The 72089-nt window shown below is 41.5% G+C and overlaps 1 protein-coding gene and 1 pseudogene across 1 annotated transcript; both read right to left on the minus strand.

Moving 5' to 3' along the window:
- Positions 1-17185: 17185 nt before the first annotated feature.
- LOC124803454 (cytokine-inducible SH2-containing protein-like) lies at positions 17186-35060 on the minus strand. The gene is made up of 4 exons (XM_047264642.1): positions 34852-35060; positions 27188-27583; positions 22792-23161; positions 17186-20279 (listed from the first exon to the last, which is right to left on the minus strand). Exons 1-4 carry the CDS (start codon positions 34930-34932, stop codon positions 20068-20070), a joined length of 1059 nt encoding a protein of 352 aa, XP_047120598.1. The 5' UTR covers positions 34933-35060; the 3' UTR covers positions 17186-20067.
- Positions 35061-55948: 20888 nt separating this feature from the next.
- Positions 55949-56066, minus strand: LOC124803616 (annotated as a pseudogene).
- Between the last annotated feature and the right edge of the window lie 16023 nt (positions 56067-72089).

A 72089-nucleotide genomic window follows, 5' to 3' on the forward strand; every position in this document is an offset into this window, starting at 1 on the left:
CCATTACATCCATGCCGATAAGATGTCTGTCATCGTGACTGCTAGTGATACGAGGCCATTGGGATCCAGCACGGCATTCCGTATTATCCTCCCGAACCCACCGATTCCATATTCCGCTAACAGTCATTGAATCTTGACCAACGCAAGCAGCATTGTCGCGGTACGATAAACTGCAATCGCGATAGGCTACAATCCTACCTTTATCGAAGTCAGAAAAGTGATGGTATGCATTTCTCCTCCTTAAATTTCGCATCTGTAGCACGTCATCTTCGTGGTGTAGCAATTTTAATGGCCAGTAGTGTATTATAATGTTGATCTACCAAGAACTGATGGAAGATTCTGTTAATATTATTCATATAACTGCAGTTGCAGCTAATTTTTCAACAATTGAAGCCTACATTCTTTTGTTTGTATCTAATTGAAGTTCTTTATTGCTCAATGTCTAGATTCTAAATCTTTATAGTCACTATAGATGATGTCTTGTTTGTTTGCACGTTTCATCTAATTTATTTATTCTAGTATCACAATGTACTAGTCTTGCATTTAATTGGCTCCCAGGGCCACACCAATAATAATCAGGTAATTGCATTTCAAATGGTAAATTGTTAATTGAATCATTAACTAAGCCTTTTCCATTTTCACTTTCCCAAAATGCATGCGGAAAATTATTCAAAATTCTAATAAAATATGGTATCCCTTGCGATTGTTAATTATAAAATCAATAAATTAATTCTTAAACATTGTTATTCTAACTTTTTTATCATAAATTTTTGATTTCCAACTAATTCTTCACCGTAGAAAGCTGTTAATCTGCCAGTTATTTGATGAATATGATTCATCCAAACATATCCAACTGCTTTTTCTGAATACAGTGGAAACTCGATTAACCATCATCTGCACAACCGTGGTCATGATGGTTGAGCGAATAGATGGATAATAGAAACACTGTATTCCTCCAAAACATAACCTCAATGAATTATTTTATATGTAAACACATATCATTCTCACAGTAATATAATAATATTTCGGAGCGAAAACAAACTAAACACGATTGTAATAGCAAATAAAACTATTTATTACATGATAAAATCGTCTGTACAGTAGCTACAAAAGTTGCAAAACACGTAATGTACAGTACTGTACCGTACTATAAACTTACGGGTGAAATAGTTTATCTAGCTTGGAAATAGTCAATTTCTTCTGCCTTTTTGATGTTCGATCTTTCACCACAGCAATATTTCGTATTTTTTGGAGCAGTAGTGCCTGCGTTTTATTAGCCTCTTCTTGACTTTCAAACCATTTTTGTACACTTGGACAGCATTGTTTCGGCCTCTTAATGGCTAATAGTTTGTTTTTCTTCATGGTTTGAACATTCGTCTTCATCAGCCCCTTCTTCTTTTTTTTCGGAGGCACTTACGCTGGCAACAATTTCGTCATCACTCAAAATTTGAAAACCCCCGTCCACTTTGTCACAGCCTAACCACTCTGATACTTATTCTGACGTCAAATTTGTGCTGATTTGTAAATTATTGCACAAATTGACCATCTCGTCAACTGTTACACACTCAGGTTCCTCCGATTCCTCACCTCCAGGTTGAGGCCAAAGTTTATTCTAGCCGTTCTTGAGATTTGACACTGACAAATCACTCCATGCACTGGCAACATTGAAAATTGCATCTTTAATACTGTAAGACCTCCAAAACTGTTTTAAAGATGTTGATTCTTCAGATGAGAGCAAACTTTCGATAAATATTTTTCTATAACGACGTTTCATGTTTTCGATGATTCCCTGATCCATGGGGTTTTAAGTGAAGTTGTGTTTGCTGGAAGGAAGAGACGTGTTATGTTGCCATCATCACTTTTCATTTCACAAGTAGGGTGTGTTGGGACATTGTCTAATAGCAATAGCGCTTACTGTGGCAACATATTTTTCAGCCAAATGTGCTCTAACTTGAGATACAAATTGTTTGTGGAACCAGTCAGAAAAAATTGATTGATCCATCCAAATAGTATTGTGCAGAGAGAGCATTCAAATTCAAATTCTTGAATGCACGAGGTTTTCTTGATTTCCCAATCACAAGTAGCCTATGATTGCCGGTTGCATTTGCGCAAACCATAGCAGTAATACGATCTTTTGGTACTTTGGAACCTGGAGCAGCTTTTTCAGAGAATGTTGCTAATGTCTTTTGTGGTAAAGCCTTCCAATGAAGCCCAGATTCATCACAATTGTAAACTTGCTCCCTAACAAGATTCAATTCAGCCATTTTTTCTTTAAATTGTTCCCGAAACTCAGCAATTACAGAGCTATCCGTGCTGAGTTTTTCTCCACTGATATCAAGTTGTCAAATGCCATGACGAAATTTAAATTTGTCGAGCCATCCGATACTTGCTTTAAAAGACGAGTCACCATCAAGTTTGTTGTTCATTTCAACAGCCTTCGCCATTATTATAGGCCCTGAAAGTGGAATCCCCTGACTTCTTGCTTGTATAAAGCATCGGTACGTTGCAGTGTCTAATTCATCATATTTTGCAGGTTTCATTGTCCTTCTTGTTCGCACATCTCCATCCATGCTCTGCATTGTTGACACATGTTGTTCTATTTTATCAGCACCACGTTTTATATCGTTAACTGTTGTTCTTCCAATACCGAAAATCAGCGCTACACTTGTCGCAGTTTCACCCTTTCTTAAGCGTTTTATAGTTTCAAGTCTTTGATTAAGTCCTAAAACAACACATTTACATTTTTCAGACATTTTATCAAGTCACTGTATCACACACACCTGTACTAAATTCGGCATTAATTCAACAGTAATTTTGTATGCCTTTTCACCAATTGTTAATTTATCACCACTGAATTCAGCTGGATATTTACCAATATTTTTAAAAATACCAACACGGCTTAATACAAAAACAGTATCTTCAGTATGATTAATAAATTTTAACATGCTTTCACTTGTATTTATTTTTTTAACATCTTTGTATTTTAATTTTTTCTATCTTTTACCTCTTCTACATACTCACTTAATGAATCATATATTTCTGGTTCGCTTAAAGTATAAGCGCTTTTATCACTATCAAATTGTTTATTTGTTGAAATATTGTGGAATATCGTTAAATTCTTCTAAATAATGTTGATTGTAAGAAACCATTTACACACTACTTAACCTAAATTATCCCAAGGACAGACACACACACCCATTCCCGAGGGAGGACTCGAACCTCCACCAAGACCAGCTGCACAGTCCATGACTGCAGCGCCTTAGACCGCTTGGTAACCTCATTCTAACCTTAGTGGACTTGTTTATGCATCATAAAGTTGTTCTTGATTGAAAATGTCAATTTACGAGCCTGCAGGAGGTGTTACTGCTTCGTGTCAGTATGAAGAAAACAGAGGCTGTGTCTCATCAAATGCTCTCAAGTATGTATGGTAAGGATACTGTTAGTGAAAGAATGTGTCATGCGTGGTTTCAACGCTTCAAGAACGGTGATTTTAACGTCATAGACCAGTATAGTGGTAGATGAGAGAAGGTTTTCCAAGATGCAGAATTGGAGACATTGCTCAGTGAACACTCACGTCAAACTCAAGAAGTAACCCGTCCAAATCCAGCAACTTTCACATGTGACGTAGCATGTGAAAGTTGCTGTATTTGGACAGGTTACTCCTGTAACTGAAATATCAGATCTGAAGATGGTTCTGAATGAACCGAAACCGGTCATACGAATAGAAACAAATTTGGAATCAAGACGCATTTTAAGTAACATTTTAAAATCACTAATTGCTGTTATCCCATAAGACATTATGTTTATTTTTGCAAACTCAAGAAGAATTGGCACAACTAGTGGGAGAGACACAGCAAGGCATTTCAAAATGTCGCAGAAAGAAGGAACTTGGGTCTCATGTGAGTTGAAACCAAGAAATGTTGAGCAGAGACAAACGGCCGAAATACAGCGAGAAGCACGATAAAGTGATTTTGCAGCACAACAACGCTCAACCCCATGTTGCAAACGAGGTCAAAACGTACTTGGAAACGTATTCTCCAGACATTGCTCCCTCTGACTATCACCTGTTTAAGTCAATGGCGCATGGCCTGGCTGACCAAAGCTTCCGATCTAATGAAGAAGTCACAAACTGGATCGATTCATGGATCGCTTCAAAAGATGAACAATTTTTTCGACGCAGGATTCGTACATTGCCCAATAGATGGGAGAAAGAGCTGACCAATGATGGAAAATACTTTGAATGATACATGTGCAACCAATTTGTTTCATTAAAGCCTCAAATGTTGGGGAAAAAACGGCGGAAGCAAAGCTGTACACCTTGTACATTACCACCTAAACGTTCAGTTCCTTCTTTAACTTCTTCATTTGCATCAATAACTGGCTCATATTCTTTTTTAAATTTGTTATATTCTGTTCGTGGTTGTTTTTTCCATTTTTCTACTTTTTCTTTTAATTGTTGCTTTACTTTTCTCATTCATTTAGCTTTTTTAACAACTTCTAGATCATATTTTCAAAACATTTATTTATGTTAAAAATACAGTAATAATTTTTTTATTTTACATTCAACATTTTTATGTTCAGCATTTACATTCAACATTTTTATGTCCAATGCCTTTATGATCAATGTTAATGTTCAGCATCTTTATGTGTACAGTTAACATTCAACATTTTTATGTTCAACATTTTTATGTTTAACATTTGTGTTTAATGTTTAATGTTTTGAAAATTCTTGATCTTTTCTCTGTATTTACCATTATTAATTTTTCTTGTCATATCTATTGTTAGAAAACCAAATTCATCTTTATTCAACATTTACTATACAGTACTTCAAAATCGTCAAATTTTAAATCTCAACCAACAAATTCATGATAAATATCTACATCTGCATCTACTCCATACTCTGCAAGCCACCTGGCGGTGTGTGGCGAAGGGTACCTTGAGTACCTCTATCGGTTCTCCCTTCTATTCCAGTCTTGCGTTGTTCGTGGAAAGAAAGATTCTCGGTATGCTTCTGTGTGGGCTCTAATCTCTCTGATTTTATCTTCGTGGTCTCTTCGCGAGATATGTGTAGGAAGGAGCAATATACTGCTTGACTCCTTGGTGAAGGTATGTTCTCGAAACTTCAACAAAAGCCCGTACCGAGCTACTGAGCATCTCTCTTACAGAGTCTTCCACTGGAGTTTATCTGTCATTTCCATAACGCTTTTGTGATTACTAAATGATCCTGCAACGAAGTGCGCTGTTCTCCATTGGATCATATCTATCTCTTCTATCAACCCTATCTGGTACGGATCCCACACCGGTGAGCAGTATTCAAGCAGTGGGTGAACAAGTGTACTGTAACCTACTTCCTTTGTTTTTGGACTGCATTTCCGTAGGATTCTTCCAATGAATCTCAGTCTGGCATCTGCCTTACCGACGAGTAATTTTATATGGTCATTCCATTTTAAATCACTCCTAATGCCTACTCCCAGATAATATATGGAATTAACTGCTTCCAGTTGCTGACCTGCTATATTTTAGCTAAATGACAAAGGATCTTTCTTTCTGTGTATTAGCAGCACATTACACTTGTCTACATTGAGATTCAATTGCCATTCCCTGCACCATGCATCAATTCGTTGCAGATCCTCCTGCATTTCAGTACAATTTTCCATTGTTGCAACCTCTCGGTATACTACAGCATCATCCACAAAAAGCTTCAGTGAATTTCCGATGTTATCCACAAAGTCATTTATATATACTGTGAATAGCAATGGTCCTACGACACTCCCCTGCGGCACACCTGAAATCACTCTTACTTCAGAAGACATCTCTCCATTGAGAATGACATGTTGCGTTCTGTTATCTAGGAACTTTTCAATCCAATCACACAATTGGTCTGATAGTCCATATGCTCTTACTTTCTTCATTAAACGACTGTGGGGAACTGTATCAAACACCTTGCAGAAGTCAAGAAACACGGCATCTACCTCAGAACCCATGTCTATGGCCCTCTGAGTCTCGTGGACGGATCAGGGCGAGCTGGGTTTCACACGATCGTCTTTTTCGAAACCCATGCTGATTCCTACAGAGTAGATTTCTAGTCTTCAGAAAAGTCATTATACTCGAACTTAATATGCGTTCCAAAATTCTACAACTGATCGACGTTAGAGATATAGATCTATAGGTCTGAACATCTGTTCGACGTCCTTTTTTGGAAACGGGGATGACCTGTGTCCTTTTCCAACCTTTTGGAACGCTACGCTCGTCTAGAGACCTACGGTACACCGCTGCAAGAAGGGGAGCAAGTTCCTTCGCGTACTCTGTGTAAAATCGAACTGTTATCCCATCAGGTCCAGTGGCCTTTCCTCTTTTTAGCGATTTTAATAGTTTTTCTATCCCTCTGTCATCTATTTCGATATCTACCATTTTGTCATCTGTGCGACAATCTAGAGAAGGAACTACAGTGCAGTCTTCCTCTGTGAAAAAACTTTGGAAAAAGACATTTAGTATTTCGGCCTTTAATCTGTCATCCTCTATTTCAGTACCATTTTGGTCACAGAGTGTCTGGACATTTTGTTTTGATCCATCTACCGCTTTGACATAAGACCAAAATTTCTTAGGCTTTTCTGCCAAGTCAGTGCATAGAACTTTACTTTCGAACTCGTTGAACACCTCTCGCGTAGCCCTCCTCACACTACATTTTGCTTCGTGTAATTTTTGTTGTCTGCAAGGCTTTGGCTATGTTTATGTTTGCTGTGAAGTTCCCTTTGCTTCTGTAGCAGATTTCTAACTCAGTTGTTGTACCACGGTGGCTCTTTTCCATCTCTTACGATCTTGCTTGGCACATACTCATCTAAAGCATATTGTACGATGGTTTTGAGCTTTGTCCATTGATCCTTAACACTATCTGTACTTGAGATAAAACTTTTGTGTTGAGCTGTCAAATACTCTGAGATCTGCTTTTTGTCACTTTTGCTCAACAGAAAAATCTTCCTACCTTTTTTAATATTTTACAGCTGAAATCACCGATGCTGTAACTGCTTTATGATCACTGATTCCCTGTTCTGCATAAACTGTTTCAAATAGTTCGGGTCTAATATTTTAACGCCATGAGTCGGTTCTCTGTTTAACTACTCAAAGTAGTTTTCAGATAATGCACTTAAAAAATTTCGCTGGATTCTTTGTCCCTGCCACCCAGTATAAACGTTTGAGTCTCCCAGTCTATATCTGGCAAATTAAAATCTCCATCCAAAACTGTAGCATGAACAGGGAATCTACTAGAAACATTTTCCAGATTTTCCTTCAGGTGTTCTGCCACAGCAGCTGCTGAGGCAGGGGGCCTATAGAGACATCCAATTAACATGTTTGAGCCTGCTTTAACAGTGACCTTTACCCAAATTATTTCACATTTCGGATCTATGTCAATTTCCTTCAATACTATTGCGCTTTTTATCGCTATAAACACACCTCCCCCTTCACTTTCCAGCCTCTCTCTGCAGTATACATTCCAATCTGAGTTTAGAATTTCATTACTGTTTACATCTGGTTTCAGCCAACTTTCCATCCCTAGTACTATGTGGGCATTGTGACCATTTATTAATGAGACCAGTTCTGGGACCTTTCTATAGACACTCCTGCAGTTTACTATTACCACATTAATATTGTCATTCCCTGTTGCGTTTTGCCTACTGCTACCTTGTTGTGTCACATGATTTAAATTTGGATCTTCTTGTCTGAAAATATTTAAAAAATTAATATTATCTCTAGCAAATTGTTTTGGTATTTGAGATTGAGATTGAGCTAAGTAAAACAGACCATTCCTTTATGTCTACCTGTAGTAAAATATTCTCTAACTATACCTTGATTTTCAAGAATAAAGTCATCAAAAAACTACAACTGAATCTTCACGTTCATCTAACAGCATAATTCCATCATTATTTTCAATAAAAATTGCAATTTTTTCATTAATTTTACCTTTAATTTTTTCACATTTTTTTTATAAATTCTGTATATTTTGGCTGATCTACACTTGTAGAATAAATATACAAATGTTTAATGTTTTTCCATATAACCATCCTGGAGCCAGAATATAATTATCAATCATTACTGTTGTTTTTCCACAACCACTTGGTCCAATTACTGAACATTGAACAGAATTTGGTAAAAGTTTACCATGTTTATTTTCTAATTTCTTTTCAATGATTCTTATTTTTTGATCTCAATTTGTCCTTTATGTGCATAATTTCTTTAATATAAACCATTAGATTATTTCAGTTGAGTGGTAATTTATCTGTTCTGAAAAAAATATTAACATTTCTAATAGAAGAAACATAAAAATATTTCACTGTTGGTTTTTATTCAATTTTTTTAACTCCAAATATTATAACGAAAAATAATAAATTATACAATAACAAAGAAACAATAGAAATTCCTGTTGGCCAATATAAGTCGAAAAATTCAGAAAAATTTCTCCAATCAGAAACAATATACAAACTAAAGAAGAAAATTTTTAAATAGAGTTGTTATTGAAAGCGATATTAAATTACTTATGAATAAAGAAGATAATGTTGGTCAAATTTTAGGATTTAATAAGCAAAATATTGAAGCTAATGAAAAAGCAATTGCTAATAATGTTGCTACCATTATTCTATTCAGATTAATAAATATTAATTTTAATCTAGCTGATGGAATGTTTGTTAAACATAATGATCAGTTTCATAGAGAGACTAACATTATTTCCTCAGTTAAACCAAATCCTGAATTTCGAGGGCCACTAATTTATGAACCCAATTAACTAAGAAATATTCCAATTTTTTTTTGTGGTGTTCAAAATTTTGCCATTTCTATCACTGATGAAAATGATTAATTTGATTGACTTCAATGGTGCTTGTGTAACAGTAATTTTAAAAAATGAATTAATAATTTTTTCCTTAATGAATCATGAACAAAACTGAGAGTTATCAATTTTACTAATTTCCTGTTAATGAGAAAACAAAAAATAATTTAAATCTTCCTAACAAGGAAACAGAAATTAGTATTAATATTGGTGATGGTTGGATTCATCCTAATAATCAAACCTTTATATGACCTTTGATGTTATTCACAAAGATACAACGGATTATACAGTATACAATGCTAAATCGAATATTAACTAATTCGCAATTATGTATTCCAATTATTTGATGTTACTCCAATTAAAAAAGGAAACAACACTTATCTAGAATAGAACATCTATTTATTTCTTCATCAAATCTTATTCTATTAACTTCACCTCTATGAAATGAATTAACTATGGAAGGACATATTGTTAACAATGGTAAAATTAAAAACAAACAAAATGAAGTACTTTACCCATTAGAATTATTTGGTGGATTTTTTATGCATTTTCAAGAAATAATTTGGAAAGCAGATTTAACAGTAATTTTTACTTGGAGTTCAAGAAAAGATGAAGAAGTTCCTATTCTTCGATGGACTACTAATAATGACAATAATACACTTCCAAAAGAAGGCAAAATTGTTGTAAAAAGTAGGGAAATTCGTGTTCCTATTGTTAAATAGGAACCAGAATATTCGCTTGAATTAGAACAAGGAAGACTGAAAATCCTAAAATTCCAGTTTCTTTCTTTGAACTAATAACAGTTGAATTTGCTGGATTAAAAGGAAAAAGAAGTTTTGTACTAGATATTACAAATTATAATAAGTCTGCTGAATTTGATATGCCTTATTTTATTTTCGCTGTTTTCCAGACTAATCGAAAAAATAATGATTCTTCTTAATTCGACCACGTTAAATTACAAAATATTTATATAAAAAATGGAAGAAATTAAGTTTGTCCTGGAGAACTATGGAATACCGACCCCCGAATAACTTTTTAAAAACTTACAATGCTTGTAGAGGTTTAACAATAACAACACATAATTTAAACCCACCTTCATGCAGAGACAAGGAATTGACATATCACCATAAAACACACATTCGTAATCGTCTGAAGACCATGTTTCTGAATTTAATCCGATTACATCCAGAAAGAAATCCAAGTCTTCAAAGCAGTTATTTATATTGTCTACCAAAGATCGAAAAAAATTCTTCCGAATCGTCTGAAATTCGTGACAATTCACCACACAAGATGGTTCTTCAATTAATACTTCTTTGAATGTGCACTTTTCCTCCAATTCTTGTCCTATCATCCTATTCATGGCGGATCATTTATTTTCAGTGTTCAAGAGATTTTACAACTACATCAGTTTCTTGTTTCACTTTAAGGGCTGAAGAATTTCTGTTCTACATAAAGAATAATACTTGCACAAGTTCTAGGACCTCATAAAGCACAACTAATTCCATTTTAAGAAAACTATGACCTCAAGGAGAAATGAGGAAGCAACCCAATGTACATGAAAAACACGGCCTAGTGTGGTAGTCTCTGATTTTTGGGACTTCGAGAAACACAGGATACAAGGAATCTAAAAAAAAACCTGTATGTGGTGTATATCTGCTACATCATCCATAACATCACGCACAGGTAGTTCCATTTTGTGGATCATGCAGTGCACGACAATTAAATCCATACATAAATGATTACACAATAGAGCGACTAGCCTTTGTAATGTGCAGGCATTATTGATGCACCCTCCGTTGCGATACCTACAAGATGGTTTTTTAGTACGTCATATTTAATATCAAACTTATCAAGAGCTGCTAACAGTGCACTGAGAATGTATTCTCCTGTCCAACTTCCTTATGCAAGCATATCGGAAAAATAATTGCAGGCAACTCTTTCAAAGGACAAACTGACATACATTATTAAACAGGTTTTATTGGTTGTAGTTTCGTCCCTCATGACGCTAAAATTTGTACCCGATTCTATAAGGAAGTGAGCAAGGCATTTTTTTCCACTTCTTCTGCTATGAACATAATATTTCGGTATGCATGGTCAGAATGAAGCATATTACCTACTGCTCAAACATTACACTTTTGTAGGTCGATTACTGCAGGATATGATTTGAATTTAGCTGTTAATATGCAGATCGGAGCAACGAAGCAGTTGTGATCACTTTTTCTTGATGTTGCTTTCACTTTCACTCACATATTTTTCCAAACTTTTCGTTTGTTTGTTACACAAGATTTTACTCTGCTTGATCATCAATTTTGGCCGGCCGAGTGGTTCTAGGCGCTTCAGTCTGGAACCGGGAGACCGCTACGGTCGTAGGTTCGAATCCTGCCTCGAGCATGGATGTGTGTGCTGCTCTTAGGTTAGTTAGGTTTAAGTAGTTCTAAGTTCTAGGGGACTGATGACCTCAGATGTTAAGTCCCATAGTGCTCAGAGCCATTTGATTTGATCATCAATTTTATCATAGAGGACTTTTTTATTCTTTTTGCAGAAACACCAGCTAAAAACATGTTATCGGTACACACACTTTCCATACTTTCCTCCTTAACTTCAAGAGCTTCTGAATACACTATGCATATTACCAAGTTTTGGCCATCTACAGACAACCACAGCCTAGTCTTTTGCCACTTTTGATTACGCGATGCAACACAATTTCCTATTATAATTTCAAGCCTACTGTTACTCCCATTCCTACCTCAAAACTTCTCACAGGATTCAGTCCCCAAACATTCGCGCTCTCTCTCTCTCTCTCTGTTTGTTAGTGCCATCATTACCATTATATTTTTTGGATTGACCATCTCTTTTAACTCATTTGGAATCACTGTCAGTATCCTGACTGTCAATGTTTACATGTGTATTTGGTAATGCACTGCTCTTAAGAATGGACGAAATTTTGCTTTGGTAGCCATGCTGAAATACGGTAGTTCTTACAGGCCTGTAAGCATGAACAATGCTACTGAAGTGGGAAGTGTGCCGTTGGCAGCCACGAGGGAGAACAACCGAAAGGCACCAATTACTTTCGAGTATGCAATACTGGGTAACCTGTGATTTTAAGCTCGACCCACGCAGTCTGCAGATAACAAAGCCAGACTGTTGAATCCCATCTGCTGGGTACCATTGCTCAATTTGCACTTTGCACTGCTTTGTGCTTTTATGCCATACGCTTTCGTCCATGCCGCACTGTTGCAAAATCAGTGTGCACGCAGAAGGGAAATTCAGCTCCGCCTCTCATGCACCTCTGTGGTGCAGCTTGGATGTAACGGACGGATGACCGTAAATGAAAGCAACAATGACAGCATAAAAACAACGATTTAGTTGGGAATGATTTGAAATTGTTAAATACATAACTCTTTTTCCAAAATTAATAAGCAAACATGTTAGTAGGAATAGTGTATTAATACTCAAAAAATTTAAATTAAATGTTAAATTTTACATATCCAGTTAGTGGGAAATAAACAGCCCTGGTTGGGATGGGTAATTTAAAAGCAAAGCAAGATGGGGGTGGGCGGTGGTTCGATATAGACAGAGGGAAATCCTCCCCCCGTTCCCTCCCTGCAAGTTGCTCACTAACTCAACACCTATCTAACTGACAAATGGTGCTCGCCACAGTGAAAATACAGAGTTACGGTATTCTAAATGACAGACCCATTTTCAAAACTTTGTATTTATTCAAGTACAAATCCAAAACGAACAAGCTTTGTACCATTGAAAAGAGGAAGTTCCAAAGGTTTTTTTTTCATGATGTTTGATATCAATTTAATAATTTATAATTAATTAGTTTTTAATAATTATATAATAATTAGAAAAGTGATAGATGTTATAAATGTTCAATGTGTCCACTGTTGGCTGCACGGCAAACACCGACACCGTAGCCAAACTCATCCCACACATGCAAAAGCGTATGTGCTGTTACTGAGTGCATGGCAGCAGTGATCCGGTTCCACAGATCGTTCAGAGTGGTCACTAGAGGTGGGACGTAAAGAGCTTCCTTCACATAGGGTGTGAGATCAGGTGATCTCTGTGGCCAGAAGTGCAGAGCCGGGTCCTCAAGTCCTCTCCAACTGATACAGCACAGAGGAAGGGAGTCATTCAAAAAGCCTCATACATCATGGTGCCAATAGGGTGCACCTCCATCATGTTGGAAAATGAAGTCCTGGGAATCTTCCATAACTTGAGGGAACAGCCATTGTTCCAACATGTCCAGGTACATTATTCCCATAACAGTTCTTTCCACAAAGAAAAATGGCCTACAAACCTTTGTATGGGATATGTCGTAGAACACGTTGGTCTTTGGTGAGTCTCTTGTGTTGCAATGCTGAATGTGGATTTTCCAAACCCCATATGCGAACATTTTGCCTCTTGACTTTTACACTAAGGTGGAACGTTGCTTCATCGCTAAAAATTACACCTGTAGAAATGTGTCATCCTCCGTCTTTGCTAGCACATAACCATAAGATGCGAAATGCTTGTCTTTGTCTTTGGTGTTGAGAGCCTGTACAAGTTCTAATCCATAGGGCTTGTACAACAAACACCATATCAGAACTTTCCATACAGTTGGTTGGGTTATTTCAAGTTCTCGACTGGCTCTATTGGTAGATTTACTGGGACTGCACACAAAACTTTCTTGAATCCGTCGGATATCATCCTCTGACACATGCAGTCAGCCTGTGCTTTTTCCTATGCACACACTCCCAGTCTGATTAAATTGCTTAAATCAACAGCTAATGCTTTTGTGAGTTGGTGATTGAATACTGAATTTGGTATGAAATTACCGCTTACTGCAATTTGCAACTCACTTTTCGCAAATTCAAGGACGCAGAAAACCTTGTGTTCCACGGTCGCCATGTCACTCACAACTGACAATGAAACGGACTGACAGCCATATTGCCGCACGAACTCTAGCGGCCACTTCTGAAACCATTACTGCCCAGCCGCCGCCCACCAAAAACTTTGAAACTTCCTCTTGTCATTGGCATAAACCTTGTTCATTTTTAATTTGTACTTGAATTTTTGAAAATGGGTCCATCATTTAGAATAACCCATTATTTAAATTAGTGAATTAGTTAGAATCACAAACTGTTTGGAAATTTGTCATTGTGTGTGCATGTACACTGGCTCAGAAGGACACAGTGTATCTTCGAGGTTGGATGACAATGGCAGTTTTGGTAGTGCTGTGGTACCTGCTGGCTTGCCAGTTATTCTGTGCTAAGATATTTGAGCTCGGGGAAGCAAGAGATGTGTTATGGTTGCTATGAAATGAAAGGAGCTTTATTAAGTTGTAATGTTTAGACAGCATACAGGCAGTATCAGTTGGGTGCCAGGAAGTGGATTTCTGGGCCAGAGCTGTAAGATATTGTCGGGCAGGCAAGAAAGCGGCCATGCCATAACTGGTGGTGAGAACAGCACACTCAGAGTACCCAGGAGGTGCCTAGGTGATTGTACCCAGCAGGAGCATTACCAGCCAACAATTTCTAGAACGATCTGGAAAAATTTCGGTTCTTAGGAAGACTCAGGAAAAAGCAACACTATGAGATAAACTTGATCGAGAATGCTGATAAGTCAATAGAGAAGCAACCATTACTGATGACCAAGTCTGTCACTACTAGAGTTGGAAGGAGTCATTACCAGGAAGTGGGAACAGGTAAGTAGTCGTAGGGAGCAGTTCCACAGCCATCTTCACACTTTCAACGAAGGACAGCTGAGTTTCCAGTAAGAATCCAGCAACAGTTACTATCTTGAGTTTTATGCCTGTTGCAGGAGAAGAAGCACAATAGAGTTTGTCTCCAGCAGCAACAAATATTAGTTGATATTCTCTGTATGTCTGTCAGAATACAAGAAGGAACGCGTGCTATCATGCACTTTTCTCCTAATTACGAATAAGTTACTTGATTGTGTAAGTTAATATTTTCTGTCCATAAGAATATATAAAACAACTGCTGTCTCACACTTGTCTCCTATTGTGGGTAAGATATCTGATTGTGTCTTGTCAGAATGGAATGCAAGCAGAGATCTCATCTCCAATAGAGCGTGGTAGTACTCAAAAACTGAGAATTACCAGAAACGCCTAACATGTAGAGTGGTAGAGTGTACTCATTTGCAAAGATGTACAACCACTGTAAGGTACATTTCTGAATAAGGATGAACTATTGAGAAATTAAATTGTTCTCAAATTGAATCTTTAAGTGTTAGCCATACAGGTGAACATGTATTCTACACTAGTTAGCTCTGAAGAAAGATGCCATCTAAAAGCTTACCAATGTTTTCATTCTTGTTTATGTGCTTAGTGGCACCTCAGTACCTCAACTACCTGGTGAGTTACCTTTATCCCATCCATTACTTAAATTGACAAATACACCACATAGGGGAGGTTTTGAGTGACATACAGACTCATTGAAAGAGGGCTGTTTGATATTATAAGCTATTGGACAGAGTCTTTCTTCATATGTAGATGCTTCTACACCCTAAGGAGGTTTCTGTCCAATAGCTTATAATATTTCCCTGACTTTGTATCACTACACTTTAACTATTCTCTACCCACTAAGGTGCAGGAAAGAGATGCACACTTAACTCTTTTCAGGTAATACACCTTTATTGTCTATGATAATACCGATCATTGAAATGTCGAGTGAAAGAAAATTACTTGAATACAATAGATTCATTTCAGTACTTATATAGTGTTTGAGATTTTATTGTGACTGCCACGACAAGCACTCCATCCTAGAATGTATGATTACTGTTTGAGCAAAAAGTACTGATTTATGCAGGATTACTTTAAGGCAAAATGACACAAATGGCCACTTGGGCAGCCTGAGGTGCTCAAGTGCAAAGTTTGCATATGGGGTGTGCTGCAATTAGTAGCAAAAACTGATTCAAATGTGTGATTACAGTCCACCACTGAATTCAATAACAAATAATGTCCTAATTGGTATAAATGTATTTGTAATGATAACATTTTTCATTAAGTGCCCATCTAAGTAGACACATAGCACACCCAAGACCCATCTTAACAAGAAATATTATACTACTTCAGCACATTACATGTTACAATTTACAGCAGACTCGTGCCAGTTACAGGTAATGTTCCATGTGTCATCCTTGCATTTGGAGGCCTACTGCTCGTCTCTGCTGCGAGTTATGAATTCTTCCAAACAAAAAACAAATCACTTCATAAATCTTGACAAGACTACACAATTTGGTGCTCCGTAATTCAACTGAAGTGCTGTGCACTCGCATTTGAGATGACCTAAGGCAGAAAAACCCCGAGGACTAAGTTCAAATGAGCTCTGAGACCAACCTTGATATCTATCTTGGACTATATAGTTGATTTAGAATTCATCTTATATCAGCAGAAAATCATATCTATGCCCCATCATGTGCACACAACACATCACGCCATTGTGCAAGTAAGGTAGGCCATGGATGGGATCTGAACATAAATAGAAGGGGAGTTAAGTGAATACATTTCAAAACATTTGTCATAAATAGGATACTATTTCATACTAAATCCAGTGGGCTCATAAACAAATATTTGAAATTACCTCATAAAAGGTTTGACTGTGGACCCATGTTTACTGAACTTCCTTGCATCTTTTGTCATATATTTTTACCCATGTCTGCTTTTGCTGTTAATTGTGATACAGCCTGTATATATAACAAAGTTATTACAATGTTTAAAAGAAAAATACATAATGAATCCTGTGTTGCTCACAGCTTGTAGTAAATATTTTCATCTGATGCCATTTCAGTGGTGGGTGTGTCAGTGTAAAACGGTGTTGTTACCAGTAATCAAACTAAAATCCACAGGTTTAACACTGCCATTCAGCTTTGGAGGGGTATTATTATATTTCTGCCATGAGACAATGATTAGATGTCCAAGGAACTGAGGGGGACGATGTCAAATGATACTTCACTTGTGTGGAAAAATATCCTTGAAGCAGCCCTGGATGTATGAACAAACCTTTCTGTCAGCACATTTTGGAAAGTTCAAAATTAATGAAATCAGTGTTATACTATTCTTGTCATTATCAGCAGAGCAACTTTGTATTAGTATCCTTCATGCCATTCATTTGTGACACCAGTTTTCCTTTAATAGATATGAGTGGATTTTTTGGAAGCCCTAAACAATATATTAGATCCACATACAATCAGGCTGCAAGCATATCCTTTTTTGAGCACTACTTGGCTGTGCGAACCATTAATACGTTTTCAAATTTTGATAATTACAAAGGAAGATACTGTGACAGAATACTTGTACTTTTATGATCATCAATAAACATAGCATATGGGAACATAAGGTAAATAACAACACTATGAGCTGAATAAATAGTATAATAATTTATATAATCAAACAGGCATAAATTGAAAGACATCAAATTTGTGTGAATTAATGGCAATGAACTATCATACAAATGAGGACTAATATGTTCTTTGAGGTGGTAGCAACATAAGCTGAAATACACTGGTAGAATACACGAGCTGAAATGGTTCCTTCGCTTCACATTAAGGTCTGGGAATTGACGATTGAATTTTCTAACAGACATATCAGTGGGAGAAAAACAATAACATACCCAACAATATCAGTCACCTCAAATATCTTAACTGAACTGTAATGATAAATTTATTTGAATGCTGTCAAATTTATAGCAACATGACTAGGTAATAAAATTTGATGTAATAACTCATGAAGTGTGACAATGGTGGGGGTATCTTCCTGCCTTTTTTCATTTGATGGGCTAGACATTCTTCATCATACAGGCAACCTACTCACACTGGTGAGGGTTGCTTAAGTTATATATTATGTTTATCAGAAAAGATAATCAGCATAACATACCAAGTTATAAACTGCAGCACACCCTCTATTTAGATGTCTGAAAGTAAGTTAAAAATTTCACTAATAAAAGTGTACATGTCAAACAACAACTATATGATGTGGGTGCAACAGTACATTTAGGTATTGTTTCAGTTTATAAATCAGAGAAACACTGCATGTCTGTTAGAAAATATTTACATTTTTCTTAAAAGAAACAAATAGATAATCCAGACCCATTACAATATATATGAATTACAAAACCATTTTCATTTTATACCTGAAAAATGTGAAATTAATCACCAAATAATATTGTCAACTGATTCATATTACATTAGATGCTTTTTGTATGGTGTACATATATTATAATATTTTGACATGACCAAGAATGTTAAACTGGAAGCCCATTATGGTTCCTATTAGGAACTTACATCTTGAGTCTTTTTATCCAGCAGACACTTTGATTCTACTCTTGCGAGTAAGCAAATCATGGGAACAAATACGTTTGCCTGACACTACTATTTAATTATTTATGACAATTTCATTTTGTACCTGCCACTATGGTTTTTTTTTTAAACAAAAACTCAATACTATTCCAAAGAACATGAGGTTTAATACTGTGTCAGAATTGTAGAATTCTAGCATACACTATCATACAGGAGGCACCTTTGTGAACAAATCGTATTATATATGCTGTTTACAACTCATTATATTGAATGAATACAACTGGTACAAATCAAGTGATGGCCAATGAAACATCTGTGCATGTTTATCATCTGTTTCACATTTTCTGCTTTTTAGTTCCATAAAACTATTACTGATGTATAGGAACCTCAGTTGCTTACTGTATCTGATATGGTTCTTTTTGTTTATGACACTATACATCTGTGTAACTGTATAGTACAGTCCAAAAAAATGAAGTTTGTGCCTGAAAGGTCAACACTGCATTTTCGAACTACTGGAGATGCAAATGCTCTTCAGGGTTCTCTTTTCTTATTCTTTCACATTCTTTCTACAGGAAAATAGTATAGCCAAGTACAGTTTATGCTTAATTCTATGATTTATTTGCCCAGAGTATGTTAGACACATTGTCTGACACTCTCTCTCTCTTAAGCACAACAAAGTACTATGCTCCCATTTTTAAAAGGCACATGCTTCATTTGATTATGCTGTAACTTTGTTTATTTTAGTACAAAATAAGTGAAACTGTTTTGAGTAGTGCATAACTTAGTGCTCTCCTGTTATGCATGTGGTTTGCCTGTTGCAGCTAAAGGAGAACGGAACAGCTTGCATATGCCTGTGTCTATCACCATTACGATATTCTTCTCCATCCTGCAGAGCAAAGAACAACTTTCTTACATAAAACAACTGTCTTATGAGACCAATATTGCTTGCTCCAGGATGAACTTTACAAAATTTACACATGCAATAATTGTCTTTCAGGAACACAATACCAGTGCACACAAAAATCATTAATCAGCAGAGTTTTGTTACACAATTTTGTCATGCGCAAATAAGAACAGTATCCAAAAGAATTACTATTTTTACCTTGCAAATGAAGTACCAAAACCGATGGTGTTAAGGTTTCAGTTAATAAAAACATCAGAGATAGTTGTCTTCCAAAAATAAATTGTCTACACACATCCTTTAAGCTTCCCAAACATCACAGACATCAAAATGAAAATCATAACAATGAGAAACAACATAACTTGCCAATTGCAGTCTGGACAGGACACTTTTTCCTGGTTTTTGTAATATAATTTGAACAGAACTCTCAACAATATGAGAAAGATTCTGTACTGGCTTTCTATTCAACTGGATGTTGGCTTTTAATGTTGTTTAGAACTGTCCACTTTTAATTTAGAGGCTCACTTTGTGCAGCAAACAGTTTCATCTCATTTGCTTTTCCGTAAGAAGTAAGTCACACTTTTAAAATTTGATTATCACTGATCATATTATTATCCACCACAGGTGCACTACAAATAATCTTAAGAGAAATAATGCAGAGAACTCAAGTGTGTTGATTAGTACTGCTAGGAAATAAAAATTCAAGAGTTTTGTGGAATAAAGTTGTAATTTCAGTTCTGACATTACTAGAAATGAGAATTCTGATTCATAGATTCTTTTATAAGTATAAGTCTGACAAATAGCAATTATAACATTACTTTTAGAGTGAGACCACACTGGCACTTACACAATCAATATCCTCTTTTGTGAACAGCAGAATTTTGGAAGATACATAGTCATAAATATTTATGTGTCCTTTTTGAAAAGACTGACAGTTCATCTCTATTCTACATAAATTTTCAATAACAAAATTGCTCCCATATAACTGAAGTTCTGGATAAATCTTCACAGAAGATTGCAACCAGCTTCTTGTTCTGATGCATCAATGTTTGTAAGGGTATTCGCTGAGATATTCCTTTAATGTTAATGGCAATGGGAGATGTGTGGGGCGTCGTCCATTTAGTACACGATTCACAGCCAGCCTGGCACAGTGCTGCAAACTTGGTGGGTGCCCTTGTCGATAGAGTGGACGAGTCAGTACAATTGGTGAATACATCTGGCCATGCGCGTCCACCCACACCTGCTCTTTGCCTCCTGTGAAACAAAAGAATATTAATTAATATTAGTGCCTTCCTCTGGTGTGCGCAAGTTAAATGCTATCAATATTTTGCTGCCTTACATTTGTCAACATTTTGTAAAGAATTCGACAGGTCAAATTTCCTTTACCATTCTAATTCATTTCCAGAAGTATTTGAAAATATTAGTTTTGGCATAAGTTCATAGCATTTTTGTTTTGAATGTTGGTATTCTGGTTGCTATGATTTTATTTATCAATTAGCATTATTTGTAGTTCACTGTTGTTATTCAAGTTTACATATTATCATTCTGTCATTTGTTCAGAGATAGTGAGTGGAGCTGTGGATACTAGAAAATGGAGTGCCTAATCGAGAAATTGGAACATTTCCAATATGTTCTGTTCGATTTCAGTAGAGAGTTGACAGCAGCAGAGGCAGCCAGAGACATCTGCACCATGTAAGGGGGTAATGCTATTGGACACAACATGGCAAGAGCATGGTTTTCTCATTTTAAGAAGCATCATTTTTTATGTTAGTGGCTCTCTATGCTCAGGAGCATCTTCAGAGTTTGATGAAGATCATTTAAACACATTAATCCACAATGATCCACGTCAGTGTACTAGAGAATTGGCAGTTGTGATGAACTATGTTCATTGTACCATCGTGCGACATTTGCATTCAGTGGGAAAGGTAAAAAATCAGACGTATGGGTACCAGGTGCTCTAAGACAATACCACAAAAATCAGCAGGTGACCATTTATGCATCTCTGCTTGCTCGTATCAGCTGGCTCATGAACAACATTGACCATTCCCATCCTGTATATTACTGGTGACAACAAATGCTGTCTTTATGCCAAGATATGGAAAAGAAATGAATTATTGAGCCCAAATGAAGCAACAACTCTCTTACAAAGACCTGCGTGCATCCACAATCTAGTGAACTACAAATTTCTTCCCCAAGGTGTAACCATCACTGTTGACATTGATTATCAAAAACTGAGACATCTTGCAAATGTAATCCAAGAACAATAACTAGGCAGACTGTATGAAGTGACGCTACTCCATGATAACACCCACCTGCATTTTGCAAGACAGAAAAAAACAAACACTACACAGGAGTTGGGTTGGGAAGTCATTCATCATGCACCTTATTCATCTGATCTTGCACCTTCTGATTTTCACCTTTCCCATTCTCAAACAATCTTCAAGGAACTTCCTTTCCAGATGAAAATGAGCTCTGAACATGACTCAACAAGTTCTTTGCCTGACTGATTTCTGCAGTTGAGGAATCGAAAAATTACACCACCATTGCCAACTATTGTAAACAGTGAAGGAGAATACATTATTGATGTCTCTGTTATGTGTAGCAGTTGTATTTATTAAACTTACGGAAAAACCTTATGAACTTATGCACCAACCAAATATTTCTAATTCTATTGACACTATTGTTTATTACAACTTTTTGATTAATATCTTTCTAGTTTTCTGTGAGGACTAAGAAAAATTTCTTGTTCTCAACAGCACACAGGGAAGATTTTTTTAAAGGTAAGAGTAGCTCTGCAGGTATAGGTACAGATATACTAGTTTACAACAGTATAGGCTTTTGCTGAAAATTGATAACCATATTTTTAATATCTTTGTATGGGAAAAAGAAAAATGCTTAAATCAAAGAATGTGTTGAGTTGCAGAGGGGCACAACAAAAAGACTGCAATACATTTGAGCTTTTGGCCTCAAGACCTTCTTCTAAAGCAGAAAACACACCCTCACATTCACACAAGCATAACTCATACACATGGGACCACTGTCTTTGGCCACTGTGGCAGGTGTATATGCAGTCTGGCCTCAGTACACAGAGACAGTGGTTATGTGTGTATTGTCTGCAACACAATGTCTCCTCTAAATGATGAGTAACAATCCTTTCCATATTACTGTCTTTATTTCATCCTGGATTTTCCATTGTTTTAAATCAATGGAAGAATAGCCATGTTATGTCACCGCCTCCCCTTGAACTGAGAAATTTCTCCACTTACATTTATGCGCAGACCTAGACTGTGATCTTGAAATCCAAGCTACAGTGCACTGTTACCAGAGTGTAAAAGTCCTGGTAAGTGGAGAAGACAAAATCCTAGGGCCAAGTTACGATCAGGACTCAGACCAGCTGATTTCTCATTGTACTTATAACCACAAGGCAAATATCCCTACACAATATGATAGTGTTGGCAATCTTGAATGTAAACCCCTTTCTTTTCGTAGAAGATCTTTACAATGATTGTCACAGAATGACAGCCCACTGTCACACAAATAGAATGTGCTCAAATCTTCCACATGGCACAGGGCCACATTTACAGCTTGCCATATTGCAATTACTTAAGAAAGGCAGGTTGTGCCTTAAAATTAATCACTAACAGTTACATAATAAGGAAGTGATACAAAGAGAGAACAAAAGAGTTGATGTACCAATAAATATGGTGACTTGGACAACTTGTATCCAATTTATTTCTTGAGAACCTGCAGTTTCTTCTCCACATACCTGCAGCACAATCTCGGTGCTGGGAGGAGGCCCGCCTCTGCGTCTCGGCAACGTAATGCTCGACCAATGCAACGACGCAGTTGAAGAGTGGCATGCTGGCAGTGAGTCGTGCCTCGGAATCGAGCCGAAACTGGCCTGCGACATAGTGCAGTCGGACTGATGTCGGGCCGCGCTCTGTTTGCACACTCAGCGAGAAGAGGAATCGAGCATCTGACGAGTCGCGTACTAGGAACGTCCCGGGCTCTGAGGCACGCAGCAGCTCTGCTGACTGCTGCCACGACAGACCCTCGTAGTACCAGCCTGAGGCACGCAGTGCTGCCTGTGTAGCAGCCAGGCGGACCAGGTCCACATCTGATGATGGCTGCTGAACCTGCAATAGTAGGCAATAATGAGTAAGGCGATATAATGTATCTCATCACAATTTGCAACTGTATTGCACATTCGTGTTTCATAGTCCATTTTACTGTTTGCAGCATAAAGATATAAATCTAAATTACTTTATGAAAGCTGTAATTTTTACTATTCTACCAATTTTAAGTATAGTTCCTTCTCAGTCACAACAAGTATGGTTGGTAGGTTGGCTGATAGGGGGACGGGGCCAAGCGAGGTCATTAGTCCCATCTGATCAGGGAAGGAAATTGGCCGTGCCTTGTCAAAGGAACCATCCTGGAATTTGCCTGAAGTGATTAGGGAAATCCGGCAAATCTAAATCAGGATGGCGAGATGCAGGTTTCAACCATCATCCTCCTGAATGCGAGTCCAATGTGCTAACCAGTGTACCACCTCATGCAGTCAAACATGTACAAAATCATATAAAGTCTATTATATTATTTCACATATATCAATTATATACATACAGGGAAATGGGCCAGGCCCAGCACTGAGATTGTGCTGCAGTTTTTTAAGAAGTTTTACAAACTCATTTGAGTAAGTGATTGTAGTGGTCGAAGAGTGAAACTGATTAAATGACAGATGTTCGTTATTTGGTATGACACCTATGAAATTATAGATATGATACCAATGTGTGTGTGTGTGTGTGTGTGTGTGTGTGTGTGTGTGTGTGTGTGTGTGTGTGTGTGGTGGGTGGGTAGCAGGTGCGCGCGCACAAGCGCCGATCATCTGTATTTGTGCATATCGCTATCCCACGACTTTTTTCACCTCAGTGTATTCCCTTTTTTACAAGCGTTACAAAAAAATCCACTTCACATTATTATATACTGTGGGCATTATGACTTACAAGGGGGCCTTAAAGACTGCTGTGCCCTCTTTCATTTCCTTCATACTCAGAGGATTTAAAGCACAATGCCTGGGCATCAGTTTCTGAATGGAGTATTGCGCATTTCTCATAAAACTTGAAAAAATTGCCTTTGAAGATTAGGCGATTTCCAAGCAGTGATAGGTATAAGACATTTCTAATTACTAGGTGTATTAAAATAAATTAAAAGCTGATACAGATTTGCATAATGCATTATGGTTACATGACGAAATACTCAATTATATTTTTCTAATAAAAATTATGTCATTTGTTTTTAATTAGCAATCAATAAACATGTGAGTAATCATACTAAATTAAAATTTTTGAAAAATGCTGCGAAATTTCAAATAGAAAATAAAATCTGGAGAGATTCAATACACAGGGCGATTCAGTTGCCACTACCTATGGGTTTTATGCTGTACACTATGCCTTCAAAAACCAAAATTTTCATATTCTCTTGTTTGAAGGTGACTTTTGCACATTTTTCTTGAATAATTCGAAAACTACAGCCTCTGGCGAAAACATAGCCCAGTAAAAAATACAAATGCATTAAATTTCCTTCAAAAAGGTTCTATTCATTTTTTCAGTAGGAGTAATAGTTTGCATGTAATGAGCGAAAGAATACAAAAATCTCACAAGTGGTTTCTGGAGGCGTTGCGGGTTGCATAAAATGAAGTAATTTTTATTAGAAAGTTATGATTCAATATTTATTAATGAACATTCTGATTTGGTAAGAAATTACAGAATTTTATTAAAGGAAAACGAAAGGTTGACAGCAAAGAGATAAGAGATCTCAACCAGTGACGTTACCGCAAACCTTTTTTTTTTTTCCGCCCCATCTGCTCGGGACGGACGTCGTAAGACATCCATTTAAGTTCGTTGTTGATCTGTTAACTCTGTTTTTTTATTACAGAGGGCACGTTACCCTCTGACCGAACACGCTGAGCTACCGTGCCGGCAAACTAAACACTGACCTACAGGCTGCTGTGTATGTAACTTCGAACAGTTTTGTACTTACAAGGGAACCTCCCCATCGCACCCCCCTCAGATTTAGATATAAGTTGGCACAGTGGATAGGCCTTGAAAAACTGAACACAGATCAATCGAGAAAACAGGAAGAAATTGTGTGCAACTATGAAAAAATAAGCAAAATATACAAACTGGGTAGTCCATGCGCAAGATAGGCAACATCAAGGAGAGTGTTGGCTCAGGAGCACCTTGGTTCCGTGGTTAGCGTGAGCAGCTGCGAAACGAGAGGTCATTGATTCAAGTCTTCCCCCGAGTGAAAAGCTTAATTTTTTATTTTCTGACAATTATTATCTGTCCGTCCGTCCGTCCGATGCGAGGTAACTGCGCCGTAGTATAGGGACGCTACACCTAAACACCTTTTGGGAGTGATTATCACATCCACAAGAAAACCTAAATCGGGCAAGGTAGAAGAATCTTTTTACCCATTCGTCAAGTGTACAAGTTAGGTGGGTCGACAACATATTCCTGTCATGTGACGCACATGCCGTCAGCGGTGTCGTATAGAATATATTAGACGGTGTTTTCCTGTGGAGGAATTGGTTGACCTATGATCTTGCGATCAAATGTTTTCGGTTCCCATTGGAGAGGCACGTCCTTTCATCTACTAATTGCACGGTTTACAGTGAACAGAGACGCCAATGAACGAGAGGACAGAGCATAACTTTGCGAAAATAAAGAAAGTAAACTTTTCACTTGAGGGAAGACTTGAACCAAGGACCTCTCGTTCCGCAGCTGCTCACGCTTACCACGAGACGACGGCGCTCCAGACGTTCCTTGATGTTGCCTATCTTGCGCGTGGATTACTCAGTTTGTATATCTTGCTTATTTTTTTCATAGCTCCACACTTTTTCCTGTTTTCTCGATTGATCTGTGTTCAGTTTTTCAAGGCCTATCCACTGTGCCAACTTATAACCAAATCTGAGGGGGGTGCGATGGGGAGGTTCCCTTGTTAGTAGTGCTTGGAAAAACTTGATCTTCTGAGGGAAATTTTTTTCAAGCTTTGTGAAAATTGCGTCCTACTGTTTTAGAAAACTGATTTCTAGTCACCGAGCTTCAAACTCTACAAGTGCGAAGAAAATCGAACATCTAAAGTTCTCTCGTTGATTAGATATCTGTATAAGCCGCCTCTTGTTTGGCCACGTAAGGCTGAGTCGATTACAGAAAAAGTGGGGTATCCCCGATGTTATTCAATCTGTATATTGAGCAAAGCAATAAAGGAAACAAAAGAAAAGTTCGGAGTAGGTATTAAAATCCATGGAGAAGAAATAAAAACTTTGAGGTTCGCCGATGACATTGTAATTCTGTCAGAGACAGCAAAGGACTTGGAAGAGCAGTTGAACGGAATGGACAGTGTCTTGAAAGGAGGGTATAAGATGAACATCAACAAAAGCAAAACGAGGATAATGGAATGTAGTCGAATTAAGTCGGGTGATGCTGAGGGAATTAGATTAGGAAATGAGACACTTAAAGTAGTTAAAGGAGTTTTGCTATTTGGGGGGCAAAATAACTGATGATGGTCGAAATAGAGAGGATATGAAATGTAGACTGGCAATGGCAAGGAAAACGTTTCTGAAGAAGAAAAATTTGTTAACATCGAGTATAGATTTAAGTGTGAGGAATTCGTTTCTGAAAGTATTTGTATGGAGTGTAGCCATGTATGGAGGTGAAACATGGACGATAAATAGTTTGGACAAGAAGAGAATAGAAGCTTTCGAAATGTGGTGCTACAGAAGAATGCTGAGGATTAGATGGGTAGACCACATAACTAATGAGGAGGTATTGAATAGGATTGGGGAGAAGAGGAACTTGTGGCACAACTTGACTAGAAGAAGGGATCGGTTGGTAGGGGATGTTCTGAGGCATCAAGGGATCACCAATTTAGTAGTGGAGGGCAGCGTGGATGGTAAAAATTGTAGAGGGAGAGCAAGAGGTGAATACACTAAGCAGATTCAGAAGGATGTAGGCTGCAGTAGGTGCTGGGAGATGAAGAAGCTTGCACAGGATAGAGTAGCATGGAGAGCAGCATCAAACCAGTCTCAGGACTGAAGACCACAACAACAACAACATGTGAGAAATGGCGTATTGACTAGTATACTCGTAGGTGTAACTTACCGTGGAGGGTCGCGGCGCCGCGGGCAGGGCGGTGGCAGCCGGCGGCGCGGGGGCGGGCGGCAGCACGGGTGCGGCGGCTGCGACCACCACGGGGATGGGCGGCGCCCAGGGCAGCGGCGTCCACGCGAACGTCAGCGGCACCGACGGCGACGGCTGCGGGGAGCAGGAGGGCGAGGACGACGAGTCCTTGGAGGCGGCGGCGGCGGCCGGGGGCGGCGCCGCGGGGGCGGGCTGCAGGAAGACGGCCGGGGGCGCCACCGACACGAGCCCGCCCCCGGCCATGGCTGCGAGCGCGCGCGACTGCTGGTGCTGGCACAGCGGCGCCGGCGGCAGCTCCAGCAGCTGCTGGCAGTTGGGGCAGCTCGTCAGCATCGCGCCATTCCAGCGCGGCCGCACCTGCACACACCACACAGCGCACCCTCAGCATCCGGCAGGCGGAGCTTAATGCTACTTTTACTCTAGTAACACGACACATCATCTCGAGTCCCAACGCATTGCGGCACTAAAGCCGCCCATTCACAGGCCGACACATGCCGCCCCCCCCCCCCCCCACACACACACACGCTCGAGCATGTAATGGTACTTGAATTACGTAACCATTACGGCACCTCACCTCAACCTCTCGATACCAGCAATATTTTACTGTGAAACTTGCTGGCCGATTAAAACTGTGTGCCCGACCGAGACTCGAACTCGGGACCTTTGCCTTCCGCGGGCACGTGCTCTACCAACTGAGCTACCCAAGCACGACCCACGCCCGGTACTCACAGCTTCACTTCTGCCAGTACCTCGTCTCCTACCTTCCAAACTTTACAGAAGCTCTCCTGCGAACCTTGCAGAACTAGCACTCCTGGAAGAAAAGATATTGCGGAGACATGGCTTAGCCACAGCCTCGGGGATGTTTCTAGAATGAGATTGTCACTCTGCAGCCGTGTGTGTACTGATATATTCTCCCGAGTTCGAGTCTCGGTCGGGCACACAGTTTTAATCTGTCAGCAAGTTTCATATCAGTGCACATTCCACTGCAGAGTGAAAATCTCATTCTGGCATATTTTACTGTGTTTCTGTACAACAGTTAACATATTTCTGTGACAATATTCAGATTTGATTTCATTAATGTAGAGGTACTCATATACATCGGTATGTTTATATTGCACTGATATTATTTTTAAGTGAATTCTTTCTTTTGTCACTATGATCTTTGACGTACTTGTAACTCTTGATTTTGGGCGCGTAAGCGGTTATTAGAGAGTCAAGACTCGGTCGTCATGTTGAAAAGACGCAAATTGTAGTCAGTTTATGAAATGTGGCTCTGAGCACTGTGGGACTTAACTTCTGAGCTCATCAGTCCCCTAGAACTTAGAACTACTTAAACCTAACTAACCTAAGGACATCACACACATCCATGCTCGAGGCAGGATTCGAACCTGCGACCGTAGCGGTCGCGTGGTTCCAGACTGTAGCGCCTAGAACCGCTCGGCCACCACGGCCGACTTTATGAAATGTGAACTTTAACAGTGAGGAAGATATTTTCAAGTATGTTTTATATTGTGAAGTGATGTTTTGTGAGTTGCGTGATATTGCAACAAAAGTAACAAAAAAGAAGTGTAACTTAAATTCGGAGTGATGATTACTTTTTTACATCACCATTGTGATAACTTGCAAAAGTTTAATCTTCAAGAATGGTTTATGAAACACATCTATAAAACTTTTGAATATCGCTGAATAACACCTAGGCCTCTTTGCATCCGAGCTCGGAATCATCACTACCTAGATTTTCGACGATTGAGCCACGAGTTCACAACGAGACCAGCGTGGGAAACGAAAAGATGAGTGCCTAGTTTATCCATTATTTCATGAAACGACTTTATTAACTGTGCTCTAATGACACCAGCCACATAATATAAGTTTGATGTTGCCCGAAAATGCAGTATTTAGCAGCGTGAGCAACACAATATTTAGCAGCGTGAGCAACACTACAAATCGTGATTAATTTTTGACCTTTGTTGTGGTAGGGTTGTTAGAAGCAGAAGGGAAAAGGACGGAGTGTAACGGGGCTGGCAGATAGCGATGCCCGGTGGAGTCGACGCACCTGGACCGCCGACTCGGCCACTCAAAAATCACCCACATGGACTCGGCCACTCAAAAATCACCCACATGAAGGTGAAATTCTGGAAATTTGGTGGCAAGTTCCTATGGGACTAAACTGCTGAGATCATCGGTCCCAGGCTTACACACTACTTGATCTAACTTAAACTAACTTACGCTAAGGGCAACACACACACACCCATGCCCCAGGGAGAACCCGACCCTCCGACGGGGGGTAGACGCGCGAACCGTAGCAAGGCGCCTTTGGCCGATAGGCTATGAACACGAACGTGTCGGGCAGGCAAGCCGCTCTTCTAGGAGACGGAGCGGGAGAGGTGTGGGGGGGGGGGGGGGGGGGCACACGGGGATTGGTGGAATGGTCAGCGTGTGAATTGTCGTTTTAAGACGTGATTTTTAGGGACTACACTGATATTTCAATGCGTCATATCTGTTTTTCTCACCTTCATTTGGTCACAAAACGTTCGTCTTCTGCACAGGCGAATCAAATCTGCACTTACAGTGCAGAATAATGACCGTGTTTAGATTTCGTAAAGGGACCGAAAATGTCAACAGCATCTAATTCTGCACGTTTAACGAAAATGATCGGAAATAGTGTTGTTCTGTGCGTGGCGGCGAGTGATTTTGTCTTTTGGTACAGTTCAAATTAAACTCCAGCAGATGTAGCGCGTAAAAACGTGTCGTCCTTGAAAATCTCACAAGAGGACGCCCCTACTCGTCACAGCCGATTTCGCCCACATTTATGGTATTGCAGTGCTCGGTAGCTCCAGATGGCCGAGCGTTTAGAACAAATTGGTTCCAAGGTTGCACTTGGCGCAGCGGGCAGAGCGCATGGTTAGTCCGAGTCTCTCTGCGAGTTTTTATTTTTATGTTCAATTTTAGCATTAATTACACAGCAAACAAACCGAAATATTGCCCAGTGTATTAAATTTATTTATATCTTCATCAAAGGAATGTAAAAGAAAAGCAAAAGAAAATTCCGGATTGCAAATAATTTCCTAGAAGGAAGTGTAGTTACAGCGTCCACGAGGACTCTGCACATAGCTTTCCCGGAAGTGAATGTAATTAAAGCGCACAGGACTTAATACTCCGCTAGTTTCATTTTGACCTCCGAGCAGCCCTCCAAGTCTGCACACCCTCCCTGTTGTTACGATGAATGTTGTCCCACCATATATAGCTCATCAACCGTAAAGTAATAAAAGAATCTAATTTTACGTACGAAGCTTTCGTGTACGCCTCACATACCTTCCTGGAAATTTATTTTTGATCCGAAATTCACCTATGCCTTACCTTCCCACGCCTTTTATGAAAATACTAATAAATACAATACATTGAGTATTATTTCGGTTTATTTGCAGTATAAATAATGTAAAACCTGAAAATAAATAAAATTTGGTTTCCGCGTAGGGAACCGACGTCACGACGCGCGGATTATCGTTCTGTACTCTTCGGCTGCGCAACGCAACACAACACAAATAGCTCAAGCCTTACACCGAAACTGCTATTTCTCCTAAACTCTTGGCCATGTGGAGTTCCCAATTCCTTCGCTTTCATTTCTGGCCAGTCCCTGCATATACAAAAAATGTGGACGAAATCGGCGGCGGTCCCCTTGTTAGTTGTATTCGAAAACACGCGAGTCACAGAGAACATTGTTACTAATGATGGCGTATTGCTAGCAGTGCTATGCACAGACTTAATTGATAATGCATATTTATAGTCTTCAAACTACATGCATCGAATTTCAACGACTCTCCTAAGTGCCAGTACCATTACCCAGTAACAGATCGGTTCTCTCAACCTCGATCTTTTCATCTGATGTGAATCTCTAACCTTTTAGCCCTTCAGTCCTGTGGACTTGCGGCTAAAATGTAATCGCTTGATTTCTTGGGCCATGTCTAGCGGAACATACATTTTCCATAGTGTTCCACTTCACAATGGCCAAATGCAAAAAAAGCAATTGGCGACTTTATAAACAAATAATTTTGACAGTCGACACCGACAATGGTGTACATATTTAAAAAGAAAAATTCGCTGCATGTGCCCCGCTCTTTGGGAATTATCTGTGAGTCCAAGAACTAGTACCCATAGGTCTCTCTTTTAAAATGAAACGAAACGATCTATGGCATTGTTGTACGGGGCCCCATGCGGGGAAGTTCGGCCGCGGTATTGCAAGTCCTTTGACACCACTTCGGCGACTTGCGAGTCAATGATGATGAAGAACACACAACACCCAGTCATCACGAGACAGAGAAAATCCCTGACCCCGCCGAGAATCGAACCCAGGACCCCGTGTGCGGGAAGCGAGAACGCTACCGCAAGACCACGAACTGCAAACATCTGATGGAACCGTTTTGACTAGGGCCCTTCGACGATCCGTGACGCACCGTGAGAACAAGTCTAAATTATTTTGAACAATGTTCACTCAAATGACTTTATCGTAGATTGATGCAGTTTCAGACGAGCGGAAAGCTTCGGCATTTTCGTGTGAAATATAGTGGACATCTTTGCAGTATCAGCGAGTCTGCAAACTTTCACTCGGTGATCATTGAGTACGGCACTGTCAATCTGTGTCACAATTTTGTTGGTTGTACAGGTTTTCGATGTCGTCAGCGCTTGTATTCTACGGACGTGTTACCACTCTTAATTTGATCAGCCGAAGTTTTAGCCATTGAAACCAAAAGGGAAGGCCAGTTTCATAAATTAAATTCTTTGTACTGGTTGAGAACAAACGTTAAAAACTAAGTTCGTGACTCCCTGTTTTGCAGTAATCGTAACATATGCTAATTTGCAAGATCGATGTAAATTGCGCGTTAGGACAAGAATATTGACCTCACTGGACGGGAATAATGTTCGTCATGGAAATAATTCCATTACGATCCGTGCAGTAACCTTGACGATCGCTGCCATTGGGGAGAATGGTATGCCCGGTTGAGGTTTCGCGTAGGTTCGATAACGCAATCACAGTACGGTCAGATTATTGCATTAGCTGACTTCTCAATGCAGCCGAGGAGGAAATTTAAAAGGACATTAATCACAGATGAGTAACCTCGCCCCAACAAAGGTTAGTTTCTAAGCAACTGGAGACGGTTAACGTTGGTAACTGCTTCGCGTTTTAACAGCTTCTATAATCTCACAGTCCCTGTCGGCTGCAGTGACATGCGAAGGACTTATCGCGAGTATGTCAATAAAGTACGTTTAATGTAATGTAGAAACAAAGCATACACTTTATGGGATAGAAGGTAGCATGATCAAGGAAAAAACTCTTCGTATTTGCTCACTCACCGCATCAAAAGCTCTCTAAAATAACAGTGGTACGTTGTATAGTTGCTACAGCATCCTTGGGCGGAAGTCACGAGATGATCAGATCTTTCGCGTATTTTTTATTTTAATTAATCACCTAAAAACAAAAGAGACTGAGATTACCTGCTCGCGAAATTTTACAGAATACGTTTCAGATGAATGGTATCTACATGTTTCATCATTCCATATAAACATTTCATTTTATTTCATCATGTACTCTTGGCTTATCAACGACGTGATTCATTGAAACCGTATCGACCTCAGAACTGACTTAGACTGATACACCTAGCATGGGATATGAGGCGTATGTAGCCTTATCCCCAACAATGGGTGAAAGTGTCGCGTCTGCTTAACTTATACGCCAATGCCGAGGAAGGCAGGCACGGTAGTTCATCACTAAACAATATCTGCCGACTGAATGGCGTAGCCGCCCCGCTACCAGACTGACACCCGAGAAATACAGGAGGGGGGAAAGAGGGGGCGGATGGAGGAGAGAAGTCACTTTCACTGCGTCTGTATTGCCTAGTTAGTTCCGCCGTATTAATGTAGAAAGCTAGGGGTAACCACACGCACTAACTGCCGAGATCATGAACGTTGCTCTGTGAACGCAGTAGTGCATACAACACTAGACATATATGAAATCACAAATGATCCCTGTAAAACAAAGAACTCAAATTGTACGTGAACAACATCGGCGCCTTAATTCTATTGAACAAAAATAGCCTTGCATATGTATAATGTAGAATTCTCGATTTATAACAGAAGCCGTAAATGTTCTTTCCTCCCTCATCCCCTGGGCACTCACTAGCAAGTAAATGACATTCAAAAGCGGCATGTAAAAAATATAGTACGCAATATTGATAGTGAGGTGAGTTAAATAAGTCGCCTTTCAAGTACTTCGTTTCCAAAGAACTTGCTTCCCAATGCTATAGTAAACTATAAAACGAACTGTTTTCTATCTCTTATCTCAACAAGAAAATTTTTAACTGTACGGCAAACGCAGCAACAATGACCAGAACTATCAACAACAGAAACGAGATTTGCACAGCGCCACAGACGTACAATTTCTGAGCGCTTTAGGTGTAAAGGAATTTCTGGCGGTCAGAAAATGTTTTGGAATGGTGATAAAGACAACAGTGATGCCACAAACAGTGACATACAAGAATAAGACAAAATGAAGATCCACTTCTGGGCTGATGCCGATACAACTGGCAACTGAGAATCGAGAATAATCCTCATTTCCGCCGGAGTTCTGCATACCCAGAAATGATATTCACTAATGCAGCTGTCGTACGGTAGTGAAGCTGAGTGAGAAAAGGGAGTTGTTCAACGATAAGTGGAAGCAGCTTTTGGAGTGCTTTCCTTTCGCAGCTGCGAGGTCTGTCTGCATTCCTCACCGGTCAGAAGCATCGTGAGGTACGGAACGTAAGGCCAATTACCAGCATTAGCATGACATGGGCTCTGACGAGAGACATGCTAGCCCAGAGACCTGTATTAAAAGAGACACGACGGCGTAGATATCGTCGGCAACGGTGTAAACTTCCGCTACTATTTCTGAGATCTAGAAACCAGCGCTACCGAGAACACTACCTCGCGAGAACTGTATGTCGCAACTTCTTACCAAGAATATAGCTTCCCGCTGCCACTACCGCGAAGAACGCTTCTAACAGGAAACACGGCTGACATAAAGAAATAAGCATAAAACACTGCAATGAAACCAGCAATGCTTAATCTCTACACAGTTGCTATCATCTTGTATCTTAAGAATATACGCTACGAAACGGCAATGAAAATTGTCAGAAGCTTTGCCGACGTATGTGAAAGGAGTGAGTTCTCGTACTCGCTAAGCCAACGCAGAAATCTCTGCAGCAGAGGTGCACTACTCACAAATGGGTAAAGTGCCATCGCGAATGCAGCACTGGACGGTAGCGGTGATCGCCGAAGACGACGAGAAAAGTAGCTTGTTAATCAGAACATCCTGCGCCACTTTCACTGTACAATTGCTTCGGTTGTTCGACACAGAGAGAAGACTAGTGGAACGAAAAGCAGCACACGTCAGGAATTGGTAACTTCTGTAGCATCACAATCACAACGCCGAACCGAAGTTCGGCGCTACACTGCACTGGCACATCGCTAGGACACACTGCTGAGATGATCCGTGCGACAGATGAGCACAGTCGTGGACAAGATAGTTCCCGTTTTCATTGAAGTTTGTGGTGAGAAATAATAGCACGTCATATCCGACGTTGATTGCGTACCACTTCAGATGTTCCGAGTGGGCTGCAGTCGAGGAAGGACCGTGGCGGCACGAAGCGACAAGTGAAAGCGCACGCAGACATGGCGGCGGCGAGCGATCGGCGGGCGCCTGTTGCTTGCTGCTAGCTCCACGCCGTTGCTTGCGTTGCCCGCGACGCGACGAGTACGACTGAGCGAGTGCTACTCGCGCTGCGCTCGGGAAGGCTGGCCGAGCCGCGTGTGCCGACTGGCGGCTGGCGTGGTGGGGGAGTACGGCGAAGCGCCGTGCGCCGGGGAGGGGTTGGGGAGGGGAGAGGGGCGGGGAGGGGCGGCACAACATGCCACGGCTTTCCCCCACCGCGGCGCAAGGAGCCGGGCTTCCACAAAAAGCTATTATTGTTATTTCCGAGAAGGCCGCGCCGAGGCAACGCCAGCCAGCGAGCTAGCGAGTGAACGAACAGGCGAATGGCGGCCTGGCGCCGCTTCTGGGTCATGCGTAATAGCTGCCGCCTCTATTCTGGTCGTCAGTCAAACGTTTTAGGGCGCGACGGCACCAAAACTGCGCATCACGAGAGACATGTTCTGAGTTTATCATCGCTCCGTGTGAAGTTATTAGAGACGGGAACATATGACATAAGTATTTATGCAACCATCATGAAGTCATGTGAAAGTATAAATCATAAAATAATTGTACTCCGATAGGAATACGTTAAAACTGTAAATAATATGAATTTCCATTTCATTCTTTGTGTGAAATACTTTGTCTTTAAAACCAAAGAAATACATACTTTGCCAGAGACTCTACAAACGAGCCAAGATTACTTAAACGACTAAAATCTATGGAACCTTTTCTCAAAACAAATGAAAAAGCTATCCTCAACTATTCTCGCCATATTAAGGAGATCTGTTGTCCAGCTGCCTTAGTATAAGCATGCATGCTCCATGTACTCTCTGTCTGATTTAAATAAACCAAAGAAATACATACTTGGCCAGAGACTCTACAAACGAGCCAAGATTACTTAAACGACTAGAACCTATGGAACCTTTTCTAAAAACAAATGAAAAAGCTATCCTCAACTATTCTCGCCATATTAAGGAGATCTGTTGTCCAACTGCCTTAACATAAGCATGCATGTTCCATGTACTCTCTGTCTGGTTTAAATAGAGCGTATTATTGTAACAGTATATGTGTGACTTCTTTAGCAGTATTGGGCCTCATAAACTCAATGTTTATAACCGTAATTTTGTTGGCGACGAGTTGTTCGAATGTATAACGAAAGAACGCTTCTCGTATTCTTTCGTTATTTATATTGTACCGCTAAGACCGAGTTGCCGATCATTTCTCTTCAGATCCTCGCGTATATGTTTACATAAAAGTTTTTCTCCATTTGATAGGAGAATTATAACAATGGCCTCGCCAATCGATTCACTGGTTTGATGTAACGTACGTCACCAAAACCAACTGGTGGCCACCGAAAATAAGCATATTGTATTTTTGCCGTGACTTACAGGGAAAATTTTCATCAAAAAAATATCGCAGGCGTATTTCCGTTGTAAATTTAAGATGGAAGCTCTTCAAACACTAGCTTCCTCAAGCGTGCTCAAATTCGGCGCATCTCTGGAAAATTCTGATTCTGTGGCTTCGCAAACAAAAGGAAGAACACATTTCCATTTCCGGCACTTTTAACTCTTGATGTTAAGGGCGGTGATTGTTGTCGTAATCTCGAGAATTAGAACTCAACGGATGAGGCACGAAAACAGACGTGATTAGGTTCATTCGTGTCGCCGAGAAAGACTCCCGAGTTATAAACCGTTGGGGAATCAGACCGGCAAGGGCCTTCTACTAAAGTGAAACTACGGGAAACTAAATCTGGAAGGGTGGGCTAAGGACGTTTCGAAACAGTCCACATCGATCGGACGACCATATCAGTGTTCTGTTGAGATTTGCGTTTCTGTATTGCGAAATCAAGATCATACGTCCAAGTTATTGGTGTTCCAGCAGTATGGCCCACAAAACATTGCCGTGGTTACAAGAATTCTGACGAGTTATATCTCAGATGTTATCAAGACGAAAATCTCAAGCGTGCTCTTCGCATGTTCCATCGAGACAGCAGTTTCAACGTAGGCCCTAGTGTTGTTTCTTTTTTTTTTTTTTTTTTTTTTTTTTTTTTTTTTTTTTTTTTTTTTACGGCGAGAGTCGATATTTTGAATCGCGATTTCGAACGGAGTGTGGGTTTTAAATATGTTGTTAATATGCATATCCTCCAGAGTGAAAGAAAATAATTACCACGTCAATATGCGATGTATGTCACGAATATAACACGATATAAGTAACTGTGTCTCGTGAGCGTAAGTAAAAATCAGAATATGCTAAGCATAATCAAGTGTATGTTTTCGGTTGTATCGTCGATTAGTAAAGTTTTCAATAATAACGGTATAGTTATATAATTCTTCCCGTGATAAACTTGTCAGAGGCTTACTAATAGTTAAAGTACGAGAAATGAAGCCGCGAAAATGAATTTTAAGTCTTCCTCACTGAAAACAAACATCGCCTCTGTTTTTCACCATGTTTTTCAGATAAATAGTTCGATTGCTAAACCTGCTGCCCCTTAATAGGATGTGGTGAAACTTAACTGGCAGCTAACCTCGTGATATGGTGGTTTGCTCTGTTGTCTACAGACACGAAAGTTCCAGGTTCAATCCCCGATAAGCGTGATAACTGTGATGTAACAATGTTCACCCGCTTTCGTGAGGTCAAATGAGAAGCTGTTTAATAAATTATGCATCGAAAATTAACACTCAAGCCGCTGGAGTGGTGACAAGTCAAAAACTGGCTCTAGCGTATGTAATGTGGTCAAGGAGGATGCAGTTGACGTAGCTATTACTCAGTAAATCTTAAATACGAAGTTATGATGTCTGGAACAGACTAACGCTGAAACAGAAGTACGGCAAATACTAGTAACATTGAAAAGCGCAACTTCTAAACACAATCTAGTTATCGGCAAGAAAAAAAAAGTGAAGAAAAAAGGCAGTAGGACTGTTCCAGAGTGACCGACTTCCGTCTTTCCTTCCGGTCGTTTTCTGACGAAGTTCTTATGCTACCGATAACCTGGTAAGATATCGTCAATGAAATTCGCCGACATAGACTGCATTTGCGTGCAAGACTATTTGAGTAAATATCGTGTATTAACTGGATTGATGGACCGTAATAGCAGGGATAAGTAATGTCCGTAAGTTAAAATTTTCGAATGTCCGTGGAATTGTCAAACAGGCACGTCCGGTGTTAAGAAATTTGTCGTCTGATAACTTTCTGGCAGTCCAGTGGCATATGCTGCAAGCAGCACTGTCCTATGGTTACGGACGTCACAGACGTAACAGATATCTCAGCCTGTACAGGAAGCGAGGGTCTAGAAGCGATGCTGACGTCCTGTAGTATCTGCTGAGGGTCCCTTGCGTCAATGCGGCTTCTTACGTGGTTCTCAGCGAGGCAAGTTGCGCGAAGAAATCTGTCGTAATGGCCACGCCGGAAAAAGACCAGCGCCTTGCGTACCCTGATAAACTACTCCCTAGTCTTGACAGGCTTTGGTGAATCTTGCGTAGTGCCTACATACACCGCTATCGCTGCGAGCCCAACTTCCGCAAGTGTTAGTTTCACTTCGGCGCAAAGGAATAATACTGGCCCCGTCTATATCTTCGATGTTACAAGTACTGTGTGGCATTGGCTATGGTTAATGGATTAGTTAGTTAACTGCAGTCCGCGGCTCGTGGTCTTGCGGTAGCGTTCTCGCTTCCCGCGCACGGGGTCCCGGGTTCAATTCCCGACGGAGTCAGGGATTTTCTCGGCCTCGAGATGACTGGATGTTGTGTGTCTTTCATTATCATTTCATCCTCATTCACTCCCCGAGGGGTCTCCCGGCCACCAATGCAATACGCTCATTATTAGTTAATTGTATATGCAAACATGGTTCGGAGTAAATTACATCCTTTCAGCCAGTAAAGATGAGTAAACAAATTATATATTCTTCTTCTTCACTTTACGGCGTCGGCTAATAGCCTGTTCAGTCTTCGTTGTAGCCATCTATTCTTCGGTCGTCCCACATCTCCCTTTCCTATTGGTTTATAACTGATTCTGTACTTAACTAATCTGTCTTCCCTCATTCTGTTGGGATGATTTTTTTTTTCATTTTATGCATCCTTGCTCTGTTTTCCATTTGAACAGTACATAATAATAGTGCTTGGTATTTGATCTCTGAAAAAGATACGTTTGTTCCTGTACAGTAACTACAAACCTGTTCTTCAGGGCTTCAATTGGAATCATTACATAGGGTGTCCCACAAGAAATGGTCGATATTCAGGGATGTGGCAGGAACGATAATTCGAAGCGAACAAGTCTTTAAACATAGGCTCTAAAATGCATAGCTCAAATGCTGTGAGCACGTCTTCGATACTGTGCAACAAATCACTTCAACTGCTAGCTCTTTGCCCTCCACGTTTTCGGGGGAGGTAGTATGGACTATAACAAAAAAAAAAAAATTGTCCAGTAAAAATGGGCTTCAAGACGCATACCTTAAGAGGTAAGAGGACTTGTTCATCTGCGCTACTGTGAAATACCTCTCTTCCGCTGAATGCGTTCCCGTAACTCTTAAGATATGCATTTTAGATGCCATGTTCACTAGAAATTTTTTTCTTGTTTTGTTCCATACTAATCCCTTCCAAAATAGAGCGTGCATAGCAGAGATTTGTTTCATTGTATCGGATATGAGGAATTGTTCATATATCTTAAGCTGTGCATTTTAGAGTCCACGTTTGATAGACATTTTTGCTTCGAATGATCGTTTCTGTCATATCCTGAACATTGCCCATCCCTCCTGGGACACCCTATATAACAATATAGAACTGCTGTTTATGGCTTCACAAAATCAATACGAAGAATAAGGTGCATGACACTGTTCACCTTCTTCGTTTAAGGCGAATCGGGTCATAACTCCGGCAAATAGAGTCAGCACAAAAAAAATTATGTCTCATTAAAATAACAACACATTTCACTCTAACGGACATTTTCTTCTTCAATGTAATAACACACTCCTGATGGTAACATTCTCTGCCCTTGCCTTGACACTCAATAGTCACCAAGGTTTGCCGATACTGGATCAGCGTATTTAATCTAGCTGAGTTCACAAGATGCGTCGTTATCTTCATCTGTTTAATCAGAGGATTCTTTGGAATCTGACATACATGATTCATCCTGTGGGTGTAGTCTCTTCTTAATCTGAAGTTCGCCGGCCGGAGTGGCCGAGCGGTTCTAGGCGCTTCAGTCTGGAACCGCGCGACCGCTACGGCCGCAGGTTCGAATCCTGCCTCGGGCATGGATGTGTGTGATGTCCTTAGGTCAGTTAAGTTTAAGTAGTTCTAAGTTCTAGGGAACTGATGACCTCAGATATTAAGTCCCATAGTGCTCAGAGCCATTTGAACTATTTTTTAATCTGACGTTCCCTCGGTCTGCCGGACTGAGAAGACTTCCTCTTTCATTTAACAATTTTATGGGGATGTAAAAAGGAGTTCTTTCTGTTTCCTGGCTCAAAACTTTGGTATAGACTTCTTTGGAAACGACAAGTCGTGGGATTAAACAGAAGAATTTGGCGTGCCATTGGTGTCGTGAACTGGACTAGTCGTATGGGGATACAAGCTGAAGCACATTTTCCTTTGCTGTGTTTTCTTGGTTCGACATACTGCGTTTTCACTCAATGGAAAATCGGCTGTTCAACAGAATCAATTTTGAGCGATCGCTGGGGTTGTCCTTTTCATCCACGTTGCTTTGAAAGTGAGATTTTTTATCTTTCGTCTTCTTTGGCCAATCTCACTCCTAATTAAATAATATTTGACCAACTTTCATCTTTCCTGGATAATCTTTTTCACTCTGTAGTTGTCTTGAAGAGAGTAATGTCTGACCTCAAATAATTCTTCTGTCCACAAATTTTCTTTTATATTTTGCCAAGTGTAATAGAGAACAAAAAGAAAATAAATATTTCAATACATTGACATAAAAAATATTGACTCTCTTCACCCGCTTTGTACTAACTCGATTCGCCGGAAGTATAAAACATTTTTCCTGTAGTTGGTAGTCCTGCAAAACCATATTAACGCGCCGATAACAGCACCATCACATCTGCAGTATATGAACTTGTTGTACAATGACTACCTTACAGATCATTAAAATAATTACCGTATCACAGATACATAAATTTTAATCCAAAATTATTTTACAAAGTAGAATGTTTTCAGAAACAGCACAGTTCTCCACAAACACACTTAGCAAGTCTTCTACTTTCCAAGGTATACCCTGAGTTCCAACAGTCACCGCCAGGTGGCAACACTTTCTTTACCACTTCGTATGTCGCAGTCAGGAGGAAACTTCTAGAATGTAACCGATTTACCTCCCGACCTGATTCGGCCGACCGTACCCTATAGAAGAATCATTTTCGAAGCTACCAGCTCGCCATTCACGAGAATGGTTTTAGGGAAACCACGGAAAGTCCAAACCTATATAGTCGCACATTGATGTGAAACCCAGATAGCGACCTCGACCGTGGAAGAATGTTTCGCTGAAATGATTTAAATAATAAAACACTTACATTTTTTTAGTACATAGTACGACATGTTTCACGACTTTCTTCCCGTTTTCAAGTGATGTGGGATGTCTACGTGCGTGTTGTTCTGCGACATTTCATTCATCACAAACGATGTTATGCGAAAGTCACTGGAACTAACTGATCCGAATGAGAGATTTTTTTATTTGACGTTTGCAGAGAACGAAAGATATCGCTCACTCCCCTGATCGTGTACGTGGCTGTGCTACAGCAAATAAGACGCTGAATAAATTCAACTTTAACGGGTTTAACATAAACGCAGCAGCTGTGCTACGGAAATTTCCACCGATCGTTAGGGAAGCGCATTGATTGCAACACCGGAAACCGCACAGAGCGGGGTGGGAGCTGTTTTCCGGGACGCGTGGGTGTGGGACTGATGGGCGCAGTGCGGAAGACGAGCGTCGCAAACAGCTGACAGGCGGCTGTGGAGGACGGCCGGAGGCGCAGCGAACCGAAGCGAAGCGACGCCGAGCGACATGACGGTTCCCGCCCCTGCCGGCAGCAAAAGCCGTTCGTTACTGGCCACAGCGCGATTTCATTGAAACAGCGGCCTGTTGACCATTCTGGGGTCTCCTGCGAAAGGCGAGTGACGTCTTAGTGGTGACTGATGCGTCGCTATTAGCTCCCGTCTTCCGTTCCCCACCGTTTCGACTACTCATTGGGTAATGGGATGTACATTACGGCAATGACTGGCAACTCCGAGTCTGGTTTTCAACAGCTTGCCGGATCTGTCGTGTCTCAATCGAAAGTAGCGGTAAAAGCCATCTCCGTGGACGAGCCGTTACGCGAATCGCCTCTTTCCGATTCGTCCAACTGGGCAGAATGCTTCTTTATGTAAATGTCTTACTGTATTTCCTTTCCTGAAGTAAGGAGCTGACAACCAATCAAGTATTCGTCTAAATAGGCTTGCCAAGGTCGCCCCTGAAACGATCAAACAATTTGTCAAATGTCACTATGCTTGCCAAATATTTGACAGTGTACGGTGCTGTTTGACGTATTTGTCAAACATAGAGCGTGTTTGTCAGAAATATTGAATGATGGAAAATTTGACAAGACAGAGAACGGTGTTTGCGTCGATGTTGCATATGTTTAATGAAAAATAGTTTTATTACGATTTCTCTCACTGTATCGTGAGTTTCCACAACTGTGGTCAAGGATAAAAACAAAATAGCACTGGCAATTACCGAAATTGTAGATGTGTCACATCTTTCCCAGCCATACATTACGCAGGAAGAGCTGAAGTTTAAATCAGTATTCTAGGCGCAATGTACAAGCTTCAGTGCAGTAAAATAAAAAAAAGATAATAAAAACATTTTTGGAAGGTGACTATCAACAACCATCAAGTAATGTATAAAATGCATATTTGACTATCAGTTGCTTTTATTTTAAAGCCAAATATCAATCGGTTTCAGTCATGGGCCATCTTCACGGCTAAGGGTTAAAATGGTTTAAGCCACGACATTAATTTTGTCATCACTATCTATAATGTAGAGCATGTCATGACTATCAATATACGACACAGGTTAGAAGCAAACATACTAATATCAAGTGTCCACACAGCAGTACAAAAAAATCGTTCAAATAGCTCTGAGCACTATGGGACTTAACTTCTGAGGTCACCAGTCCCCTAGAACTTAGAACTACTTAAACCTAACCAACCAAAGGACATCACACACTCTCATGCCCGAGGCAGGATTCGAACTTGCGACGTAGCGGTCGCGCGGTTCCAGACTGTAGCGCCTAGAACCGCTTGGCCACTTCGGCCGGCTTAGCACAATGACAATTTTTGATAGTCAGTAATCATGTAACAGTTTTCAGCCGACGTCTGCCACCTTCAGATGTACAATCCTACAGCCGAGAGCAAGAATGAAACACTCGAAGCGTACGCTGTCATACGTAGCGGAGTAAAAGAACAGCATGTGGTCGGAACCCCTCGCGGACAGCTGATGTTCTGATTTGGTTATCGATTGTCCGAAACTGTAATTGTGCCACAGAATTCCCAAGAAATAAATTATGAAACTTTTTTCCTGGTAGATGATCTTCATGACGCCAAATCGTCACCTTAGCCTGGGACGAGGATTCGCACGTAAGCCTACATACTACAGACGTTAACAGCGCATGTACGCCGTCAGTCATCGGCTTACGGTTCAAATGGTTCAAATGGCTCTAAGCACTATGGGTCTTAACATCTTTGATGATCAGTCCCCTAGAACTTAGAACTACTTAAACCTAACTAACCTAAGGACAGCACACAACACCCAGTCATCACGAGGCAGAGAAAATCCCTGACCCCGCCGGGAATCGAACCCGGGAACCCGGGCGCGGGAAGCGAGAACGCTACCGCACGACCACGAGCTGCGGACCCTCGGCTTATATGAATTTGAAGTGTTTTCGTGTTTCAGCTGTTTGTTCATTACGCTCTTGAAGTAAGGCATCTCAAAAGCACTTCCAGGTTGACGGGTGTATTACATCCACGGCTGTCTATTTTCGGCGGAGAAAATTGGTTCAGATAGCTCTGAGCACTATGTGACTTAACATCTGAGGTCATAAGTCCCCTAGACTTAAGAACTACTTAAACCTAACTAACCTAAGGACATTACACACATCCATGCCCGAGGCAGGATTCGAACCTGCGACCGTAGTGGCAGCGCGGTTCCGGACTGAAGCGCCTAGAGCCGTGCGGCCACAGAGGCCGGCTTCGGCGGACACATGGATTAGGATCACTTCTACTCCTTCCAAGTTAGCACTCAAATGTGCCGTTGTGCAGATAGGTTCTACACAAAGCAGACGCAGTTTCAGAACTTATAGTACCTGCTTAAAAGTTGCAAAGCTTATGAGTATAAATATGTTACAGAATATGGGAATTAGTTACGTGATAGCAAAAGAAAAGAGAGAGAGAGAGAGAGAGAGAGAGAGAGAGAGACAGAAAGTGTTGAACCACAGGAAGGTGTTACGGTGATTCGGAAATAGGTACCTGTAAGAAAAAGAAAAAGAAAAAAAAGAGAAACAAACTAAAGAAAGATAGAGAGGAGTGGAGATAAAACTACATTGTGTCACTACTTGGAAACGACTATCTGACAAGCCGCTTATCTCAGTACGGCTACAATTGTTCTCACTGCCATCTGTATGGAGATAAGAGCCCATACAGAATACTGAGAAGCACAAAATGCTACTCCACGAACCTCCTCCTCGTGGATACATTTTCACTTTATCCCTAAAAAGGCCGTTTACTGATACGCAAGGACAGATGAAAAAAATATCGAATTATTGTCTCCGCTCACAGCTGAAGCAGACAGAGTGATCCTGTTTGATGTTTCTCAAAAGTCGCGAGTGAAGCGACGTATTTCGCGAAAAGCGAGCGACGTTGCGGATTGGTCTCGTATTCGTGAGAACCGTCTACACTGCGTTCTCGTCATTACGATTCTATGTTTTCACAAATCACTTCAGGAGAATGCTTGGAGAGGCACTACACACATTCAGTCCCCTGCTTCACCGATCCGAACTAATGGTCCATCTCTGATGGACAGAAAACCCACGAAACAATAAGCTTTAATCTTGCTCTCTTCTGGCGAACCATTACGCCGATCAGAGGCCTTTCTGCCATCAGTTCGTAATGTTTGGAAATCACGCTGAGCTGCTTTCAGTGACGTCATAGCAAGTGGCAGCAAAATTAGCAGTGCTTATACGTTCTGAAAAGGATATAAATTCACGCAAAATCTGACATAAAACTTAAATACACAGGTAGGGCATGCATTTCTGTAAATAAAAATTATATTTTATAATTACTGGAGCTTTCCATTATGCATTTCCTGTCCGATATTTCTACAGAACGTCATAACTAAGACAGTGTCACAAAATAGAAAACGAGACGAACCGAGGTTAAGTGTCTCAACGATGGCAGGAGAGTTCGATGGAAGTATTCATAATAAAAATAAAAAGACATCTCGTCTGTTTTTCAAGGATAATTAGAACTTATTTTCAAACCGCATGGATTCAGATTTATTTGCTTATTTCTCCATTGATATACTACGCCAGCCGGTGTGGCCCTGCGGTTCTAGGCCCTTCAGTCTGGAACCGCGAGACCTCTACGGTCGCAGGTTCGAATCCTGCCTCGGGCATGGATGTGTGTGATGTCCTTAGGTTAGTTAGGTTAAAGTAGTTCTAAGTCCTAGGGGACTTATGACCTCAGAAGTTAAGTCCCATAGTGCTCAGAGCCATTTTTTTGACATACTACTCCTGGCAGCAAGACATTACGATTACATGTTTTTCCTCGTTCTGGTAGATGTTTCACTGGTAGCACGATCCAAGTCACATATTATTCGTTCTTAAGATCTACATCTTTTTGTGTTCACATACATAAACTGAATAACACAATGCATTTTCCGCTTAGGAAGGGGAGTGGAAGTAGCTACAATGAACCGCCCGATTTCTTTGCATTCATATATCGATGGCAGGCACTGAAAACCTCGTAACTCCATCTGTCTGTGAAAAGCCTTAATTCGAGTATCTCCTTCATCAAAGTGAGATTTAAAAGTGCATGTATTTCTCTAATGTGTCAATAACTAGGCTTCTACTATATAGTTACACATGTACCACTTTCTATATTTTTTTAAGAATCCGTTTCTGCTTCTCCTGTAAAATTTAGCAAAATTAGTTACAAGCTCTTCATTGCCTACCATCGATAGATAAGAATGCAAAGAAATCAGGTGATTCATTGTAGCTACTTCCACACCCCTTACTACGCGGAAAATACAGTTGGAATTTTTTTTCTGGATGCCTTGCATTATTCAGTTTATGTGTGTGGACAACGAAAGATCTAGATTTTAAGAGCGAATAACGTGTGACTCGGATCGTGCTGCCAGTGAAAGATCTTCCAGAATGGTGAAAAACATATGACCGTAATGTCTTGATCCCAGGACCAGTATGTAAGTACAGTGATGGACGTTGTCAGGAGGGTTAAGCAAATAAACCTGACGGCATGCGGTTTTTACACTTTTTTCTGTCAAAGTTGAGAAACTTGACTCAAATATTCGACGTTCCCATCTGTATTATACTCAAAATACGAGGACATAGATGCTTACGTTGTTGATAGTGTTTTGGACGTGGCTAAGTGAATAAACATCATAACACAAATCAGAAAGGTTGGATGATTCGTTCTCAGTCGGACCTGGGCTTCTTATTTTTCGCAGTGATGGGTGTAAGTAAAAAACGCCGTGCTGCATCGTTCATCGGAGTCCTCGTTACGCTGTAATCCACCCTATAACTGCCTGAGTTAGTGAGGTCTCAGCTCGGAGGAAGGTAAGGGCGTACAGCGACAAAAAGGACCGTGCGCGGAGAAGCGCTCTGCTGTGCAAACAAAACTTCAAGCTGAGGAAAACTTTTGTTTTTCGGATTATTGGGCCAGTAGGAAAAAAATGGTTCAAGTGGTTCAAATGGCTCTAAGCACTATGGGACTTAACATCTGAGGTCAGCAGTCCCCTAGACTTAGAACTACTTAAACCTAACTTAACCTAAGGACATCACACACATCCATGCCCGAAGCAGGATTCGAACCTGCGACTGTAGCAGCAGCGCGATTCCGGACTGAAGCCCCTAGAACCGCTCGGTCACAACGGCCGGCGAAAAAAAAATGGAATTTCGTACAACTTTAATGTCAACTATCACAATACGTTCCCGAATATTTATAGTTTTCAGTAAACTGTTATTTTTAACCCGTCATTTATGAGTTATGCAGATGCGAGAAGCATAGTGATCATGATACGCAACGCATTGCTGTTATGTCGTTCCTCTCCTTCCAAGCCTTCAGTGTGCCTTACGAGTGGCCATTGTTTGTAACATAAGTCCTACATTCAGTGTCGACTAGGAATTATTTGAGCTTTCTGGCGTATGTTAACGGTGAGCACACAAGCTTGAAAACAGATTGCAACTTACTTGGATAATTTTTTCATTCTTAAAACACGTTGAGGCTGTGGATAATGCAGAAAAACAAAAATTTAAAAGGGTTTTTAAACTGACTTTCCCAGTCAGTTACAGGTGGGTCTACAGTTTTAACGTCAACACCGAACCACCGTGGAATTTGGCGTTTTTTGCACCAATAATTCGCTGCCACACATGAAAGAAGTGTCAGGAAAAAAAAAAAAATACAGATGCGACTGATAATTGAAGTCCGACTCTTTTCGATTAGCTGTCTGATTTTTCCTCGCCGAAGTGGAGGACCACGGCGTAAAATAATATGCGTCACTTTCTACTTACCCGTTTGACGCAACTGCACGTAGCTGATCGAGCAGTCGTATTTTTATTACGGCCACCAACTTTTTCACAGAGACGCAGCTCTTTATGGGTGGGATTGCACATTGTGGACGCTTAGATTGATTACCAGTAGGGCCAACAGGAATTAAATTGGATTCTTGCACAGTCATCAGCGAAGCGCCGATCCGAACTTAAATCCCTGCGGATAAGAAGTTATCGTCCCGTAGGTAAGAGCGACAAAAACACGCAAACGCACTTCCTGTATCGACAGCTGCCGGCAGTTCGATATTTCGTAGTACGATGCTCACGAAATACCGCACTCTTTCATTCTCGTATCCAGACTGCCGACGGAAGAGCGCACTTTTTATCAGCGTCTTCTCCGGGGAAGCACCGAAAGATTACTCTGCTCTAAAAGCGTTCTGCTTCTTGTCACTAAACGATTAAATGGAATCACAAAGAGGCACCGTCCAGAGCCGAAGTGAGAAAAGCGCCAACAGGACATCAGTTAATCTCATTATGGGAATAACAGGTTGTTATTTGTTTGTTAAACGGAGGCAGAGTGCTGCTTCGCACGAACGCATCCTCGTAGAGAACGATTGCTTGCCTGTGAGGTGGTTTTCTCATTCGGAGTTAGATCTCGCATTACGACCAACGAGATTATTGCGGTGGTGTTCGTGTGCAAAATGTCTGTGCTACGAGCGGTGCCATTTCATTAATCAACAGCGAGATTTCGGAAATTTTGCCTTATCCACCGTCAAGTATGGTCGCGGCACATAGAAAGTACTGCAAGCAGACCGTAGGACCATAAAAGAAGAGGTAGGCACACTCTGGTACACACGAACTACTGAGGTATACCGATTCTTTTAGGTGAAAATATTCTCATAACCCGAACATTTTTCGTGTGCTCGGTCACTGAAGGACATAAAAACCGATTAGAGGTCTGTACTTCTAATATAGGATTTTATCTGGAAAACACTATTTTTACCAAACACAGTTTTTTTTCTCAATTTTGAGATAAGCCATCAACAGAGATCTATGACAGTGACATGTCAATGACTGTCTGTTTTCCTTCATTCTAGTATATAATCAGGCTTCAAACGCACATTTGTGCGTAAGATTTTTGATTTCCTTCTTACTGCATTCTTTTCATTTTATCGTACGGATTCTTTTTATGATGTCTTGAACCGAACCGCGCTTATAGCACTGCAATGATATAAATGAAAATCCGGACAGAATATTATATTAATAAGACGTAACTGTATGTTTGAATTTCTAACGCTCTGAGCACTATGGGACTTAAACATCTATGGTCATCAGTCCCCTAGAACTTAGAACTACTTAAACCTAACTAACCTAAGGACATCACACAACACCCAGTCATCACGAGGCAGAGAAAATCCCTGACCCCGCTGGGAATCGAACCCAGGAACCCGGAATTCCTAAGGAACCAAACTGCAGAGGTCATCAGTCCCTAGACCTCTACACTACTTAAACTAACTTATGCTAAGAACAACGCACACACACACACACACACACACACACACACACACACACACACACACAGGGAGGACCTCCGGCGGGAGGGGTCGCGCAATCCGTGACATGACGCCTCAAACCGCCCGGCCCGGCAATATGTAAGTGTTAAGACTGCAACTGAGAATATTTATTTCAAGACCTACACCCTAGAGTGATCAAACGACCAAATCTGGAGAAAGAGAAATATCATGGAAGCGAAACGAGATTTTCAGGAATATTTGTTTGTTGACAACTGTAAAGTAATTTAGTAGGAGCTCGTTTTGTTTTTAGTCTGCGTCCCACAAGATGACAAATGTACCAAAAAATTGTTATCAACGCAGAAAAATTATGCGGAATAGAGAGAAGTTTTTAGTCAGTTTGGCTCCTCTTCAGCGTCAAATATAGGCTAAAGCCGTATGTGGTTGCCTCAAATGCTGACCGCACTTGTTCTCCTTTTCTTAATAGAAGTGGTAGCGCTTCCTTTTTTGATTGACCCTAAATGTTTTCCATACTCGTGTACGGAGTGATATTAAATGCGACTTCTAAGAGACTGAAAACGGCTGAAGGCAAATAACCGATATTTCGGTCGCGTCTAGCATGAACAGCAATTTTTAACGTACGTGTTACTGTTCTGGCCTACGCTGTGAAAAAAGAGAGAGAGGGGGGAAGAAAGAGAGAGAGGTGGGGGAGAGAGAGGAGGTAGGGAGGGAAAGAGAGGTGGGGAGGGAGAGAGAGAGATGGTGAGAGATATGAAATAGGCGATGACATTCACCCACACACTTGGTACTTGGAAAGCCCCGAGGCAAATGTCAGGTATCCCAGCGAAGCGGGCTGTATTCTTGTGTGTGCGGTTTGTTGTTTCAACACATTCGGAGCAGTATCACCGCTGCTTCGTCGTCACCGGACCCGGATTTCGTCGCCGACAATGAGTTTCGCAAATTCTAGCAGCGCGTTTACACATGGCGCTGCGAGCCGTCGCCGATGTCTCCTCTTCTTTCAAGAACGTTTTTAGTCACTTCGCACAAGTTCTCGTTGAGGAATGACGAGACACAATTCAGTCGAAACCGAATCGGCACGGTTGCGTGTTGCTTCATTTCCTCTATGGCCTCCTGTTCGTACTGTCCCGCACACGCCTTTGAGTTCCCTTCTAGGAAGTGCCTGAGCTGCTCACAGCTGTCTGTGTAATTTCGTTCCGCGAAAGCCATTAGTGAGGCTCACTGTATGAAAAATTTCCGTTATAAGGTGAAATCGTGCGACGGTGGCGAACAAGCCCCACTCCTCCCTGTCTGGCCGTCGCTCCCACCCACGTCTGATTCCAGTAGTCGACGTTTCCGTGTTCGAAATAAGATTTGATTATCTTTACGTAGTAGGCAGGATATTTTGATCGTAGCCCGGTTTATCTTGTTTCCCTCTTTGACACTTCAGAAATTCGTACGATTGGACGACGGCAGAACAAAGACAACGGCCACACGCACTGAGCCCGCACTCCGTTCATGTCGTTACGATTTTATGTTTCCATTTATATTTACCGGCTGTGTGAGTCGTTGTCAGGAATTTCGTGTCTCCTCCGTAACGTTTATGCGTCTTCGTGTAACAGAAAAACAAAATTCTAGCGTTTATTGGTGGTACTTTATGTGGCTTCAAGAACAATACAGTAATTCTAATCCCAAAGAAAGCAGGTGTTGACAGATGTGAAAATTACCGAACTATCAGTTTAATAAGTCACAGCTGCAAAATACTAACACGAATTCTTTACAGACGAATGGAAAAGCTGGTAGACGCGGAGCTCGGGGAAGATCAGAAGATTTCCGTAGAAATATTGGAACACGTGAGGCAATACTGACCTTACGACTCATCTTAGAAGAAAGGTTACGGAAAGGAGAACCTACGTTTCTAGCATTTGTAGACTTAGAGAAAGATTTTGACAATGTTGACTGGAACACTCTCTTTCAAATTCTAAAGGTGGCAGGGGTAAAATACAGGGACCGAAAGGCTATTTACAATTTGTACAGAAACCAGATGGCAGTTATAAGAATCGAGGAAAGCAGTGGTTGGGAAGGGAGTGAGACAGGGTTGTAGCCTATCCCCGATGTTATTCAATCTGTATATTGAGCAAGCAGTAAAGCAAACAAAAGAAAAGTTAGGAGTAGGTATTAAAATCCATGAAGAAGTAATAAAAACTTTGAGGTTCGCCGATGAGATTGTAATTCTGTCAGAGACAGCAAAGGACTTGGAAGAGCAGTTGAACGGAATGGAAAGTGTCTTGAAAGGAGGGTATAAGTTGAACATCAACAAAAGCAAAACGAGGATAATGGAATGTAGTCGAATTAAGTCGGGTGATGCTGAGGGAATTAGATTAGGAAATGAGACACTTAAAGTAGTAAAGGAGGTTTGCTATTTGGGGAGCAAAATAACTGATGATGGGCGAAGTAGAGAGGATATAAAATGTAGACTGGCAATGGCAAGGAAAGCGTTTCTGAAGAAGAGAAATTTGTTAACATTGAGTATTGATTTAAGTGTCAGGAAGTCGTTTCTGAAAGTATTTGTATGGAGTGTAGCCATGTATGGAAGTGAAACATGGACGATAACTAGTTTGGACAAGAAAAGAACGGAAGCTTTCGAAATGTGGTGCTACAGAAGAATGATGAAGATTAGATGGGTAGATCACATAACTAATAAGGAGGTATTGAATAGAATTGGGGAGAAGAGGAGTTTGTGGCACAAGTTGACAAGAAGAAGGGATCGGTTGGTAGGACATGTTCTGAGGCATCAAGGGATCACCAATTTTAGCATTGGATGGCAGCGTGGAGGGTAAAAACCGTAGAGGGAGACCAAGAGATGAATACACTAAGCAGATTCAGAAGGATGTAGGTTGCAGTAAGTACTGGGAGATGAAGAAGCTTGCACAGGATAGAGTAGCATGGAGAGCTGCATGAAACCAGTCTCAGGACTGAAGACCACAACAAAAACAACATGTGGCTTGCTAGAGTTCTAGGTATGAAAAGACAGACGCATGACATCAGCTGGCCTTCTACCAGCTACTTTATACTTGCTGAACATCTCGTCAGAGAAACGAATCCTGGTGTCTCAGTACGTTCCTGTCCGCCCCTGGTAACTGAGTGGTCAGCGCGACGGAATGTCACACCTAACGGCACGGGTTCGATTCCCGACTGGGTCGGAGATTTTCTCCGCTCAGGGACTGGGTGTTGTGTTGTCCTTATCATCATCATTTCGTCCCCATCGGCACGCAAGTCGCCGAAGTGGCGTCAACTCGAAAGACTTGCACCAGGTGAACGGTCCACCAGTCGGGAGCCCCAGCCACACTGCATATACATTTATTTTTTAGTAAGTTCCTTATTACGGGGGCGCGATGCTGACAACAGAAATGAAACGAATGTGTGGCAACTGAATTCCTGTCCGACTCACAAGAGCACTAGCTCCAGATTCTGATTTCAGTTCCTCCTTCTTCTAGTTCCTCTCCGTTTCGGATGATGCGTCACCATCATAGCTATATCAGTTTTGCGTGTTTCAAAATGTTCCTCGCCCGTGTGTCATGTCCTTGTCCCAAAGCTTTCGACCCAAAATGTTCTTCTTGTTCCTCCTCTTCTATTTCCAGGTATGTTTCCTTGAATAACATCCTGCAGCTGTGTATGCAAGTTCCCATTCCTCTCATTTCATGGTCTGGATATTGTTTCCTGCATTTCCTTCATTTTGTGGAGAATGTCGTTGCTAATAATTTTATCTGTCCGCGGCACTCTTAGCGTTATACCGTATAGTCACATCTCAAATGCCTCTAGTCTTTTTCCCGTCGTCTCGGTCAAAGTCCAGGTGTCATCTCTTTAGAAAACTATTTGAAATACGTAGCAACGTACAAATCTTCATTTTGTTTCAACTGAGAAGCGCTCGCTGTTGAACACATTAGTCACTTTACTAAAGCCATCTTTGGCTTTCTCAATAGTGACTTCAATTTCTTGCAAGTCATGCCATTGATTGTTAATGTTATTTCCCAGATATGTGTATTTGTTTACTTGTTCAGTAAGTTTATCATTAATGTTTAGATGACAATTTGGTATGTCCCTCATGCTGATGACCATGATTTTGTTTTATTTGTGTTGATTCCTAGGCCATAACACTCATTACAAGTATATAAGGAGCCTTAATAAATGTGATGATCAGGTAAAATGTATATTACATCAAAAGAAATCCCAACGGACGTCTTATATATAGTGGGAAAGTACAGTACTTTCTCAATTGGAGACTAGTACCAAACAGAGCCATAAATGGAGAATTCCTGTTTCCGCCTAAATAATAAACTCCCTGGAAGAAAATCAAACATATAGTCTAAAAACAATACACCTACAATAAAACACCAGCGTTCCTGGGGATAGCCCTTGATAGAAGTCTATCTTTCAGAGAGCATCTAACAAAAACGGTCGAAAGCTGAAAACAAGAAACATCATCCAAGAGGTATGTGGTACAACCTCGGGAGCATCGGCACCCATCCTGCGTTCGTCTGCTTTGGGTGCTGTTTTCTAGTCTCGTCAAACCATCCCCTACAGAATGGCTAAAAGTGCTAAGTCACATTCCACATCCTCAGCTAAGTTACACAGATTCTCTGACGAGCGAGTACAAAAGGTTGGTGGATAGTAAAAATCTACTAAATGATGAAGAAATCAACAATGCAAACCATCAACTACTCCGATCTAGACGACCACCAACAAAAATAGCAAGGGTCACTGTGAAAGATGAGCTAAACCTTATCAACGCACCGACCCAAGAATGGACTGGACAACAAAATAAAACGTAATTAGAACCTAAAATGGCACATGTGCATATATTTCACGCTAATGGCATAAGCAACCATCCCCACTCCGAGATTGCGGAGAACCCTAGGCCATCAGATTAGTCACAGAGGAATGTCTCATGAGATCACATGATGGTGGTTCAAAAATGGCTCTAAGCATTATGGGACTTAACATCTGAGGTCATCAGTCCCCTAAACTTAGAACTACTTAAACCTAACTAACCTATGGACATCACACACATCCACGCCCGAGTCAGGATTCGAACCTGCGACCGTAGCGGTCGGCTACGATGGTGGGCCAGGAGACTTCCGGCTGGTGTCTCCACAGTTCTAGACGTTTGTTTATAAGGTATTATACTTTATATATTATACTATGCAGTATACGTATTTTTTTTTAATTTGTCAGAAAGGCACACGATAAACTGGCAAGCATTAGGGAAGGCTAATAGAAGGTTCTGAAAAGCCAAACCTTCGGTAAAGCGAATGGCTCACAAGACACTTGTGCAACCAAATGTAGAGTATTTTTGCAGCTTACGGACATGTCTAGACATAGCAACATGCATGGAACGACCTGAGTGACGCGCAGCCAGCATTTTGAACGGTCGGGTATACCCAGAACAAAATCTGACAGAAATGCTCGGAGAACTTAGATGGAAATCTTCCGAAGAAAGGTGATGAAGTTCTCTCGAAACCGTGTTGGGTAAATGTGGAGAACATGTATTCGAAGCGGACAGTGGGATGGTTCTGCTGCCACCGACGTATACATCGCATAGTGACGTTAAGAACATGAGACATGTTAGTGTACGCATGGAGAATGTAAACAATGATTCCTCCCCCTCGCCAACCGCTGTCCCGTCAGTGCGCGAGTGAAACAGGACAGAAAATCGGCATTTCAGGTACTCCTCTGCAGGTGCAAACGTAGGTTCCGAAGCAATGATCGTGTGAAACCCAGCTCGCTCTGTTCGTCCACGAGACGCAGAAATCACTAGGTATAGGCGCCGCGCTTGATGCGGTGTTCCTCGATTTATGGGAGGCATTCGATGCAGTTCTCCACAGCCGCATGATGAACAAAGCATGAGCGCATGGAATACCAGACCAGCTGTCCGACTGGGTGGAAGAATTCCTAGCTAACAGAACAAAGCGCGTCACTCTGAACGGACAAAAGTCTTCATATGTAAAAGTATGTCCGGCTGTGTTCCAAGGGAGTGTTATAGAACCATTGCTTCTCACAATATATGCAGATGACCTTCCAGATGAAGCTTTTTGCGGTTCATGCTGTTGTATATAGAGAAGTCGCGACGGTACAAAATTGTAGCAAAATACAGAAAGACTTGCAGAAATATCGACGCTTGGTGCAGGAACTGGCAGTTGACCCTCAACATAAACAAATGTGACGTATTGAGAATATATACACGGGAAAAGCCTTTATTGTATAATTACAATATTGCTGAACAGTCACTGGGAGCAGTTACTTCCATGAAGTATCTAGGAGCATGTGCTTCGAAGTGATTTGCAGTACAAATGACCGCATGAAAGTGATCGCGGCTAATGCAGTTTCCAGACTAAGATTCATTGGAAGAATACCCTGGGAATGTAGCACATCAACAAAGAAAGTAGCTTACAAAACTCTCGTTCAACCGATACTTGAATATTACTCGTCACTATGGGATCTGTACCAGATAGGACTAAAACTAAACTCCTCCGGAACAGGCTGTGAAGGCCCAACGGTACCGATCGGCCGCCATGTCATCCTCAGCCCATAGGCGGCACTGGATGCGGATATGGAGGGGCATGTGGTCAGCACAGCGCTCTCCCGGCCGTATATCAGTTTCCGAGGCCGGAGCCGCTACTTCTCACTCAAGTAGCTCCTCAGTTGCGCCTCACAAGGGATGAGTGCACCCCACTTGCCAACAGCGCTCGGCAGACCGGATGGTCACACATCCAAGTGCTAGCCCAGCCCGACAGCGCTTAACTTCGGTGATCTGACGGGAACCGGTGTTACCACTGCGGCAACGCCGTTGGCTACACCAGACGGGACTGACAGAGGAGATAGAGAAGATCCAAAGAAGAGCGGCGCATTTCGTCACAGGGTTATTTGGTAAGCGTGATAGCGTTACGGAGATGTTTAGCAAACTCAAGTGGCAGACTCTGCAAGAGAGGCGCTCTGCATAGCGGTGTAGCTTGCTGTCCAGGTTTCGAGAGGGTGAGTTTCTGGTTGAGGTATCGAATATATTGCTTCCCCCTACTTATACCTCCCGAGGAGATCACGAATGTAAAATTAGAGAGATTCGAGGGCGCACGGAGGCTTTCCGGCGGTCGTTCTTCCCGCGAACCATACGCGACTGGAACAGGGAAGGGAGGTAATGACAGTGGCACGTAAAGTGCCCTCCGCCACACACCGTTAGGTGGCTTGCGGAGTATAAATGTAGATGTAGATGACACACGCCTTGCCCGACGACTCACCGTGCTTTTGTTGACTGCCTAGTCTCCGTTGACAGCGTTTAAGAATATCTACGACGCTCTGGATTTCCGCCGAAAAAAAAATTCAATGACAGCTGCTTGCTCGAAGTGCACCTCCGTTACTGACGTCGTTGTTAAGGCGATGCACAGCGCCGCCGCGTATCGGAAATTCATGAAACTGTAGAGCCCGAGGCGGAAATATTCCACGAAGTCACCCTCGTACATGTAGTTACGGCGCGTGCGCCTGTGGGCAGCGCTTCTCTCGCACAAGCAGCTCGGCCCGGTGAGGAGCTCCTACTTACCCGCAGTCCATTAGCGCTATTAGCACGCGGTATATACTGTAGTACGCGGCCCGCAGCAGCGACGGCGGCGGGCGAGTATGGGGCAACTTCCTCGCAGCCGGTGCGACGCAGCTCGCGCTGCGCTAGAGTTCGCGTGGCCGCCGGCACTAGGCCGACGGGGCGCGGCGCTCCGTTTTCAGTCCGGCATTCTAAGAAGTTCCTCCGCAACGGACGACTCCGATAAAGCACCCCACCCCGGTACCCCGCCTCACGGGCGCCTGCGCTAAATTTCCCTGCCCGGCGCCGGCGTCGGGCGAAACTGCACCGCGGCACGAACGGCTCCCGTAACGCGTCCATCCGTGACCCCATCTACTGTGATTGGACGTAAAATGGACGACTATCCAGGGACGCTGCTGTCGAGTCAGGGGGAGACATTTTATTAAAGGCGAGCTAACTTAAAATCCTGCTTTCAAAATACCGGGTGATCAAAAAGTCAGTATAAATCTGAAAACTTAATAAACCACGGAATAACGTAGATAGAGAGGTAAAAATTGAGACACATGCTTCGAATGACATGGGGTTTTATTAGAACCAAAAAAAAAAACAAAAGTTCAAAAGATGTCCGACAAGTGGCGCTTCATCTGATCAGAATAGCAATAATTAGCACAACAAAGTAAGACAAAGCAAACATGATGTTCTTTACAGGAAATGCTCAATATGTCCACCATCATCCCTCAGAAATAGCTGTAGTCGATGAATAATGTTGTGAACAGCACTGTAAAGCATGTCTGGAGTTATGGTGAGGCATTGGCGTCTGATGTTGTCTTTCAGCACCCTAGAGATGTCGGTCGATCACGATACACTTGCGACTTCAGGTAGCCCCAAAGCCAATAATCGCACGGACTGAGGTCTGGGGACCTTGGAGGCCAAGCATAACGAAAGTGGCGTCTGAGCACACGATCATCACCAAACGACGTGCGCAAGAGATCTTTCACGCGTCTAGCAATATGGGGTGGAGCGCCATCCTGCATAAACATCGTACGCTCCAGCAGGTGTTTATCAGCCAGACTGGGGATGATGCAATTCTGTAACATATCGGCGTACCTCTCACCCGTCACGGTAGCAGTTAAAAAACCAGAATCACGCATTTCCTCGAAGGAAAAAGGCCCGATAACGGTAGATGTGGTAAATCCAATCCATACCGTGACTTTCTCGTCGTGTAATGGGGTTTTCCACGACAGTTCTAGGATTTTCGGTAGCCCTTCCTATGGCGATAGGATCGTAACGCTGAACCAGCACATTCCCCATTCTGGTAATACAGCTTCAGTAAAAGTGCCTTTTCAGGTAACGTCAACATGCTGCGACTGCTGGCGCATCTGATTCTCTCTCTCATTACAGCTCCTTTTTTATACACGATTATCATGCGCAGTCACTGACGTTTTGCTGCCCAGCGCCATCTGTCGGACATTTTTTGGTTCTAATAAAACCCCGTTTCATTCCAAGCATGTGTGTCAATTTTGACCTCTCTATCTACATTATTCCGTGGTTTATTAAGTTTTCAAATTTATACTGACTTTTTGATCACCAGGTATTTTGAAAGCAGGACTTTAACTTAGCTCTCCTTTAATAAAATGTTTCCCCCTGACTCGACAACAGCGTCCCTGGATAGTCGTCCATTTTACGTCCAACCACAGTAGATGCATGAAATAACAGCAGAAATCAGTGTGGGACGTACGACGAACGTCTCGGTTACGACAGCCCGGCGAAATTTGGCAGACGACCGACGCAAGTACGTTTACTAACAGCACGACATCGCCTGCAGCACCTCTCCTGAGCTCGTCATCATATCGATTGTACTCTAGACGACTGGAAAAGCGTGGCCTTGTCAGATGAGTCCCGATTTCAGTTGGTAAGACCTGATGGTAGGACTGGAGTGTGGCGCAGACCCCATGTAGTCATGGACGCAAGTTGTCAACAAGGCACTGTGCAATAATGACGTGGGCTCTGTTCACATGGAATGGATTGATTCTCTGGTCCAACTGGACCGATAGTTGTCGGCAGATGGTTATATTCGGCTGCTTGGAGATCATTTCCAGCCATTCACGGGCTTAATGTTTCCAAACAACGGTGGAATTTTTATAGATGACAAGGGCCCACGTCATGACTGGTTTGAAGGACATTCTGTACAATTCGAGCCAATGATTTGGTCACCCAGATCATCCGACATTGATCCCGCCAAACATTTATGGGACATAACCGAGAGGTCAGTTTGTGCACAAAATCCTGCACCGGCAATACTTTCGCAGTTATGGACGGCTATAAAGGCAGCGTAGCTGCGCGGATATCTAGTTATGTCAGACACGAAGCGTCGAGCTTGAGAAATTGTGATATATGGACTGTGTTGAGTGTACGAATGTACAAAGTGTACTATGAAGTTTACCTTGAATTAATGTAATGTCTAATGAGTATTTCGTCTATAAGGGACGGCATTATACGGGCTGCGACTGTTGATCAATACAAATAAAACAGTTTCTGCGTCAGTCACTTTTTTAGTTTGCCACTACGCGTTTCGGTGGTTCACACCATCATCTTCAGGTGGAGAATTGTTTATTTATATGGCTAGTGTTGGTGAACAGTACAGGCGTCTTTGACCAAGAGCTAGAAGCAAGTTCTGCGACTGTGAAAAGACATATGTACTCTTCAACGACACCACCCATGTAAATAAACATTACTCCATCTGAAGATGACGGTGTGAGCCATCTAAACGCGTAGTGGCAAAATAAACAAGTGAATGACGCAGAAACTGTTTTATTTGTAATGTCTAATGCCTATGCTATATATATGATATTGTGAACTAAATCTGTAGTCATTCAGTTCTCTGGCTAAATGGTTCAAGCCGAAAGCCAATAAACGTTTTTTAAAAAAATGGGGGATAGGCAAATGATAACGAGACAGGTCGAAAAAAAGTAAGTAAACTGTTTATTACTTGAAAAGTAATCGCCATAACCGTTAACACATTTATCCCACTGTGAGATAAGACGCTCAGTGTCACACAGTGCATGAGATGGTTAAAGTACATTTATAACATTGACTGACATCATAGAGCGTTTCGTGTGTTACAACGCCGTAGCGTCCTGCGATAAATCATGAGTTTTCGCCTATCTGGCCTGGGGCCTCATCTAATATTTTAGCTGACGCATTTCGTGGGTTTGTAGACGAAGTAAAAAATGCAATGACAAATGGTTCAGAATTAATATTCCAGTCGACAGCGTTGAGTGTTTATATGGAGATTCGCAAGAGCCAGGATGATTTCAATGCAGGTACGTAAACTATACATTTACTCTACGAGATTTTTGTTGTGGTAAAACATACTGCCACTTTCTTGAAACAAAACTGTTTTCCACGGAGTAGTTGCAACAGATACACGTGCAGGTGGCAACAGAAAAGTGTAGATGGCCACAAATAACTGCAAATGGCAACCTACAACGGCAAGTTTAGAACTTGCTTCCAGTCAAATGGGAGGCGCAGTAGTGGCGAGTTTTTTTATCACAAGGTTTAGATAATAATCTGATGAGGGCAACGGCGGAAACTGCTCATCTGTTTGCGAAGTGCAGACGGCAAAATATTCGTGAGAGAACATTATAACAGAAATCCCCAAAAAATGATCGCTCCTTCGATAGTTACAGGTTTTATTTTAATCATAAATAAAAAATCCATTTTTTTTTCTCTGTGGAATCCACGTAGTGCTTGGTAAGACATCAGCACCTCCGCCTGCAACTAGATAGCCACCGAATAGGTAGTACCATACGGTGAAAAATACCGTATGAACCCTTCCGTGTTAGAAGGAAGTCATGATTATTTGCTTTTAGCACCATGATTAGTACATATGAGACATTCATGTGCAAGGAAGTGGGATTTGTTGACTCTTGGAACATCTGCTCTCTGAATTAAAAGAGGAAATTTTCACGTGACGCAAAGTGTTCTTCCGGTAGCGTCTCGTACCGAAGATTGTTAGGAACCGAGGTGACGCTGTCGCGGTGACTAAGCGCACTAATGACGCAGCGAGAAGCTCTTCCCTGAATCCTCCCTATCTCTTCCGTTAGCCTTACTTGGTGAGGATCCCTCACAACCTCTTTAATTGCTGAATTAGACTTCCTTACATTTCTCCAAATGAAGATAGGCCTGGCATATACATTGCCTACAACAAGATCCGTGTCGTCTTTCAAATCTCACCCTATTGATTCCCCGAGACAACTTCCGTGGCTATTTCACGTCATCGTCATCACTAGAATAAGAAATTAACGAGCATTACGTAGTATTTGTGCTGAGAGACAACTGCACGTCGACTATATGCATCTACATGATTGCTCCGCGCTTCACACCAAAGCCTTTGCGAGAGGGTTAACAGAACCAATTTCAGTCCATTTCTCGATCTTTCCTCGCTCGACTAGTGAGTAACAAAAAGAAGTAAGTCTTTCCGTGCGAGCTCCAATTTCTCTTTGTATCAGTGTCTGAATATGGAACTAAAGGCGCAACTGGCGTTTCGTCTGTGTCCTCTTCAGGAGGACTGTCGTCGTATTCAGACTCAGCGTCGTCTTCGTCCGATGCTAAGTGCGTACGTCCAGATGTTGATGGTCGATCGTGATCTATAGGCAAACCACGCCGTACACGTGGCATTAACCATTGTTCATATGCATAACGTTTCTGGCCTTCATGCATATCATTCCAATTTGGACGTTCCCATGGTGGCCAATCATAATTCTGAAGGCACGAAACGGCAGAGGGTTCATGAATTAGACGCAAAAGCAATAATAGATTTTGCATTAGATTGGAAGGAAACAGGAAACTGGCATTCATTTGTTGGGAAGTACGGATTAAAGATTAAGAAAGCTGTGGAACGTACGTTAGAACAAGTGTTATATCCAAGGAAACCACATGCCAAACCACAAGGTATGTAGAGGTCATTATACTATAATGTTCTATTTATATAGTGTAATATTTAAGCTACTTAAAGTTAACGTTTCTTGCCTTCACAATTATGATTGGCCACCATGGGAACGTCCAAATTGGAATGATATGCATCAAGGCCAGAAACGTTATGCATATGAACAATGGTTAATGTCACGTGTACGGCGTGGTTTGCCTATAGATCACGATCGCCCATCAACATCTGGACGTACGCACTTAGCATCGGACGAAGACGACGCTGAGACTGAATACGACGACAGTCCTTCTGAAGAGGACACAGACGAAACGCCAGTTGTGCCTTTAGTTCCAAGATAGTTGTCTTTCTCCCTAGGTAGATGGAAGTCAACATAATTTTTTGGAATTTCGAGTAGAAAGTTGGTGTCTGAAATTTCTCGAAGAGATCTCACCGCAACGAAAAGCGCCTTTGTTTTAATGATTGCCAGCCCAATTCACTTGTCATATACGTGACACTCTCTCCCCTGCTTCGCAATGATACAAAACGGGCTGCCCTACTTCGAACCTTTCGATATCCTCCGTCAATCCAACCTCATAAGAATCTCATACCGTGCAGCAAAATTCCAGAGGAGGACGGGAAAGCGTGGTGTAGACAGTCTCTCCAGTAAACTTGTTGCAGCTTCGAATTGTTCTGTCTTTGGTTCGTCTTTGCCAAACATTTTCTAGATGACCGTTCAAAACATTTAAATTTGCGCTATTTGTGGTGCACCTAAAATTTAACGAACCTTTTTATTAATAAAATTATAAACAGCCGACCAGTTGCAATGGATAAAGAATTCTTTACCTAGGTTTCAACAAATTTAAATTTGTCTTCTTCAGAAGGTAGCCTAAGGACAATGAACATCATAGCTTACATTAGAAAGGTATGAAACTTAAGTCAAGAATAGATTTTAACATAAATTAGAGAGCTCTTGCATTACAGAAATATGAGAACGACGACTGGTACTTACAATTTTACATGAGTAAGGACTAATGTACCATCGCCGTTTTTACAAATGTCGGCATAGATCCATTTGTCGAAATTAAAATACAGCCCTAGAAATAGGGTTTGTCACGTAAATATAAATTAGTACATGGATCTTGCAGAGCTCACAACCGACTGAGTGTAATCGGCCAGCGTAGTTACTCTGCGACCAGGGCAGGTGGCGCTCATGGCGCGAACCATGTGCCAATTGGCGTACAAAAGCAACGTGTAAATTATCAGTATTAATAACGTCCTTAGATAAAGTAACAATAAAAAGAAGGAAAGCGTTTAACACTCCCTTTATAACAATATGGGAGCCTTGGTACAATTAATGTAGTTATACATCAAAAAGGCAGGTGGCGCTTACGCCGAGAGAGTTACGCACAGTGGCATATACAGCCAAAATATAAAAATTACATTACTATATTAGTGAGCCCACAAACGGTATATATGTCAGAACTTTAAAATTGACAATAATGGCTCTTAAGACAGAATTACGAACCCTGGTCCACAATCCATTTAATACACATTCGCAGGGAACCAACGTTTTAGAGCCAGACAAAATCACATAAGGGCCGATGTAGTAGCAGCCATACATCGTGAGAAAACCACATTACATAAAGGGTAGTGAGCTTAAAGCATTGAAAGTGCATCATAGCTTCCTGAGAAAATAGACCACTAAGGCCACCAGCATTAATGTTATACCATAAACAGTACAGGTTTAAGGCCTTCGAAAAATTGTCTACAAGCAAGGTTCAACTGGTCGTTCAGTATATTACCGTCCTTGAGCTCTAGATGTTTAAAAATTTGTAACTCTTCCCACAGATCAAGTCTACGCCCTTTGACTTCTCTGTGTAGGATAACAGTGTCTTCTAACTGTTTAGGCGTATGGCCGGCTATCAAGAGGTGTTCAGCAAAAGTATTCGCTCCTTTTTTACCTAATAGGTGTTCTTTATATCTTGTTTTCACAGCTCTGCCTGTTTGACCAATATAATATGAAGGACAGTTATTACAGGTTAGTTTGTAAACACCTGAATTGGAAAACCAATCGCTGGCAATCTCTACATTCAGTAGAGCATTTCTGAAGTTGCACGATTTGTGGGGTGTTAGAGGAGCGCTGTGGTGTCTTCAACACTTGGCGAAACCAAGGTGAAACCACGTCCAGACTTGGTGGGGTTGAGTGGCCATCCCTTACTACAGAAGTCGAACGTCGTAGGCTGGGGAGACTGGTAAAACAGGACAGGCGGCGAACTGCGACAGAACTAACATCAGACTTTAATGCTAGGCAAAGTACAAGTGTGTCTGGACACACAGTGCACCGAACACTTCTAACGATAGGCCTCCGCGGCCGACGACCCATGCGTGTGCCAATGTTAACACCACGACATCGGCAGCTACGACTTGAAATGGGCACGTGACCATCGGCACTGTACGTTGTGCCAGTGGCAGAGCGTTGCATGGTCTGATGAATCCAGATACCTTCTTCACCAAGCCGATGGGAGGACGCGAATCCGTCTTCTTCCGGGGGCACAGCTCCCTGACACCTGTACTGCGGGACGGAGAGAAGCTGGTGGCGGCTCCATTATGCTTTGGGGAACATTGACGTGGGCATCCATGGGTTGAGTGGAGCATGTGCAAAGGCATCACGACGACCAAAGAGTATCGTACACTGGCTGCAGACCAAGTGCATCCCTTTATGATAAGGATGTTTCCCGATGGCAGTGGCATTTTTCAGCAAGATAATGCACCATGTCACAAGGCCAGAAGCGTGATGGAGTGGTTCGAGGAGCACAGTGGCGAGTTCCAATTCATGTGCTGGACCCCCCAACCCTCCAGATCTGAACCCGATCAAACGCATCCGGGATGTGACTGAATGTGGCTTCAGAGCTCATGGCCCCTTCTCCGGAATTTATGTGAATTAGGTGACTCGTGTGTGCAGATGTGGTGCCAACTCCCTCCAGCGACCTAGCAGGGCCTCATTGCTTCAACGCCACGACTCGTCGCCGCTGTCCTCCGTGCCAAAGGTGAACATATCGGATATTAGGTCGGTGAACATAATGTTCTCGCTCATCAGTGTGTATGCTCTAAGACCGTGCTTTTTTTTTCATTTTGTTACATTTTCCTAAAGACGCGATCTTGGTGAATAGAACTGCGTCGATACTGATTAGCCTTTGAGTGTCGCCAACATAACATGTGAGTCCATGTAAAATCTATAACCCAATTGCATACTTTGTCTTGTATTGTGCCAAGCTGAATTCTTGATATCTTTGGAATTAGACGTAATGATTCTTCGTTGTTTCTCCTGACTTTCGATCACCCAGTATTTTCCGTAATGCAGCAAAAGTAAGTGTTCTGCAAAATTTGTAGCAGTAAATAATGTAATATTTTTCTTTGTAGCGTTCGACACAGTCAATGACTGCTGGAGGCAAATTCGGTGAACGCAGCAATTAGTTTCGTGGCGACAAGGGTACCCCTTGTAACGTGTTGTTGGGATTCTTCGCATGCTTTCTCATATTTGCTCGAACAGTCCACGGGTGTACTGCCGGTCCATAGTGTCCAACGGGCACAGTATTTCGGCGATCAGACATGTCGCCATCGTCAGGTGCGCTGACGAACTGAGCTCCTCAGGGTGGGCGGCCGTCTTAAATCCCCTTCCCCTCGCGAGGCGTTCTCTCCGCGGTCCGCTGCCGCGCGTCAGCGTTCGGTGAGACGCTGGCGTCGGCGTCTGTGGTGGCGTCGGTGTAATTGACTCGTCCGCCCTGGTCGCCCGTTCGTTTCCTTCGCTGAGCGTCTTTTTAATTAGCCTCAATGCCGGTTCCCATGCCCTACTGAGGTTGTAGCCGCAATCTCGGTTGACGAGTCCGTCCCTGGTACGAATTTCGACGCCCACTCTCAGGAGCTCAGTTCGTCAGCGCACCTGACGATGGCGACATGTCTGATCGCTGAAATATTGCGCCCGTTGGACACTATGGACCGGCAGTACACCCGTGGACTGTTCGAGCAAGAAATACGCCGGGAGAAACTGAAGAATCTTTCTCCTATTTAATCGCATCAAAAGCATTTTCTAACGTACCACCTTCCCCTCCGTCCCCTTTGTCACCGACTTTCGCGAAGTGATGCATGCGTGACTGTACCAGAGTGCCAACGTGTTGGCCGCACCAACTTCTATGGCACCATTGTCAGGCGAGAGTTCCCCTTTAGATTGGGAGCCAGCGCGGGTTCATCAGGAGTTTCACTGCTGGTCTCCTTTAGAGTGAAATAAAGACTGACTGAGACCTACAAGCCACTTCTGGAATCGAAGTTTGCTTCGCACTGCTTTGCTGTCTTAATTCCATTACTGAAAACTGACCCTCTATGTCCTTACATGAGACCATAATCTGTGGAAACTGCACACGAAGAAGAATAATACATATACATAAACATATATATATATATATATATATATATATATATATATATATATACCAGAGAGAAGTGTATTTACGTACATAACGTGTATAAAGCTCGCTGTCTGTACATGTACAACGTCTGTATGTGGTTTACTGTCAAGGCTTGACTTCATTTTCATTCATTTTCATATTCTCTGCGTCCTCATGTGCCGCCGCAGCCCTGTGCAATTCCAAGCGTACATGGGCCACAGATAAGCGGGTCGTGGTAATAGAAAACAGTGCTTTCCCTCTTCGTCAGTATGTCACAAAAACATGGAAGTATATCCAATAATTTTAGCTGAAGATAATTTCAAATGACACTACGTAAACAAAGATTTACATAATTCATTATAAAATCAGAATAGCTAGAAGTGAATGAATACAGTACGCTTTCGCATAGTCAGTTCGCCTTACTTTTGTTACTGACGCCGAAGGAGTGTTGAAATGAATTGACCATGAAATAATTTTTCTGTAAACGTTCAAAGTATTTTGTAAGCTAATAGCAAAATAGCTGAAATAATAGAAGCGTATCGGCTTATCCTTTACGAAAACCAACAACGAAATAGGTAAATAAGAACAGTAAGTAGTTGATGTTTTATTTTAAGAACTCCTAGTAGCTTTTTCGGAAGGCCTAAGAATATTAAATAACGATAGAAAACGTACATTCATAAAATAATGACTACTTAAAAGTCTACATCAGAGTCACGTATAATGAACAGCACGCGCAGAAGAGAGTAAGTCCTTCCCCGAGTGCAGAACTCGATGTTTATTTTGGAACAACAGACTGTAATGAAAGGGAAATAGCCGTATATGTTCATTCGCCACGACTCGGCTGTCTCACAAGTACCAGTACAATATCGACACCCTTCCCGCACAGAGGTCAAAATTCTTCACCGTCTAACTTCGCCATATAAAACTTCTTAAAAAACTGAACACATTCCCTATGACCGTGGTATGGTTTTCGTTTCATTCTATAAGTAGAGCGCGATGGTCGAGTAATGACGCATTGTAAAAGCACGGGCATCTCAACCAAAAGCGAGGCGAACTTGTAATGATACAGGGGGAATATTTGGGAGGGAATTTCTAGTTCTGGCATTTGCCTCACAACCAAGGAAAATTACATGAAACCTGGGTAAGAACCGGGAGATAGAAACAATGTTTAATTTTAGCTCGGTATGTTCCAGGTAAGAATTTTGAAAGCCTCGTATATGTGAAGATATATTAGATTATGCATTGTATTGATCCCACGAGTAGACTCGGCTGCGAATACGCCAAAGTTCTATGGATGAGTCCCTCCAGAAGCAGGACAAAGACCCTTAGGAGAGGTGTCTTCATGAGTGGATTAGAAAGACGAGATAGCGAATTTAGTTCAGTAAATTAGATTGAATCGCGAATATTTTCCAAGAATGCTCTGTATAGTCTCTAAGGTCATATAATAGAACAAACAGGCAGCTAAGAGTCACATATTGTTACTGTCATTCACTCCGAAAATTACTTTTCACTCTCTTGAGGTCGCTGTGTTCTCGATAGCACTGAATAAGTTTCTGAGCGGTGTGTTTCTGAGCTGTGTGTGTGTGTGTGTGTGTGTGTGTGTGTGTGTGTGTGTGTGTGTGTGTGCGCGCGCGCGTGTGTACCACTATTTAATGCGTTAAAAAAGTTCACATCGGAGATCAGTACGGAAGAATGAATATGTCGTTCCTATCTATATCTTAGTAAACTAGGCAGTCGGATTCCAAGATGCGAGAATCGGATGTAACGTATTTTACGATCTATGTTACATTATATTTAAACGACACATTTTTCATCAGTACGTGTGTAGTACGCATATACGAATGAATGTTTCTGTCGTTTAATTTCTCATCATTGTACGCAAAGAGTGCCTGCACATTTGAAACTAACAATCGACTACAGACTAACCAGTGATTTTTATTTTATAAGACAGGAACGTTACCTCGAGGACTCGGCTGGAAGAAAGCTTTGACTGTCTGTAGCCCATGGTTCATACAAACCACTAGGCCTCGTACAGCCCACAACAGTATTTCCTTCCAGTTTTGTACCATAGTTTCTAATGTTAGCGTAGTACCTTTCCTTAAGCCTGCAGCGTTCTTTCAGCTGAGAATAGCGCGTTGTGTAAGACTCCTGCACAACCGCTTCGCGATCTGCGCGATTCTTGCCGAGACAGCAACGTGCTAAACCCTTGTCTTACACAACGCAGCTTATCTGCTTACGTAGAAGGGGGCTGGCGAGGAATCCACGCAAGTTCCGCTGGCTGCCTACAACGCAGGCGCCGTTCTAGCGAAGAATAACCTCGAGCATATAGGGTGCGAAAATCGTTTAAGGTTGACCTTTTGTTGTAATTCTACAAGCTTGGCAGATACTTGTGTAGTATTGCAGGGCAGAATGTGAAAAGGCATGCTCTGCTTCACTAAGCCGTTAACTATTATTTTAAGGTCAAATTTACTAATTGATTCATATCCAAAACGAATGCCACGAAGCCAGTCGTTTATCGCTGTCGGAATTTTGTACAACGGCGTGAGGAAAGACGTACTGTGTTATGCGAACATTGTACCGAGGCTGTTCGAGATGACTGCTCTGCAAGAATGTCGAGTAACGGTCGAGGTCGTATTATTTTTCCTTTTTCTTGTTTTGTTTTCTACCGGACCAAGTCTCTGCTTTTTGTGAGCAAGCATGACATCTTTTTCCTTCCAGAATGCGCTTTTCACTCTTCGCTCTACGGTACTCTTTCGCTCTCGGAATACCTTGTTTTCAATGGAAATCCTTCTGTAGTCTAATCTTTTATAAATTGTTGCCTTTGCTCTTTTTGTGGCTGCTATATCCTCTCTTATTTTCTTGAGCCAGTTAATTCTTATTTTCTTTCCTTCCATGTGTTCAAGGACTCTCTTCGTTGTCGCTTCCAGTGACCTGAGAAGCGTAATCTTCTTTTTGAAAATATGGTTTGTTTTTCCCAGCTTTCTCTTATAGTTCCTTATTTCATCGAAATTTATATTCTTGTTTTATTTTTCTACCCTCCGTAATTTTCCTGCAGGTCTGTTTAACGCGTACTTCTCGTTTGATTGGATTCATTCCATTGCCTACAGAATGTTCGCCTTTTACGCGGAGACAAGAGTTCTCCCTCGACTGAGATCGACATACTAGTATTTTCTCCTCTATTTCCAGATGCTGATAATAGTTACCGACATTATTCCGCCTTGCTTCTCGCCTTTTTTAGTGACTGTGACCGCGTATTTCTGCCCACTATCTCGTGCCCTGTTGTTCTGTTATTTCTCAAAGGCTCTCTCTTTGTTCTTGTAGCTTCTTCTGCGCGCAATGTGTTCACAGCCACAATCGCTTGTCAGTACGTCAGCAAACCGGGTCTGTGACGTCAAGAACTCCTGTGGCAATGGCCGTAATCTCTAAGTACTGTCTATAATGAGGCACTCGATTTGCGCCAGATAATAGAATGTGGCTGTAACAGTGCATTCCGGACTAATTTATTAGATTTAGCATTACTCAATGGATCTGGGGTACAACTGTCGTACGAGTACATAAATGTTATAGTTTTCAAGAGTATAATGGTATGAGAATGCGGAACTGCTGCTTGTAAGTCATAATGAAAAAGTAATGAATAAATCATTAAGTCATCGTAATGGTGTGCACTAGGGAAATGAAGTTTTGTAGTAGAAGTGGAGATCCTCTGCCGTCTAACTTCTGTATACTGCTCTTTTAGTTAATCCAATAAGGATTATCAACGTGACAGCTGACTGCACCATCGTGCAGCGTTCGGATTCCTCTACTGATCCAGAGACAACTCAGATACAGCTCTTTCCAGTGAGCTGTTGCCAGATCTATATTTAAGTGTGACAGTAAAGCTACCTTATTTTCGAAAATAGTATCGTACGTCCATTTTTTTTTTCAATACAGCGTAAGTCACAGAAGTAGAATATGCCATCGCTCAGCTCTGTAATATGTGACACAGTCATTCGGTGCATATGCATACTAACATAAATTAACGCCATTTTATCACTTCTTGTTATCTGTAGTCAGCAAGATTCCTTGCAGTGTACGGCGGTGGGAATCTTTCTTAGCACTTATCATTCCTTGTTCCACCCGCAGGTGGGGCGAGGAAGGAACGACTCATGATCTAGTTCCGTATTGACTCTAATTTATCGTAATTTTTCGCCGTGCTCGCTTCGCACTTGTCGTCCTGGATCGCAGGGTCGTCACTGGGGAACAAACATTGTGCCGGCCAGTGTGGCCGAGCGGTTCTAGGCGCTTAAGTCTGAAACCGCGCGACCGCTACGGTCGCAGGTTCGAATCCTGCCTCGGGGATGGATGTGTGTGATGTCCTTAGGTTAGTTAAGTTACGTTGTGCAAGACGCGACAGTTGGCTGCGACTGCGACGCTGCCCCCTCCTCTTTTCCCACCCTGGCAGACAGCGACACGGCCGCAACACGACTGGAGTCGTCGCCGTTGCCCAAGCTCCGGTCGGCGGCGGCGGATTCAAATACATAAGAAAAATAAGAATTCCGATTTTCTTGCTGTAAAAAATGCTGTATGTTAATGCAACAAAGTTACATCGCCTCCCAGAGTTAGTTTTTCGATACAGATTCTCCTTTTACTTTAAAAAATTGAAAAGTATGTCTTCCGGTTTTGCGTGTTTTTTTCGCTGTATATTACTTCTGTATCAATTGTGAGGAAAGTAAAAGGCACAAAAAATTGATGTTTGCGTATCTTACAGTTTCACATCACAGCTTGATAATGAGGTGTCTATTTTTCCGATATTCGTCACAGTTATTCCGATGCTTAATTTACAAGTAACCTACTGCATAAAATTTGAATTGTGTACAGTGAAAAATGTGGTCGCTGGCTACTTTACGTATGGTTCACGTTAGGTCATACATCGTTGCCGATGAAAAGAAGCTAACATATCGAAATTATTTTTAAAGTTGAGATCAGAATGATATCGATCTCCGTTTCCGAGATTTGGGCTCATATATCTCCGGGAGCGTCGCGACTAGCCGCCAGTTCTGTCGACGCGCAACGAGAATCGTGTGGTCATCACACGATAGAGAATGCATTTGTTTTGTTTCGCTGACACATTTGGACCTAATGAAAGCATTTTATGTCATATTTCTCCGGTATGAGTTACTAATATTTCTCCATATGCTCTTGACAATTTCATTTAAAATGCCACGAAATGTAGGTTTCTTAAAGCCAAGTGATCAAGCAGATCCCATTTTCCTTGGTTTTGCTGAGGCATCTGAACCTGTTCCAAGCTTTCTTTCTCGTTTATTTCTCTGATACGAGTCCCGAGTATTCCTCCATCTGTTTTTGCACATTTCATCTAAAATTCCAATGAAAGATAAGTTTATTAACAATAAGCGCACGCTAGCGTCATTGCATTGTTTCAAGTTCTTGACAACAAGATAGGGTTACACCTTAAACATCTCTAGAATTTTCATTCTGAACGTCTACAGTATACACTGGCAGAAATGTGGAAGAAATAATGTCCGTGCTTGTTCACAAAATTTCCCCAAATTATACTTGTCAGTTTCTCCCATGCAGAAACTTTTGGAACAAGCTAAGGCAACTTTCATAGCCGACTGACTCTTTATTCCCATCCAAATGAACTTCCATATTCTTATATTCTGACAGCATACATCGTTATGGATGACACGAACATTTAATCTTGCCAAGCTGCACTCAAAAGATGACTCCAGGATTTACAAAAGACGAATTTCAATTGTGAACTGTGTCAGACCAGAAGGGTCTTGTAAAACAGTAGTGCACTTTTGGCACAAGTTTTTTGAGCACCATCTTCTACCAATGAATTGAAGTGAATGTGACAAATTACTTATTGCAGCATACTGTTTGCGCAATCTGTTGAGAAACGCCTTAAAACGAACATCTATTGATTACAGAAAGCTGTA

Source organism: Schistocerca piceifrons, chromosome 6 (assembly GCF_021461385.2).
Source record: "Schistocerca piceifrons isolate TAMUIC-IGC-003096 chromosome 6, iqSchPice1.1, whole genome shotgun sequence".
In the NCBI taxonomy this organism is placed as follows: Eukaryota; Metazoa; Arthropoda; class Insecta; order Orthoptera; family Acrididae; genus Schistocerca; species Schistocerca piceifrons.

Bases quoted from the DNA above. Each gene is read 5' to 3' on its own strand.
- LOC124803454 (XM_047264642.1), bottom strand. From the start codon at position 34,932: ATGTCTGCGTGCGCTTTCACTTGTCGCTTCGTGCCGCCACGGTCCTTC. The intron at 27,584-34,851 runs GTACGCAATCAA...TGGTGTGTGCAG, and splicing joins CACTCGGAACATCTGAAGTG to GTGCGGCCGCGCTGGAATGG. The intron at 20,280-22,791 runs GTATGTGGAGAA...TTTGTTTCACAG, and splicing joins GCACCGAGATTGTGCTGCAG to GAGGCAAAGAGCAGGTGTGG.